The 72,089-nt window shown below is 46.8% G+C and overlaps 1 protein-coding gene across 2 annotated transcripts; it reads left to right on the forward strand.

Moving 5' to 3' along the window:
- Nucleotides 1–777: 777 nt before the first annotated feature.
- On the forward strand, nucleotides 778–59,688 carry VPS35 (VPS35 retromer complex component). 2 transcript variants are annotated; one of them, XM_066584004.1, is made up of 17 exons: nucleotides 778–829; nucleotides 13,246–13,344; nucleotides 19,505–19,601; nucleotides 21,271–21,394; nucleotides 21,626–21,808; nucleotides 23,915–24,128; nucleotides 24,226–24,309; nucleotides 25,324–25,433; nucleotides 32,289–32,385; nucleotides 33,611–33,759; nucleotides 36,980–37,187; nucleotides 37,265–37,420; nucleotides 47,533–47,655; nucleotides 49,792–49,971; nucleotides 51,985–52,224; nucleotides 54,824–54,967; nucleotides 57,354–59,688. In XM_066584004.1, the coding sequence occupies exons 1-17, from the start codon at nucleotides 827–829 to the stop codon at nucleotides 57,531–57,533; spliced, it is 2,391 nt and encodes a 796-aa protein (XP_066440101.1). In that variant the 5' UTR covers nucleotides 778–826; the 3' UTR covers nucleotides 57,534–59,688. The 2 variants fall into 2 exon arrangements, with proteins under 2 accessions (XP_066440101.1, XP_066440100.1); XM_066584003.1 differs by having other exon boundaries at nucleotides 812–919.
- Nucleotides 59,689–72,089: the final 12,401 nt, after the last annotated feature.

Here is a 72,089-nt window from a genome sequence, read left to right on the forward strand (position 1 = left end):
CCGTGGCAAAGCGCAGCATCTGCAATCACAGCGCTTTGCCGCGTTCATGTGTGAGAGCGACCGTAGGTTCTTTTCACATGGGCGGTTTTGCCATCTGTGCGCTGTCCGTATTTGTCACTGGCTAGATACGGACGGCACACGGATCCATCGGGCTATTCACCGACTGACCGCGTTAAAAAAAATCGCAACATGTCCCATTGTGGGAGTGTGAAAACACGCAGTGAACACGGATCTTACATGCGTGTGCGATGCGCTTTTTACCCGTTGCTAGGAGACAATGAAAAATAAGTGACATCATTTGGGCCTTTTTACGTTTTAGCAATTAAATACTGAGGAAAACCGCGCCGGAGTTTATATGGCGCAATTCTTCAGTGTGTAGATTTTAAAAACTGTGGAAAAAAAACCAAATTGACTTCTCAATGCGGTTGGTTGGCATGGCGGTCACATTAGTCGCCACCTGGCTTATGTAGATGACCTTTAGCTGCCAGTGGGCACACCAATATTTTTTGCAACCCTAACTGCTGTTTATTAGTGTAATTTGCCTATTTATGAGGTAAAATCTTCCTCTTAGGGCTGAACACACCCACTGCATGTGCCCACAGCACTGGGCATGCCCGGGTACACCTCTGACAAGACGATGCCAGGCTGACGCGCCAGTCAGCGCTGCTGCGATGTGATTGGTTACTTTCGTTGTCCATCATCTATGCCCCATCCAATCAGCCCAGCGCACCACTTGCTTCGTAAGTGGACCAATGACAAGCGCGGAGTCTTAGAGAAGGGCGGGCCGTGCGTGCAGGTCACATGACTGGAAGGAGAAGCTGAGATCATGGTGAGCTGTGGGGTCTCTGCTCCCCGAGGTGGCCGGGGTTTGCGTGGGGTCACTGCGGGAGCTGCTGGGCGTTGTGCCCCTTACTGGAAGGTGTGTGGGTGCAGCTATAGGGCATGAAACCAGGCGGCTGGGCGGTGCTGGGCCTCTGCCTTGGTGATAGGGGCCCCCCACACAGCTGGGAGTGTAATATGTGATATAGACGTATACAGCTCAGCAGATATCCTGTGCATATCCCAATGTGACACACCCATATATCATGTATACAGCAGATATGCATTATATTACATACTGTGTGCATGCTGCTGGGGGCGCTATATTGTGCATGCAATTGTGAGCACAGCACTGCATGTATTTCACACCCCTCCCGGTGTTAATGGAAGAGTCGCTCCCTGTTACGATTCTATGGACTGTAGATGTGGAACGCACCAAAGTTTCGAGTTTTGGGGGTGGCCAACATAAACGCATTGATTTGCGCAACCTGGTGCTCGTCTATAATCATTGATGGCGGAACAGGACTTCGCCGTGATACCCCGTACGTGACAAGGGGTTTTACTTAAAGGATCTCTCCATTATTATTATTTTTTTTCTCTTCCACGGTTTTACGCGTCATAAACAGTTATTTTGCAATGACTTGTTTTAGTAATAGTTCACTGATTTTGCGTTTATATTGTAGTTTATTTATTTATTTTTTTCATTCATATGCTTTCTACTTGTTTAGCTCCTCCCAGCTGTCGGTCATGTGACCTCACAGCCTTGCCCTAGCTGTCACCTGAGTTCCCACAATGCACTGCTATCTGGTAACGTGACTGATAGACGGATCACAAATGGTGTAGGGATCAGTTCACACGGGGCGGAAATTACTACTGAATTTCTGCAACCAAAACAAAGTCCATGTGATGCGTATTTTAAGTCGAGGTACAGCGCCCTCCGAAGGCTTCGTGCTGTCAGCGCAGCCCTTCACCAGCAACCTCTAGTGAGTGCAGCGTTGCTGGTCAGGTGATGCGGGGGGCGGTGCTATATCTGACGAAACGGTGCGGATCTAACCAGCGGTTCTGGCGCTGACCAGCGATGGCGACATCCAGCCTGCCGCATGGACAGCGGGCCGAACGATCAGCTGATTGGCGGAGATTCTGAGCGGAGACCTCCGCCGATGACCTATCCTATATCAGTAGTTAAAGGGACACGGATGACATGTCTGAACCCCATAAAGAATGTTATTGGCTCAAAGCTGATGGAGCGGACAGTCCAGAGAGGCATCTTTCATAGTCACCGGTCGCCCCGCTCCAGCGCTGTGCCGGCAGCGTGACTCTTTCAGCGCATGTGTCTTACATTCGCCTCTATGGGAGATGCATGCGCAGAATTAGTTAAGTGACCGGCACGCCAGCGCCTACGAGGGCGAGTATGAAGCAAGGCTCCCAGGAATACCCTTCCATCTCCTTTCAGCCCCATAATGTATTTTACGGGGCTTCAAAGCTGTTTGCCACACAGTAGTTGATCAGTTGGAATCTGCCGATCAACTGATTGGGCGCCTAGTGTTAGCGCTGCAATACATGGGTTAGATCAGAGACTGCAGTGCCGACCCCTGTGTAGTGGACGACGCTTGTAATTGCAGGTACAGCTGTCAATGAGAGCTGCACCTTCAATTATGAGAATCTGCCACTGTGGTTTGGAGCCAACTGCTTCTGCCCTGACTCTGGTGTATTGCAGCACCGACAGCGGCAGTCAGATAAGCTGATCTGCTAGGGTGCAGAGCGGTAGATCACACCTGATCGACTATTGATGACCTATCCTGAGGCTAGGTCATCAGTAGTATTTGTGTGGAAAATCCCTTTAAATATACAGACCTGAAGCTGCAGTACTTAGGCGCTGATGAAGTTGTCACATTACTATTAACTCATGGGGAAAAACTTTATACAGTGACACGGAGGATAAAGGGAGAGGAAAAGCGGGAATTCGCCATTCTACCATGTACATATATAACTTACACAATCAGTTGATTTACTTACTGATCCTGAGTTACATCCTGTATTACACTCCAGAGCTGTACTCACTATTCTGCTGGTGGAGTCACTGTGTACATACATTACTTATCCTGTACTGATCCTGAGTTACATCCTGTATTATACTGCAGAGCTGCACTCACTATTCTGCTGGTGAAGTCACTGTGTACATACATTACTTATCCTGTACTGATCCTAAGTAACATCCTGTATTATACTCTAGAGCTGCACTCACTATTCTGCTGGTGGAGTCACTGTGTACATGCATTACTTATCCTGTACTGATCCTGAGTTACATCATTCATGTATTATACTCCAGTGCTGCACTCACTATTCTGCTGGTGGAGTCACTGTGTACATACATTACTTATCCTGTACTGATCCTGAGTTGCATCCTGTATTATACTCCAGAGCTGCACTCCCTATTCTGCTGGTGGAGTCACTGTGTACATACATTACTTATCCTGTACTGATCCTGAGTTACATCCTGTATTATACCCCAGAGCTGCACTCACTATTCTGCTGGTGATGTCACTGTGTACATACATTACTTATCCTGTACTGATCCTGAGTTACATCCTGTATTATACTCCAGAGCTGCACTCCCTATTCTGCTGGTGGAGTCACTGTGTACATACATTACTTATCCCAAACTGATCCTGAGTTACATCCTGTATTATACCCCAGAGCTGCACTCACTATTCTGCTGGTGGGGTCGCTGTGTACATACATTACTTATCATTACTGCTTCTGAATTACATCCTGTATTATCCTCCAGAGCTGCACTCACTGTTCTGCTGGTGGAGTCACTGTGTACATACATTACTTATCCTGTACAGATCCTGAGTTATATCCTGTATTCTTCTCCAGAGCTGCACTCACTATTCTGCTGGTGGAGTCACTGTGTACATACATTACCGTACTGTACTGATCCTGAGTTACATCCTGTATTATACTGCAGAGCTGCACTCACTATTCTGCTGGTGGAGTCACTGTGTACATACATTACTTATCCTGTACTGACCCTGAGTTACATGCTGTATCATTCTCCAGAGCTGCACTCACTATTCTGCTTGTGGAGTCACTGTGTACATACATTACTTATCCTGTACTGATCCTGAGTTATATCCTGTATTATACCCCAGAGCTGCACTCACTACACTGTGTACATGTATTACTTATCCTGTTCTGATCCTGAGTTACATCCTGTATTATACTCCAGAGCTGCACTCACTATCCTGCTGGTGGAGTCACTGTGTACATACATTACTTATCCTGTACAGATCCTGAGTTACATGCTGTATCATTCTCCTGAGATGCACTCACTATTCTGCTGGTGGAGTCACTGTGTACATACATTACTTATCCTGTTCTGATCCTGAGTTACATCCTGTATTATACCCCAGAGCTGCACTCACTATTCTGCTGGTGGGGTCACTGTGTACATACATTACTTATCCTGTTCTGATCCTGAGTTACATCCTGTATTATACCCCAGAGCTGCACTCACTATTCTGCTGGTGGAGTAACTATGTACATACATTACTTATCCTGTACTGACCCTTAGTTACATCCTGTATTATACTCCAGAGCTGCACTCACTATTCTGCTGGTGGAGTCACTGTGTACATACATTACTTATCCTGTACTGATCCTGAGTTACATCATTCATGTATTATACTCCAGAGCTGTACTCACTATTCTGCTGGTGGGGTCACTGTGTACATACATTACTTATCCTGTACTGATCCTGAGTTGCATCCTGTATTATACTCCAGAGCTGCACTCACTATTCTGCTGGTGGAGTCACTGTGTACATACATTACTTATCCTGTACTGATCCTGAGTTACATCCTGTATTATACTCCAGAGCTGCACTCCCTATTCTGCTGGTGGAGTCACTGTGTACATACATTACTTATCCCAAACTGATCCTGAGTTACATCCTGTATTATACCCCAGAGCTGCACTCACTATTCTGCTGGTGGGGTCGCTGTGTACATACATTACTTATCATTACTGCTTCTGAGTTACATCCTGTATTATCCTCCAGAGCTGCACTCACTGTTCTGCTGGTGGAGTCACTGTGTACATACATTACTTATCCTGTACAGATCCTGAGTTATATCCTGTATTCTTCTCCAGAGCTGCACTCACTATTCTGCTGGTGGAGTCACTGTGTACATACATTACCGTACTGTACTGATCCTGAGTTACATCCTGTATTATACTGCAGAGCTGCACTCACTATTCTGCTGGTGGAGTCACTGTGTACATACATTACTTATCCTGTACTGACCCTGAGTTACATGCTGTATCATTCTCCAGAGCTGCACTCACTATTCTGCTTGTGGAGTCACTGTGTACATACATTACTTATCCTGTACTGATCCTGAGTTATATCCTGTATTATACCCCAGAGCTGCACTCACTACACTGTGTACATGTATTACTTATCCTGTTCTGATCCTGAGTTACATCCTGTATTATACTCCAGAGCTGCACTCACTATTCTGCTGGTGGAGTCACTGTGTACATACATTACTTATCCTGTTCTGATCCTGAGTTACATCCTGTATTATACCCCAGAGCTGCACTCACTATTCTGCTGGTGGGGTCACTGTGTACATACATTACTTATCCTGTTCTGACCCTTAGTTACATCCTGTATTATACTCCAGAGCTGCACTCACTATTCTGCTGGTGGAGTCACTGTGTACATACATTACTTATCCTGTTCTGACCCTTAGTTACATCCTGTATTATACTCCAGAGCTGCACTCACTATTCTGCTGGTGGAGTCACTGTGTACATACATTACTTATCCTGTACTGACCCTTAGTTACATCCTGTATTATACTCCTGAGCTGCACTCACTATTCTGCTGGTTGAGTCACTGTGTACATACATTACTTATCCTGTACTGATCCTGAGTTGCATCCTGTATTATACTCCTGAGCTGCACTCACTATTCTGCTGGTGGAGTCACTGTGTACATACATTATTTATCCTGTATTGCTCCTGAGTTACATCCTGTATTATACTCCAGAGCTGCACTCACTATTCTGCTGGTGGATTCACTGTGTACATACATTACTTATCCTGTACTGATCCTGAGTTACATCCTGCATTATACCCCAGAGCTGCACTCACTATTCTGCTGGTGGAGTCACTGTGTATCGTGATGTGGAAAAGGAATCGCGACGTATTCTATCTCTGCTGCTCTCGCATCTCCCGCAGCCCCTAGTGGGGCCGGCGGCGGCAGCGCTCCACGAGCTCTTGTTCTCGCAATGCATCCGCCTGGATATCGCATGTTAGCAAGTGCAATATTTAGCCGTGGGAAGTTAGCCCTAAACATTAATGTCTGACGGAGGTCAGTCACCTCTCTAGGACCCGCACACACCCGTTGTCAGCAACGTCCCTCCCCCAGAAGTCGTCGGATGGGATGAAACTTTCTGTGTGATTGTAACGTTGATATAAGGGATTACATATCAGAGCAAAAGGGTCATTTATTATGGAGAACTGACCCCTTGTAGGGAGGCTCTAGTACCCTGTTGTACCGCCTCTAGCTTGGATACAATATGTGATACGGGCAGGCATGGAGGCTCTAGTACCCTGTTGTACCGCCTCTAGCTTGGATACAAGATGTGATACAGGGGGGCATGGAGGCTCTAGTACCCTGTTGTACCGCCTCTAGCTTGGATACAAGATGTGATACAGGGGGGCATGGAGGCTCTAGTACCCTGTTGTACCGCCTCTAGCTTGGATACAAGATGTGGTACAGGGGGGCATGGAGGCTCTAGTACCCTGTTGTACCGCCTCTAGCTTGGATACAAGATGTGATACAGGCAGGCATGGAGGCTCCAGTACCCTGTTGTACTGCTTCTAGCTTGGATACAAGATGTGATACGGGCGGGCATGGAGGCTCTAGTACCCTGTTGTACTGCTTCTAGCTTGGATACAAGATGTGATACGGGCGGGCATGGAGGCTCTAGTACCCTGTTGTACTACCACTAGCTTGGATACAAGATGTGATACAGGTCGGCATGGAGGCTCTAGTACCCTGTTGTACTGCCTCTAGCTTGGATACAAGATGTGATACAGGCAGGCATGGAGGCTCTAGTACCCTGTTGTACCGCCTCTAGCTTGGATACAATATGTGATACGGGCAGGCATGGAGGCTCTAGTACCCTGTTGTACCGCCTCTAGCTTGGATACAAGATGTGATACAGGGGGGCATGGAGGCTCTAGTACCCTGTTGTACCGCCTCTAGCTTGGATACAAGATGTGATACAGGGGGGCATGGAGGCTCTAGTACCCTGTTGTACCGCCTCTAGCTTGGATACAAGATGTGGTACAGGGGGGCATGGAGGCTCTAGTACCCTGTTGTACCGCCTCTAGCTTGGATACAAGATGTGATACGGGCATGGAGGCTCTAGTACCCTGTTGTACTGCTTCTAGCTTGGATACAAGATGTGATACGGGCGGGCATGGAGGCTCTAGTACCCTGTTGTACTACCACTAGCTTGGATACAAGATGTGATACAGGTCGGCATGGAGGCTCTAGTACCCTGTTGTACTGCCTCTAGCTTGGATACAAGATGTGATACAGGCAGGCATGGAGGCTCTAGTACCCTGTTGTACTGCTTCTAGCTTGGATACAAGATGTGATACAGGTGGGCATGGAGGCTCTAGTACACAGTTGTACCGCCTCTAGCTTGGATACAAGATGTGATACGGGCATGGAGGCACTAGTACCCTGTTGTACTGCTTCTAGCTTGGATACAAGATGTGATACGGGCATGGAGGCACTAGTACCCTGTTGTACTGCTTCTAGCTTGGATACAAGATGTGATACGGGCATGGAGGCTCTAGTACCCTGTTGTACTGCCTCTAGCTTGGATACAAAATGTGATACAGTCAGGCTTGGAGGCTCTGGTACCCTGTTGTACTGCTTCTAGCTTGGATACAAGATGTGATACGGGCATGGAGGCTTTAGTATCCTGTTGTACTGCCTCTAGCTTGGATACAAGATGTGATACGGGCATGGAGGCTCTAGTACCCAGTTGTACTGCCTCTAGTTCGGATACAAGATGTGATATGGGTGACATGGAGGCTCTGGTACCCTGTTGTACCGCCTGTAGCTTAGATACAAGATGTAATACAGGGGGCATGGAGGCTCTAGTACCCTGTTGTACCGCCTCTAGCTTGGATACAAGATGTGATACAGGCGGGCATGGAGGCTCTAGTACCCTGTTGTACCGCCTCTAGCTTGGATACAAGATGTGATACGGGCGGGCATGGAGGCTCTAGTACCCTGTTGTACCGCCTCTAGCTTGGATACAAGATGTGATATTGGGGGCCCAGAGGCATATAGGTTCTGTATGGTTGAAGTTGGCGTCCCAGATGGTCATACATGTTCTATTAGTGATAAATGTGGTGACCGGGCAGCAATGGAAGTGTGACAATGTTGTGGGGGCTTCTGTGACCCCCTTGTGTGTGCGGCCGAGCATTATCCTGCTGGAAGCCGCCATGAGAGGAACACATGTGGCTGCAGGATGTCCTGAACATATCGCTGAGCTGTCACTGTCCCTCGTACCACTACTGGGGGGACTGACTGTTGTATGTGATGGCCCCCAGACCATCACACCAGCAGGGGGCAGTGTGCCGCTCCACAGCAGAATTGAGGCGCTCTTGTTTTTACAGCACGCACACTGTGGCAAAAATTTACATTCGTTCGGTTGGTGTGATTACGGCGATACTAGATTTATATAGTTGTATTTTTATTTTTTTTGCTGCCGTCTTCTGATGTTTTTTGTTTTATTTTTTCTTTTTTTAATTTATAATTCTGCTCCTATGTGGGACGTCCTGTAGCTTCTATTGGTACTGTTTTGAAGTACATATAACTTTTTGAATGTGTTGTTTTTTTTTGTTTTCCCCTTGGAGACAGGGTGACCAAAAGAGCGCCATGCTGGAGTTGATGATTATTTTATTTTTTTGATTTTTGTCTTGTGCCGATGATCACTGTCTGGTATAAATTCCTAACTTTCATAAATCGGAGTTTTGGGATAGATGGCCGCAGAAATAATAAATTCTTGTTTTTGTTTTGATAACGGCAGAGGTTTTTTGTCCTTTTTTTTTTTTTTAACTTTCATTGTCTTATTTTTTTTCAAGTTTCACTTTTCCTTTTTTAATTCCCTTATTTTAGCCCACATAGGGGCCTTGTATAATGCCTCAGTATTGTATTGTACCGCTTTCTAACAGGCAGCCTTTAAGCCATGGAAACTGTGGGGGGCCCTGAAAAGTCCCCTGGGGGGTGGGGTGTTTGGTATCCTGGAATACTGGTGGGGCACCTAACTGATGCTGTGAGAACTGACTGGCATTTAAAGGGTATTTGGCCACGATCGGCGTTCACGTTGATCATGACTGTTGCGGTTGGGCGTCGGATGTCGGACATTGTATGGAGTGGGATCCTAACCGTACGTCCTGTGTCATTAGGGGTTAAAGCAGCCTTCCAGATCCTGGACAACACTATATCCCGGGACAAGCGGAAAATATATTATCTGCCGTTGGTCTCTTGCGCCTTTTGTTTCATTGATTCGCTGATTCGGCGTCTTTGTTTTTCTCGTTCAAGATAGCCACCACAATCTTCTGATTGCCTAATCCACACTGTGCATTGGGAGTGTTAGACTACCGATGTACCTGCCCTCTGATTGGCCGGCACTACCGATGCACTGCACCTGCCCTCTGATTGGCCGGCGCTGCTCATGTATCACTGCAGAAAGAACGGAGTGTCTGCTTCCTGCTTAAATCGTCTCAGTGCACTAGGTAACAGCTGATCGCTGGGGGTCCCGGACAACAGACCCTCAGCAGTCTATCGATGGCCATCAATAGTTTACAACTGGACAACCCCTTTAGGCCTCCTTCACACGGGCGACACGGCATCACAGCGATATCGCAGCGTCTTCTCGCGGCAATACCACGATTTTGTAGCGCTGTAACTGAAGGAAAAAAAACAAACAAACAAAAAAGTATACATCACCTCTCCTGCGCTGTCTGGGGCGCCGCAGCAGCTTCTGCTCGTGTCCCAGCACTGAGCATCTTCTGGCTGGGGACTGAAAAGCGCTAGCTGTGATTGGCTGACGCTTAGCCAATTGCATCCAGTGCTTGATGAATGGCTGTGATTGGTTCAATCACTGCCATTCATCCAGTACTTGATGTGATTGGCTAAGCATCAGCCAGTCACACCCAGCGCTTCCAGGAGGCGGGGATTTTTCAATTCCCGGCCAGAAGATGAAGAAGAGAAGCAGTGCCAGGACCCGGAGTGAAGTTGCGGCGAAGGGCGCTTCTAAGGTGATGTATGTCTTTTAAAAAATTTTTTTTTTCCTGCAGCCGGGTCTTAGATTTGGCATTGCCAGGAGGATTTCCTTCTGTCAAAGTTGCATCGCACCGCACGAAAATCGCGTTTTCATACGATGCGACAGGGAGGAAGGCCCCATAGGGAAACATGGGCTACAAAACCTTGCATATCGTGGGACCCGCAAGGTTTTTGTGTTGCATGCTAAAAAATATCACATGTGGGAAGGAACCCACAGGAAAGCATTGGCTTCACATGCATGCGATTTGTAGCAACGCGACTTTGTCGCCCCTGTGAAGATCGCCACTGCAGATTTACTGTGGGTTTTCCATTATGGAAAGCCAGCAGCGAATACGCCCCTTGTGGAGGTGGGTTAAGGTTACTCTTAGACGGGACCACTATCTGGCGATTAACCACCCGGCAGTCGTCCTATGACTTATCGCTTCTGTGCTTTCACACTGGAGCGATGGTTGTTCAGTGATTAAAGGCGGACCGCCGGAGATCTCTTACAGCCTCCACCTCCATTCACTGCGACCGGATGGAGAACCACCAGTCTACACTGAGAAGTCGCTCACTAATGGCTTCATTTCAGTGAGCTTGAACAAAGCAACCATCGATTAACGAGCGATTTCTCGCTTCGTACCCTGCTAGGTCGCAGTTTTGAACGGAATGACTATTAGTCAAGTTTTGCATCGTTAGATGACCCATGTAGGGTCTAATTCATACGAGCATGAAGGAATCCTCTGCCACAGCTGTGTCAGAAATCCGTAATGTTATCCCATTGCCTTCAATGGGGTCGGCACTGCTGCGGCCCCATTGAAAGCAGTGGGTTGCAGGCAATGCCCGCAGCGAGGATTTTTCAGGGAAGGGCTTGAAATGTAAGCCCTTCCCTGAAAATCAGCCCTAGCTGTTAAAAAAAAGGACTCACCTGGAAGAGCCATCTGGCCATTCAGCCATGAATGGCTGAGTGCTGCCTGTGATTGGCTGAGCACTCAGCCAATGACATCAGCAATTTCTGGGGGTGGGGATTTTTCAGTCCCCGGCCTCCTGAACACAGAAGAAGACTGCCCTGCCGGAGAGAAGAGCTTTTTTTTTTTTAACAGCTAGGGATGGTTTTCAGGAAAGGGTTTATATTTCAAGCCCTTCACCGAAAATCATCGCTGCGGGGGTATCTAGCAAATCCACTGTTTTCAATGGGGTTGCTGCAGTTCTGTGGCAGAACTCCACGATTTACTCCCTATGTTTTCAATTGGCTAGCCCTGTTGCAACCCCCGAGTGATATCGCAGATTTTTTTTCTCTACGCTTTGAGAAACGCAATGAATACGCCTGTGGAAAAGAAACTGCAAGAATGTCCAAATACACAGTTTTGGTCGGTGACATCGCTGTGTATTTCAGACTGTAACTGCATTCCTTGATTATATAATGTTTTTCACTGCCTTTTTTTTTTTTTTTTTAATTAGGTATAAAAAGCTAAAAGGAAGCAATTTTTATTTATTTTTTTAAACCTCTATAGTTAGTTGTTTTTTTTTTCCTCCCCAATTTAGTATATTTACACTAAAATAAAATATGGAAATGGGTTTCTCATTTTGTTTTAGACTTTTTGATATATAATCTATATGGTTTCAGATTACAGGGCTCATACGGTGACTGTTTTGGTTGGCGTCGGCTTTAAGTACTTTGCCTTTTTATGTATATATGTTGTGTTTTTTTTTTTTTTTCTGGAATCTTTTCTTTTACTTATTTATGTAACTTTGTTTAACAAAAAAAAAAATCTATGACCCCCCCCCCCCCCCCATGAAGCCATATAAGACCTCTAAGGGCCACTAAACATCCCCCTGTAGTGATAATAGTGACTGACAGAGCTAATCGGGGTCTGCTGGGACCCTGCAGCTCTGATTTAACAGGGGATCGCTGCGGTCACGTGATTGCTGGCTCGCAGAGTGGAATTTATACTTCCACTTTCACTTCTTAGTACATAGCGCTCATTGAGCTCTGTGTACTAAGGAAAGGAGAAGGCAGGAGGGGTTAAAAACCGCTTCTCCCTTCTCTTCCGGGTTTTAAGCGGTGTCTAACAGCTGAGAACTCGACCTGCTTGGTTGCAGCAGCAGAGGCTTTAATCCCGCGCCGTACATCTGCTATCAACCGGGATTAAAGCCCAGGACCAAGCGCCGTATATTTACCGTGCTTGACCCTTAAGGGATTAAAAGGGCTCCGTTAGTTCTTCTATCGCAATCCGGCAGCCATCTAATATTCCTCCAGAGAAGGGGGTTGCTCTGTGCAGCGGGTCTCTGCTCTGGCGTGTTGAGGGGACCCCACTTCAGTGACACCCCCCCCCCACACACACACACACCTCGCTAGCTGTCAGTGTGATGCAGATCTCGTTCGTCACCTGCTGCTTTTGCAGATTATGTTGATCATTTTTCTGTTTTCCGCCTTTGTTCTCCCGTTGTTCGGTCTGCAGCGCTGCACGATAATCTTGCACCAATTTAGCTGTCATTGGTGACGGGCTGTGTATGCGGTGTGATGTCTACAGCGACTAATGACCCGTAATTACCCCAAACCCAGAAATATTTGGTTGTTTTGTAGCGTTCTAACCTAACCGTGTGCGTGATCTAATGTAAGCGTGCCGATCACATCCATGCGTCGGGGGCGGCCGTTGTGGGAGATGATTAATATTCAGCCTCTGAGCCGTAAAACATGAGCAATACAGACCAAAGTGGGAGCGGTGAGGGTCGGGACCCAGCAGATGACTTGGGGGCCTTTTATAGATAAACCTGGAACTCCGCCAAATGTGCGCCAATTACCACGTAGTGGTCCGTGCTTGTTTTATTTTATTTTCCATGGGCTTATTGAGGATGACCGATTGCTAGTAGGATTGTTCGTCCCCAGCGGCCGGCTGTAGAGCTCTCTGTTCTGATCAGTTATCCCAAACTTGTATCACCTATTCATAGGACAGATTATAATTGGACCCCTCTAAAAATGCATTTTTAGTCCGCATTGGTCAGTCCGCTGTTCGCACGCTTGTACTCCTGCTCTCATTGTTTCTTGTTCTCCACAGCCGACCACACAGCAGTCCCCGCAGGATGAGCAGGAAAAACTTCTGGATGAAGCCGTCCAAGCGGTGAAAGTGCAGTCGTTCCAGATGAAGAGATGTCTGGTGAGTGGCGTGTGGCTGAAGGGTACCCCAGTATTTGGGTAAGGCCGGTCTCACACGACCGGATTAGAATTGTGGGTTCCGTTTGCGCAGACTATGCACGGTTAAGCACGGGCATTGAAAGGAATGGAGTTTCAATTTTTCATTCACACACGCCAGCATTCCTTTGAGTGAAGCCAATGATACTCGCTCCTGTTACAGCACAGGAGCGAGCATCACTGGGATGGGCTGCTGGGCATTGTCTGCTCGACAGCTCGTCCCATGTAGAAGGACCATTATACTCCAGAGCTGCACTCATTCTGCTGGTTGTTGGTATAAACAATGAGCAGTTTGGTTTACAGACACACGACTAAATCAGGTAGTGGAACTGATACTTTCTACTGGGTTACTGTATGATCTCGGTTGTAAAGATGACACTTCCCAGTTTGCGAAGCTCAGTGCTGATAATTGGCGCGTGTGAACGTCCCCTCTCTCCTTGTTGATGGGTGCTCCTCTGCTGCGTTCCTCTCCCGTCTCCTGAGCTGTTTGTAGATGTTCTACCCCCTCCGTCACAGCACTGCGCAGGAGACTTTGTTACATTTCTGACAGTTTTCTGCAACATTCTGTCCTTCGGGACAACGTGAGCGTCGGCATAGAAGGGATCTACAGGCGGCTGCGTCACCAGGCTAGTCAGAATTGGGGTCTGTTCACATCTCCTAACGGCTTCCATCTGGGGGTCCTGTTTAGGTCTCTGTTCAAAATCCTGAAAACTGCACCCCTGGACGGGATTTGCTCTCAACCATTACTACCAATGCTGGAGTGGAGCCCCGCAGATCTCTTCTCGGCAGGTTTCTGGCTTTTCCCGGAATATTTTTGCCAGAAAGAATAGCGCAGTCCGCCACGGTACTCTGTTCAGCAAAAAATACCAGAAATGAACAGAAACGCGACGAAACAGACTAATCGGTCTCAGCGGTTATCAGTAATAGTTGAAATAAGTCTCCTTCAGATCCCGTCCAGGGATTTAGTTTTCTTCAGATTTAATAAGGAAACGCCGCTGTGAGCTGGCGGTTGCAGTAAGAGGTGTGTACCGGCCCTTACAGACAGAAGTATACATGTATACTCCTTGTATGAAGAGCAATCCAACCAGCTGAAATAGGTTGTGTGATAAGTGGGGTCCGACTACAGTCGGCCCTACCAATCCCTAGAATGGGGAACCTCCGTCCCCTGACCAGCTTGTATCCTGACCAGTGTCTGAGCCCGCATGGTGCTGCTCTGGGACATGGGGAAGCAGCTGTTGGGATCGCATGTCCTTTATAAATGCGCCCATGCCCAAAGAGTGATGATTGAGGTAACCAAACTAAAGCTATTTCAGGAGTAGACAAAGATTGCTTCCAAGGCTGTAGCGTTACTGAAGACCTAAGAAAGCTTTGTCCTGTATTGCTGCAGTACCTAATACAGCCCAGTGGGAGGAGCAGTTTGTATTTATTCATTTTTTACACAGGGGCATTTTTTTAGTTTTTTCTTTTTTTGTTTGCTGTAGGTTTGTTGCACAAGTTTTAATATTCTTGGTCTTCTAATGCAGACAACCTTCAGGGGTGTTGGGGGTCAGCTCCTGCTATAGTAATGGAGAGATAGGTGACTTGTAATATGAGACATGCATAGGATTAGCGGAGAGCAGGAGATGAGGGAAAAAATGAATCTACATTTTGTTTCTTAAATGCAATACTTTGAGCCTGGCCGTCCCAATCTTCCTAGTTCCTGAATAGAATGCCTAGCCTGCAGTGTAAACCGACAAAGCAGGACCATCCCCATAGATGATAACCGGTCTGCTGTTACTGTTTGTTTCCTAAGAAACCATTTTGCTTCTTTTTAGATCAAAAAATGGCTGACTTCTCATGTTCAATGTTCCTTAAAGGGATTGCACAGTTGTAAACTATTGTTGGGCTATGCCCCCTTCCCAGGGTAGGCATTCAATAGAAGATCATGGGGGGTCTTTCACTTGGGAACTACACTGATCAATTGTTTGCTGGACTGAGGCACTTATGCACTAGGGTGATTTCTGCAGGAAGTGGATGGCTCCATTTCCACTGCAGTGGTGAGGCTTGGTATTGCAGGCCAAGTTCCCATTGATTTGAAAGGGAAAATGAAGTAATCCGCTATATATCATTCGTTACCACTTCAGCGGGGACTTGGCCTGCAATACCTAAAGAGCCCACTACAATGGGAACGGAGCTGTTTGCTTCCTGCAGAAATCGGCTCAGTGCCTGATGACACCAGCTGAATGCTGGGAGTTCCAGGTGACAGACTCTTGCTGATCTACTGTTAATAATCTATCCTGAGGATATGCCATCTGGACAGCTCCTTTAAATGGATTTAGATTGGTTACAGTTCGTCTCTCGCACTCCCAACGATCCACTTCAAACAGTTGATTATCGTTATTTTTGCGCAGCCGGTGTCTCAGTTGGCTGCGGCTTATTCCCCTCCATTAGTCTTGTCCGTGTTGCAGATAGATTATGATTAATGGATATTTTCCAGGTTTATTGTATTACGATAAACCATTCTGCATATGAATGATCGGGCCCTTGCGGGGGCATGGGGCATATTCAATTATTTTGGGGGGATTATTGAAACCTGCAGCTTACTCGGCAAATTCACTAAATTTTGTATCGTGGAGCAAAACAATGGCGCGGCCGTTTGTTTTATTAGAGCGCAATGAATAAAAACCACAAAACCTGCTGAAATTCATTCCTGTCTTATTAATCCTCATCGGCTTAATTTCCCGGGGGAAGTGCCAAAATTGCTCTCGTAATCAATGTAAATCACTGAGCCAGCATCTGGGCTGACAGATGAAATTACCCACCACACGATGCGCCAGTGATCAGCCCGGCCGGCCACACTCCTCAATAGTTAATAAATGTTTATATTATACATCATGGAATTAAAGTGCAAGTACTGCTGCAGCTGATACACTTAGGCTGCCTGTCCACGGGCAATGCGGTATCCCGGGAGCAGGAGCCTGCAGGCGGATCTCCGCTGTCAGCCTTATCTCACAGGTAGGCTGACTGCGGAGAATTGCGGCAAATCGCAGCATGCGGAGAATTGCAATGACTCTCCGCTTGTGAACAGGGGAAAGCGTTAACTGCGTTCCATGCAGCCAGATTATCGCCGTGGAGAGCGCAATTCAAACTCGCCCATGCACAGGCAGCCTAAGTCAGCGGTCACCCAGGGCAGAAATCCCGCAGAATGTCCGTAGTGGAACCGCATGGACATTCTGCGGGATTTTACCAGCCTGAAGTGCCGCGAGTTTTCAAGCAGGTTACTCCACTGCGGCCAGCTCTTCCCAATAGAGAAGAGAGATGGCTGCAGCGGAAACTGCTATAAAATTGACATGCCACGGCTTTGAATTCTGCGCAGCGTGTACATTTCAGCGCGGCTGGGCCTCAGCATGTGGACAAGAATTTTGTAAATCTCATCCACTTTGCTGCTTTATTCTGGGATAAAAAGTAAGCCTGCCCTATGTACAAGAATAGAACTGCTATAATACTGCCCCCTATGTACAAGAATAGAACTGCTATAATACTGCCCTATGTACAAGAATATAACTACTATAATCCTGCCCCCTATGTACAAGAATATAACTACTGTAATACTGCCCCCTATGTACAAGAATAGAACTACTATAATACTGCCCCCTATGTACAAGAAAGAATATAACTGCTATAATACTGCCCCCTATGTACAAGAATAGAACTACTATAATACTGCCCTATGTACAAGAATATAACTACTATAATACTGCCCCCTATGTACAAGAATAGAACTACTATAATACTGCCCTATGTACAAGAATAGAACTGCTATAATACTGCCCCCTATGTACAAGAATAGAACTGCTATAATACTGCCTCCTATGTACAAGAATATAACTGCTATAATACTGCCCCCTATGTACAAGAATAGAACTGCTATAATACTGCCTCCTATGTACAAGAATATAACTACTATAATACTGCCCCCTATGTACAAGAATAGAACTGCTATAATACTGCCCCCCATGTACAAGAATAGAACTGCTATAATACTGCCCCCTATGTACAAGAATAGAACTGCTATAATACTGCCCCCTATGTACAAGGATATAACTACTATAATACTGTCCCCTATGTACAAGAATATAACTACTATAATACTGCCCCCTATGTACAAGAATATAACTACTATAATACTGCCCCCTATGTACAAGAATATAACTACTATAATACTGCCCCCTATGTACAAGAATATAACTACTATAATACTGCCCCCTATGTACAAGAATATAACTACTATAATCCTGCCCCCTATGTACAAGAATATAACTACTATAATCCTGCCCCCTATGTACAAGAATATAACTACTATAATACTGCCCCCTAAGTACAAGAATATAACTACTGTAATACTGCCCCCTATGTACAAGAATAGAACTACTATAATACTGCCCTATGTACAAGAATAGAACTGCTATAATACTGCCCCCTATGTACAAGAATAGAACTGCTATAATACTGCCTCCTATGTACAAGGATATAACTACTATAATACTGCCTCCTATGTACAAGGATAGAACTGCTATAATACTGCCCTATGTACAAGGATATAACTACTATAATACTGCCTCCTATGTACAAGGATAGAACTGCTATAATACTGCCTCCTATGTACAAGGATAGAACTGCTATAATACTGCCTCCTATGTACAAGGATAGAACTGCTATAATACTGCCCCCTATGTACAAGAATAGAACTGCTATAATACTGCCCCCTATGTACAAGAATAGAACTGCTATAATACTGCCCCCTGTGTACAAGAATAGAACTGCTATAATACTGCCCCCTATGTACAAGAATATCACTACTATAATACTGCCCCCTATGTACAAGAATAGAACTGCTATAATACTGCCCCCTATGTACAAGAATAGAACTGCTATAATACTGCCCCCTATGAACAAGAATAGAACTGCTATAATACTGCCCCACCCCCCCCTGTACAGGAGAATAGAACCTCTTTGGCTAAAACACAGCCATCGGGGTCTTCTCTTCTAGGCATTAGGCCTCATGTCCACTTACAAATTCTGATTTAAAATCCGCAGCGTTTTTCCTGCACGCAGATCCGCGCCCCATAGGGATGCATTAGACACCCGCAGGTAGTTAAATACGCGGATCCGCGTGCAGGAAAAAATCCGGACATGCTCCATTTGGTGCCGGAGACCTAAAATCAGAATATACTCACCTGCTGCGGGCCGTGCGTGTCTTCCCTTCTTCCCGGCCGGATCTTCTTGCTTCGGCCCGGCGGATGTGCGCAGCACGCAGCCGGCATGCCGAGCACATCCGCCGGGCCGAAGAAAGAAGATCCGTCCGCGAAGAAGGGAAGACACGCACAGCCCGCAGCAGGTGAGTATATTCTATTTTCAGCGCTCATGTCCGCGGGGCAGGAGGGACCCGCTATGGATTCTTCATGGAGAATCCGTAGCGGGCCTGATTTTCCCTGTGGACATGAGTCCTTGGGGTGGCTTTCCCCTAGCCGTTTTTTATCGCTGTGGTTTTTTTCACGCGACTGTCAATGGGACTTTCTAATGTTAAAAACGCAACGCAATTGCTTTTTTGGTGCGTTGCATTGCGTTTTTAACAAAGTCCCATAGACAATCGCGTTAAAAAAAACGCAGCGATAAAAAAAGGCTAGTGGAAAGGCACCCTTAGGCTGGGTTCACACGGGGCATATTCCCGCCGGAAATCTCGCGGTTTGGCCGCAGCAAAAACCGCGGGATTTCCGCCGGGAGAAGCGCCGCGGAAAAACCCGCGGCGGCTTTGAAGCGGCCCGGTCGCTCGCTTTTCCATTGCGGACGGCGCTCCCATAGAGGAGAGCGTGGCCGCGACGGAAGTAAACAATAAATAGACATGCTGCATCTTACCACCAGCCGGACTTACCGCAGCGGATTGACCGTCCCGTGTGGACCAGATTTCTGAGAAATCTCGTTCACATGGCTGGCTAATCCCGAGATTTGCGGTAGAGGGCGGATTTGCCGCGGCGAATCCACCCTGTGTGAACCCAGGCTTACTGAGATAGCAGTCAGTTACGAAGTGTCCTTCTGTGAGATCTTCTTGCTGTCGCTCTTGTATTGATTCCCTCGTTGTACCGCAGGACAAGAACAAGCTGATGGATGCTCTGAAGCACGCCTCCAACATGCTGGGAGAGCTCCGCACCTCCATGCTGTCTCCGAAGAGTTACTATGAGCTCTGTATCCTTTCCATCCCAGATCGGCTGCTATTTCTGCTGTTCCTCGTTTCTGTAGTTTTGGAGAAGTTCAGCAGCCAACGGTTGGAGTCGTTTCTAGGAGTTTATAAAAATGAGGTAGTTCCCCCCCCCCCCCCCCGTTGCCTCTTCCCTTTGCCATGCTTGGCTTTTGCTGAGACCAGGCTCCGCCTCAGTGACACTTTAACATTTCTGCTGTCGGCATGTGGTTTAGATTTCCATCTTTTGTGTGTAATTGCAGATTTTTTGGTTGCATAGTGATTGCTGAGGGGGGCGTCCGACTCATGACATGAGCTTGTTTGTCATCACTGCTTCAGTGCGGAGATGCTACATTGTTGCGAGTTCCTACTTCTGTCTGTAGCTGAGGCCAGTTCCATATCTGCATTGGTCCCTCCGGTTGGAGGTTCCACCAAGGATCCCTCTCAAGATACCGGAAGAGAAAGGACTACATGCAGCACTTTTGTCCCATCCAAAAGCGGGCCAGAGCTCCGGCTCCATCATGGTCAATGGGTTCCCTCCGGCGCTGTTCAGTTCCGTCCAGAGAGCGGAATAGGAAAGCGGAACCCCAAGTGCAGGTGTGAGAGCACCCTAATATAATTCTTGCTTCATCTCTGACACAGAGGGCTAGTAGTGGTCTCGTTGGCTTTTGTTTTTGGTGAAATGTCTACTTATTGGCTATAAGTTTTAATGTAGGTATATTAAATGGGTTTTCTGACCCTAATTTATAGATGACCTGGCCTCAGGATTAGGTCATCCGTATTGGATTAGTGAGGTCTGCTGCTTGGAACCTCTGACCATTACATCGTCTGCACTGATGAGAAAAAAAGATTTACTTCACACTGTGTAAATTAGGAATGTTAATATTAGCTGGCGACTGCTTTCTTGGCAGAGTGTTACTTGGCAGCGTGGGGGGGGGGGGGGGTCTTGCAGCATGGCTCTCTGTGATAGAATTGGCCAGCCGTGTTCCGTCTGAAGAGACTTGAGTAACGCATGGGTGGTGACATTGCTTAACTGTTTCCTAGCCCTGCCTCTACTTCTAGCTGTCACCAGGGGTCACGTTGGTCATATGGCATATGTCATACCCCCCCCCCCCCCCCAACCAACCTAGAGATGCACCACCAACATCTTGGTTGAGACCTCGCCTTTAAATGTTTTTATTAGTAGAAGTTTGTAAGCTAGGATTGTTAAATGAAGGGGAGAAGGAGCTTTTGAATTGGTCTCAGAGGGTCTTCAGTCTAAATGCTGATGCCCCTTCCGTAGACATTAAAAGGGTTGTCCACTTTGTGATCAACTAAATGTCAAGAGGTGCTTGTAAGTAAATAAATAAATACAAAATCCCAACTGATCCCCATTGATCAGTGGAGAAACCTGGCAGTAAGCATTCAATTTCCCTACAGTGCCTCCAGAGGGAATATGAGGTATTACAGAGTTCCTAGTCAAATGTATGTGCTGTCTGTGTACTTCAGGATAGGATGGATCCTCCAGAGAGACTTGATTACCTCTTTCCGCTTTATGTTGATGAAGATCCTGAACAGGGATCTCTGCCCCCCTCTAAAAGTTCAGATCTTCCTAATAGTCCATAAAATAGATTTTCTAGACCCCTTTTAATAGAGCTGCAGTACACGGATATGTAACCTTAAAGTGACCCACCACAGACATGGCCATCTCTGATGAGCTCCATTACCTGGAGGTGTATCTGACGGACGAGTTTGCCAAAGGCAGGAAAGTGGCCGACCTGTATGAGCTGGTCCAGTATGCCGGGAACATCATCCCCAGACTGTGAGTATGACTCCTATCATGGTTTCCCCTTGGTGATTGATCTAACTGTAGACCATTGCCAGCTCCATCTTCTAAAGGTCAGTGGGTGTCCCATCTTGCAGACCTTTGCTGATGACCTCATCAGAGTTGACAATTACCTGTCAGACTGTGACGCTGCACTGTGCAGCCACCAGGGGACAGTATGCACCTGTTTCTGTGTGTCTATAACCTGACTTGAGCCTTCTCTCGCAGTTATCTGCTCATCACTGTTGGTGTCGTCTACGTGAAATCTTTTTCCCAGTCGAGGAAAGACATCCTAAAGGATATGGTGGAGATGTGTCGCGGGGTCCAGCATCCGCTAAGAGGACTCTTTCTACGCAATTACCTCCTGCAGTGCACCCGGAATATTCTGCCAGATGAAGGAGAACAGACCGAGTAAGAGAATCTTGTATGCGGTGTAAGATCGCTACGTAGCCTTGCTATCTATTAGAAGTCAGTGGGGGTCAAGTTACAACCTGCAAGTTACCATGTTTGGCAAAAAATCCAGTGATGTTAAATGTTTCACTTGTTTTGCTGTAGGCATGTTGCAGGGACTAGGAGTTGCAACATGACTTGCATTGATTTCTCTTAGATTAGGAGATCAAGTGCCGCTCGGCAATCATTAATTAAAGTGGCCCTAAAGCTATTATATGGTGGTACGCTGTGGGCAGGCAGATACATACATTATCCACGCCAGTCAGTAGACTTGGTTACTGGGCTAGTTAAGAGTGAAGGGCACATGCCAGAGTCTAGGGCAGTGGTGGCGAACCTATTGCATGTGTGCCAAAGGCGGCACGCAGAGCCCTCCCTGCTGGCACGCATCGCCGTCAGCCACTTACTACGTTGGTGAATACCAGCAGGGGCCGCGGCTTCCCTGCCAGTATTCACTCAGCTGCGCTGCTAGTGGCGCTAATCCCGGTGCCCACTGTGACGTTAGTGTGCAGCCAGGATCCTCCTCCCCTGACGTCTCCTACTTGGTTCCGTGAGAGCAGGGGGAGGAGGCGTCCGGCAGCACACGAACGTCGGTATGCACTGGGATCATCGCGAGCAGCGGAGCTCCCGCAAGGAGGGAGTAAGTATGTGGGTCTTGGGGTGGCACTATTACTCCCGAGTGCGACTGTGGGGTGCCACTATTGTACTGGGGACCGCTGTGGGGTGCCACTGTTGTACTGGGGTATGTTTACATGTGGCAGAAATGGGCAGGGCCGCTTCAAAATAGACAGGGTGCAGATTTTGACTCCTTTTTGGATGCGGAAATGCTGCAGAATTTTCCACAGAAATTTCTGCTGAGGACATTCTCTGCAGTATTTCCGCATCCAAAAAGCAGTCAAAATCTGCACGCTGTCTATTTTGAAGCGGCCCGGTCCCTTTTTGAACGACAGGGGTAAAATCGTACGTCGTGATAAACCCCGCCCCCTGACATGTTTGCACTTTGAGATAAAGAAGTGGGTTTTGAGTTGAAGTTTGGGCACTCGGCCTATAGAAGGTTCGCCATCACTGGTCTTAGGGTATGGAGGAGCTCCTGTAGCCTGAAAGGAGTTTTCCAGGCAAAAGACTATCAATAGTTATAAATAGTTGATCCGATCAACTAGTGATGGCTTATCCTGAGGATAGGTCATGTCATCAATAGCCCGAAAATGCCCCTTTAAAGAGGTACTCCTGTGATAGATTATTGGCAAGGCTAGGGTATATCCACAACACTGTAGCACCCACCTGTTGGAGAATTTGGGGGGGGGGGGGGGGATAGGTTCCTGCTCCTCTCGAGACCCATGCTTTCCATCAGTCTGTTGGGATTTACAGACATGGCTGATCGTAGGGATGTACTGTTAATACCCATCATTGGAATATCCCTAAAAGTCATGGTGATAGACAAGCCCATGTAATGGAGCAGATGCCTATTGGCTTCTAACATTATTGCTATGCAGTGTCCGATATTAGAGTTCTTCCCGTCTCTGGTAGTAAAGTGATGGTACATCCCCAGGGTAGGCCATTATGGTTGATGTTGACTTCCTGGTTCCCCACTGATCTTGGAAATAAAGGGGTAGCAGCGTTGGTTTCCTACACCGGCAGGTGGTCAGGGCACGCTGTGCAAGGAAAGAACTGCAGCCGATCTCGTTCACTTTAGTTGGGCTGCCCTGCAGCTACCGGCACGGCTGGATGGTTGGGATGAAGGGGATGTTACACTGCATCAGCCTCTTCATATACAGGATCATTGGGGGTCTGGGAGATCACATGCCCACCGATCATACCCCAGCGCTATGCCATCGCTTCACGATGGGAATAGCCCTTTAAAAGTGACTACAATGGCTGCCTTATCACAATCAATATACTGAGCAGCTCCCCTGCCACAATCAACTAATTAGCCTAGTTCTGTGGTCTGGCTGTGAAGTAAGTCCACCTTTTATATTGAAGACCATGCGACTTGGAAGTTTGGTTCTGGACGATTGTTTTGTCTGATGTTCTAGCGGATTATAGTGACACTGACGTGCTTTTGTCCTGCAGCGAGGAAGTAACCGGAGACATCAGCGACTCCATGGATTTCGTCCTGCTGAATTTTGCTGAAATGAACAAGCTGTGGGTGCGAATGCAGCACCAGGGCCACAGCCGGGACAAGGAGAAGCGGGAGCGTGAGAGGCAGGAACTTCGGATTCTGGTCGGAACTAACTTAGTCCGGCTCAGTCAGCTGGAGGGAGTCAACGTTGAGCGGTATAAGCAGGTAAGTAGACGTGCTTCACAAGTCTCCAAAATGACGCTTGCTCCAGAACTAGATCAATGGCAATAGCCATAATTAATGGGGGTCTTTCTCCTTTCAGATTGTATTACCTGGGATACTGGAACAGGTTGTCAACTGCAGAGACGCACTGGCTCAGGAATACCTCATGGAGTGTATCATACAGGTGAGGGCAGAGGTGATGACCCCTGACATATAGGTGACCACCGTACTTGTTTGTAAGGTGCTTTGCACAGTCGGCCACTTCCTGTAATGTTTACTCTGTTCAGACAGCCCCACTTTATAAGGCCTCCTTAGGCTGGGTCCACACAGGGCTGATTTCCAGTGGAATGTTGGCGACGGACATTCCGCTGCAGATCAGCCACGGAAAGCCTGTGTGGAAGTCTCCCCCTCATTAGCGGAGACGGTGATAAAATTGAATTCTTCACCACTAGTCAATTTCCGCATCGGTTATGTGTGAATTATTTCTGCAGTTTGTGAACGAGATTTTGAAAATCCCGTCCACGTTGCTCCTACTGTAAATGCTGCTGAATTTCCGAGCTGGGGGGCGGGTTATGGATGGAAATTCTGCAGCAATCCTGCCCCATGTGAACCCCACCTTACACCCGACTCTCTAGATTTGAAACAAAATTCTGTCTGGGGACCAGGTGGCTTGGGGGGGGGGGGGGCGGTTATTACCTGCTGTCGATCTCAGCTGTCCCTTCGATACGCTGATTCCAGGTTCTGTTTTTGGCCACTGTAGTTCTCTAACTAGTGCACACTGTGCACTTTTTTTCTGATTGGCCAGTGCTGATCATGTGGCACCCCGCTGTTGTATTGTGAGGAAGCCCCCTTCTGTCTAACAACTTAGATCCTGTAGTCGCTTTTGACCTTTGGAGGTTAAATGGCAAGGATCCGAGTGATCTCCGATCCTTGCCGTTGTAGTATATTGTAATCTGTAAAATACAGCTGAGACCCGCTGCAGGTGACACAAGTGTAGCTCCAGTACCTGTACCATCTCCATGCCATACATTTACAGAGCTTGGCGCTGGATGTATGTCGCTAGTGCTGTAACTGTACTATGGATGATGCTACGGGTTTGAGGTGAGCGTTCATCTTGGAGCCATTGGATCTTACAAGTAGTTATGAAGCAGAACCCTGCGGGGCCGATCTATAACCGCACTGTATATTGGTGTTCCAGGTCTTCCCTGATGAATTTCATCTCCAAACACTGAACCCTTTCCTTCGTGCTTGTGCAGAGCTCCACCAAAATGTGAATGTGAAAAACATCATCATCGCTTTAATCGACCGGTAAGTGTGCAGCCACCTGCCTGGCATCAGTGGTTTGGTGGCATCACTCTATGGAAGGTAGCCAATAGTATATGAGGGATATACATCATGTTTCCATCTATTAGGCTGGGTTCACACAGGGCAGTTTTGCCGCTGATTGCCGTTGTATATCCGCACTGCGGCGAAACCGTGCGTTTGCGGTGCAATGCAGCACAAATGAGTTTTGCCAAAAAGCTGTTCTCACAGGGCGGATTTTCTCCGCACAGCCGCAGTGCGGAAATGCAACTGCGGCGCGGTTTTCAAAGATGCAGCATGTCCATTCTTCTGTCTTTTCCGCAGCGCTTTTTTGTCCATAGACCTCTATGGACGCAGCAAAATACGCACCAAAATACGCGGCAAAAAGAAAAACCCGCTTGCAGATTTTTCCGCAGGAAAATCCACAAGCCAAAATTAACCTTTGAAGCGGTTTTGTCGCAGAAGCATTCCTTCTGCGGCAAAACCGCAACGGAAAAATCGCGGCAAAACCGCAGCAAATCCGTCCTGTGTGAACCCAGCCTTAGTGTTTAGAGATGAGCGAGTATACTCGCTAAGGGCAATTGCTCGATCGAGCATTGCCCTTAGCGAGTACCTGCCCGCTCAGGAGCAAAGATTCAGCGGGGGAGAGCGGGGAGGAACGGAGGGGAGATTCCCCCCCTGCTGACTGCCCCGACTCACCTGTCACCCACGCCGGCAGCCGAACCTTTTCTCCCAAGTGGGGAGATACTCGCCAAGTACAATGCTGGATCGAGCAATTGTCCTCAGCAAGTATACTCGCTCATCTCTATTAGTGTTCCATTAATGCAGCGATCTCTAATCTGTGACTCATCAGATATTGCAAAACCACACAACCCAGCATGCTAGTGATAGCCTGCGGCTGGCAGGGCATGCTGGGAATTAATCTTTGTAATGGCTGCAGAGCTAGAGGTTAGAGGTTGTCGCTGTAAGCGAAGGGTTCTGCATATGTTTTGGTGCTTGGAGATGAATATTATAAGACGGTGCTCACTAGAAATGGTCAGTACTTAAAGAAAAAAGTACTATGCAGAATGATTAGTGCAGAGATGACAATAAACCAATAGTCACTTTTTTTTTTTTAAATTGACTTTTGAGTATTTTATAAGCATCTTGGGAAAAAAAGGGCCAGCTTTTAGTCTTAATTGTCTCTTGTGACCATACCCAGTAATGGAGTCAGAACACCAGTGCATCTAGTAATTTGGATAGGACATCAATATTAGATTAGTAGAGGTTTGCTGCCAAGTGGCCCTGGCAATAAGCTGTTTACTGTGCCAGTGCCACTGCATTGGCCCTAGTTGGTATTGAATTGAATGTGAACTCTACCTGCAATACCAACCCAGGCCACTGCAGCAGGAACAGAGTTGGGTTTCCAGCAACACTGCAGCTCTGTGTAGTAGCACCAACTGAAAAAAACAGCTGATCGCTAGGGGTCTTGGGTGGCAGAGCCCCGCTGATCTGTTATTGCCTTTTCTGTAGCATAGTCATCAGTATTGTAAAGTTGGACAACCCCTTTAATCAGGGAAACCTCTGTCAGCATGAGTGCTGTATACACAAAGCTGTAGGTCATTTTACTAGTTGCATCAGTCCAGCAAGCTATATTCCTCATGTATCAGAGCTGTCTAAGGCCTCTTGCCCGCGGGCAGATATTTGCTGCGGAATCTGCGGCGTGTGTGTGTACCACAGACCCACAGCAAATGGCGCACATAGCATACTATGGGAAACCGATTCTTCCTCCACACTTGCGGAAAACAATTGTGGTTGGCAGATGGGCCGCGGATTCTGTGTCGTCACCTAGCGACTATATCTGCACTGCACATGTGCGACGGCGAGCCGCCGGGTCCATCCGCAGTACAAAAAAGAAGCCAACAGAGCAATATGTGCGGATTCCGGCTCTGCAGTGTGAAGGAGGCCTTAGAGAAAACGACTTTGTTGCTCTTGGTAAGGAAGGCCACGTGGCATTCTGTGTCATTCTTCCAGTGCACTTTAAAAAAAAAAAAAAAAAAACTTTCATTGTGCAAATTAATTCAAACAACTTTTCAGTTTATTTAAAACTTTACACTGGACAGCTATTGTCCGCTAACTTCTCGATAGTGAATGTAACTGCCAGTTGTTCCGTGTAAACCTGGGCATCAACCTGGTGATGAGTGAGAATTTGTTCACTAGTCTCTTCATTTCAGCCCACCTAAAAATAGTCGCTGGTTGATTCATCTTCTGGTGTGAGCAGGTAATCGTTGTCTTTCAACTCCCACCGAACACTCTCACTGGCTCTCGCCTTTTTAGAACGTTTAGCCCTGCCAGTTAACCCTTAATGGTTCCTGAAAACGGATAAATGCCTGCAAGTGGTCGTCGACTGAACAGTCCTTGCTGGTCTTTAAAAGATCACTCGCTGCTGCAGTCTTACACAAGTTATGTGCGTTCAGTGGATTCGACCACCAATGAGCGTGCGTTGGGAAGGGGCTGAACTGTCAAATGCACAACCGCCGAAGAACCTCACACCGCCTAACTAGTCGGTGACCGATATTTGGCCAATCCAGATGCTCCCAACAAGTCATTCAGCAATCGTTAAATTGAACATTCAGTCTTTCGTACACTTCAGTGACTCTTCAGATGATGGTTGTTCCATCTAAACCCACTCTTTACGAATTGCGCAGTTCCCGTGAAATAATCATGCAGTGTTTCACATTCTTATGTGTCCGAGACGTCGCTGATTTTTATTTTTTTCTGTACTGGCTGAAACTGAGCGACGAACGAGTGGTGTGCGGTTCTTCGCCATTCAGTCGTTGGGTCATTTAAACTGAACTAACATCACTCGGTTTCGCTCGTTTGAACGATAATCGCTCGGTCTAAACGCAGCGTTAACCCGTCCTCGTTACTTTAATTAGATTTCAGACTATTCTCCCTGAGCTAAACGGGTCGGCAGCACAAATCTCTCTTGCTAGTTTGTTACAATGTATCGGTGCAGGTAATTATGTAGCTGCCTGGATTTCAGGATCTTTGGCTGAAAAAGTTTGCTTGGATTGGATGCAATTGTAGCAATCTATCAGATGTGAAAAGTATTAGGGCTGATCCTCGCTAACCGCAAGCAGAGATCTGAACTTTGGGAGTGATTCAAAGTATATTTCAAATGCAGAGAACGTTTCATTCAGGGTGATTTTAAGCTTTATTTGCATAAAACCCAAGAATAACTAACCCTTAGGCTGTCTATGGTGATATCGGCACCTGTAACCCTTTATTGGGCTGTCTATGGCGATATTGGCACCTGTAACCCTTTATTGGGCTGTCTATGGCGATATCGGCACCTGTAACCCTTTATTGGGCTGTCTATGGCGATATCAGCACCTGCAACCCTTTATTGGGCTGTCTATGGCGATATCGGCACCTGCAACCCTTTATTGGGCTGTCTATGGCGATATCGGCACCTGCAACCCTTTATTGGGCTGTCTATGGCGATATCGGCACCTGTAACCCTTTATTGGGCTGTCTATGGCGATATCGGCACCTGTAACCCTTTATTGGGCTGTCTATGGCGATATCGGCACCTGTAACCCTTTATTAGGCTGTCTATGGCGATATCGGCACCTGTAACCCTTTATTAGGCTGTCTATGGTGATATCGGCACCTGTGACCCTTTATTAGGCTTTCTATGGCGATATTGGAGCCTGTAACTCTTTATTAGGGTGCATTCACACGAACGTATATCGGCTCGGTTTTCACGCCGAGCCGATATACGTTGTCCTCGTGTGCAGAGGGGGGAGGATGGAAGAGCCAGGGCCAGGAACTGTGCTCCCGCCCCCTCTCTGCCTCCTCTCCGCCCCTCTGCACTATTTGCAATGGGGAGAGGCGGGGCTAATTCCTGGACCTTAGCCCCGCCCCCGTCCTGCCTCCTCTCATTGCAAATAGTGCAGAGGGGTGGAGAGGAGGCAGAGAGGGGGCGGGAGCCTCAGTTCCTGCTTCTGGCTCTTCCATCCTCCCCCCTCTGCACACGAGGGCAACGTATATCGGCTCGGCGTGAAAACCGAGCTGATATACGTTCGTGTGAATGCACCCTTAGGCTGTCTATAGAGATATTGGCACCTGTGACCCTTTATTAGGCTCTCTATGGCGATATCGGCACCTGTGACCCTTTATTAGGCTGTCTATGGTGATATCGGCACCTGTGACCCTTTATTAGGCTGTCTATGGTGATATCGGCACCTGTGACCCTTTATTAGGCTGTCTATGGTGATATCGGCACCTGTGACCCTTTATTGGGCTTTCTATGGCGATATCGGCACCTGTAACCCTTTATTGGGCTGTCTATGGCGATATCGGCACCTGTAACCCTTTATTGGGCTGTCTATGGCGATATCGGCACCTGTAACCCTTTATTGGGCTGTCTATGGCGATATCGGCACCTGTAACCCTTTATTGGGCTGTCTATGGCGATATCGGCACCTGTAACCCTTTATTGGGCTGTCTATGGCGATATCGGCACCTGTAACCCTTTATTGGGCTGTCTATGGCGATATCGGCACCTGTAACCCTTTATTGGGCTGTCTATGGCGATATCGGCACCTGTAACCCTTTATTGGGCTGTCTATGGCGATATCGGCACCTGTAACCCTTTATTGGGCTGTCTATGGCGATATCGGCACCTGTAACCCTTTATTGGGCTGTCTATGGCGATATCGGCACCTGTAACCCTTTATTAGGCTGTCTATGGCGATATCGGCACCTGTAACCCTTTATTGGGCTGTCTATGGCGATATCGGCACCTGTAACCCTTTATTGGGCTGTCTATGGCGATATCGGCACCTGTAACCCTTTATTGGGCTGTCTATGGCGATATCGGCACCTGTAACCCTTTATTGGGCTGTCTATGGCGATATCGGCACCTGTAACCCTTTATTGGGCTGTCTATGGCGATATCGGCACCTGTAACCCTTTATTGGGCTGTCTATGGCGATATCGGCACCTGTAACCCTTTATTGGGCTGTCTATGGCGATATCGGCACCTGTAACCCTTTATTGGGCTGTCTATGGCGATATCGGCACCTGTAACCCTTTATTAGGCTGTCTATGGCGATATCGGCACCTGTAACCCTTTATTGGGCTGTCTATGGCGATATCGGCACCTGTAACCCTTTATTGGGCTGTCTATGGCGATATCGGCACCTGTAACCCTTTATTGGGCTGTCTATGGCGATATCGGCACCTGTAACCCTTTATTGGGCTGTCTATGGCGATATCGGCACCTGTAACCCTTTATTGGGCTGTCTATGGCGATATCGGCACCTGTAACCCTTTATTGGGCTGTCTATGGCGATATCGGCACCTGTAACCCTTTATTGGGCTGTCTATGGCGATATCGGCACCTGTAACCCTTTATTGGGCTGTCTATGGCGATATCGGCACCTGTAACCCTTTATTGGGCTGTCTATGGCGATATCGGCACCTGTAACCCTTTATTGGGCTGTCTATGGCGATATCGGCACCTGTAACCCTTTATTGGGCTGTCTATGGCGATATCGGCACCTGTAACTCTTTATTAGGCTGTCTATGGCGATATCGGCACCTGTAACCCTTTATTGGGCTTTCTATGGTGATATCGGCACCTGTAACCCTTTTTGGGCTTTCTATGGTGATATCGGCACCTGTAACCCTTTATTGGGCTGTCTATGGCGATATCGGCACCTGTAACCCTTTATTGGGCTGTCTATGGCGATATCGGCACCTGTAACCCTTTATTAGGCTGTCTATGGCGATATCGGCACCTGTAACCCTTTATTGGGCTTTCTATGGTGATATCGGCACCTGTAACCCTTTTTGGGCTTTCTATGGTGATATCGGCACCTGTAACCCTTTATTGGGCTTTCTATGGCGATATCGGCACCTGTAACCCTTTATTGGGCTGTCTATGGCGATATCGGCACCTGTAACCCTTTATTGGGCTGTCTATGGCGATATCGGCACCTGTAACCCTTTATTGGGCTGTCTATGGCGATATCGGCACCTGTAACCCTTTATTGGGCTGTCTATGGCGATATCGGCACCTGTAACCCTTTATTAGGCTGTCTATGGCGATATCGGCACCTGTAACTCTTTATTAGGCTGTCTATGGCGATATCGGCACCTGTAACCCTTTATTGGGCTTTCTATGGTGATATCGGCACCTGTAACCCTTTTTGGGCTTTCTATGGTGATATCGGCACCTGTAACCCTTTATTGGGCTGTCTATGGCGATATCGGCAGCTGTAACCCTTTATTAGGCTGTCTATGGCGATATCGGCACCTGTAACCCTTTATTGGGCTTTCTATGGTGATATCGGCACCTGTAACCCTTTTTGGGCTTTCTATGGTGATATCGGCACCTGTAACCCTTTATTGGGCTTTCTATGGCGATATCGGCACCTGTAACCCTTTATTGGGCTTTCTATGGCGATATCGTTGCCTGTAACCCTATATTAGGCTGTCTATGGCGATATCGGCACCTGTAACCCTTTATTGGGCTGTCTATGGCGATATCGGCACCTGTAACCCTTTATTGGGCTGTCTATGGTGATATCGGCACCTGTAACCCTTTATTGGGCTGTCTATGGTGATATCGGCGCCTGTAACCCTATATTAGGCTGTCTATGGCGATATCGGCACCTGTAACCCTTTATTGGGCTTTCTATGGGGATATCGGCACCTGTAACCCTTTATTGGGCTTTCTATGGGGATATCGGCACCTGTAACCCTTTATTAGCCTGTCTATGGTGATATCGGCACCTGTAACCCTTTATTGGGCTTTCTATGGGGATATCGGCACCTGTAGACCTCATTACGCTGTATATCTTTTCACAGGTTAGCCCTGTTTGCACATCGAGAAGACGGCCCTGGCATCCCCGCAGACATAAAGCTGTTTGATATTTTCTCACAACAGGTGGCCACAGTTATACAGGTGAGCACACCACAAAGGCGATGTTGTATACTATGAAGGTGGCGTCCTTATGGAAAGGATAGCGCCCTCTTATGGCAGATGTAAGGCTTGCATGTCTTAAGGAATTGAAAATTACCGTGCAGTTCTCTGCTAGAAGCAAGTGCTAGATTATCAGACTTTCTCAGCCATTGCATTATGGAGGGGACAGCTCAGGACCAGGAGTATGGCTACTGCCACTAGGAGGCGGACATGAAGTTTAAAAAAAAAAACAGTTTTAGCTTGGCGTCTGTAGGGAGCAGATCTCTCCTTTCTCCAGGGTGGGCCGTAGAATTTTCAATCACCCCAAGTCCTGCCTCTCACCGTATCGGTGTCTGGGCTTTCTGGGTCTCTCATTTGATATGACTTGCTCTATTTCGGCTTCTGCGGCCAAAGGTGCGTTTCCTGCAAACTCTGTCTCTGGTGACCTTTTATCGCTGCATGAGAGTTCTGGGATTGATAGTCTCCTCCTTTTAGACTGTTGTGTTTAGCACTGGCCAATTGTAGAGGAGGTCGACTGCATTGGTAGTCTTAACGCTACCAATGCTCTGTGAGGCGATTAGGTAGTCTAAAGTTTGTGACAGCTATCTTGGAAGGCTGAAAATGAGACCTGGAACTGGAGGATTGGAGGGATGGCAGAGAAGACCTGCAGATAATATACCCCCTTCTGCCTCCTGATCCCAGGGCAGATTTTTCCCTGAGACCAGAAGGCTGCTTTCAATAGTAAATCCTCTGAGAGCGCGGAAGGGCGGGCATTCAGATACTGTTGACTGAATAAGAGATGGTGCAATGCAGCATGGGAAGTGAGGGCAAAGAAGTCAGGACAGTGAACTACTGGCAGAATACTAGGCTTTCTACACGTCCCTCCCTGATGTTGAATTGCAAACAGCAGAAAACAAACAAATGGGGAAGACCACCTAAAAATCAGTACTTTGAGATGAAACTGGGTACAAACATCAGCAAAGAGGGGGGTGAGGAGAACCTGGGGTATTTTAAATAGGAAAAAAATTTTTGTTGAAAACTTAGGTACGCTTTAATACAAGTGTGTGTGTGTGTGTATGTATGTGTATATGTATATGTGTGTGTGTGTGTATATATATATATATATATATATATCATCCTCATTATATTGAGTCCTCAATCCATAATGTGTCCCGAGGCATTAATCTCCATTCTTGCTCTTCTCACCCCTTCCCACCCATGGTCGCAGTCCCGGCAAGACATGCCATCAGAAGACGTTGTGTCCTTGCAAGTGTCTCTGATTAACTTGGCGATGAAGTGCTATCCTGATCGGGTGGATTACGTTGACAAAGTGTTGGAGACAACGGTGGAAATCTTTAACAAGCTCAACCTTGAACAGTGAGTAGTTAAGAATAATAGAGCGACTGTGAAGCCTTGTTCTAAGACTTCATTCTGTGTTCGCCGCCGCTGACGTTTTTCTCCTATTCATTTCCTCTCAAGTGTCTCATTATAAACTGTGCTGAGCCTTAACCCATTAAGGACCAAGCACTGTAAATTTACGGCGCTTGGGCCCGGGATTAAAGCCCAGCCGTATGTAAAATTACGATGGGGATTAAAGCCGCCCGCTTCTGCAGTCAATCAGAAGCAGGACAGGTTGTCAGCTGTTAGTCACAGCTGATAACCCAGAGGAGGAGGGTTTTTTAACCCTTTCTGCCTCCTCCTTGCTTTAGTTCACAGTGCTCTGCCATTGGGTTGTTTTTTTCCTATAACTGAGACTGCTATGGGTACGGCTCCTATGGATGCCTCAGCAACTGTGGAAAAATATATCAAGTTAAGAAGGAAAAAAAAAATGTGAATGTTCCTCAGAGGTCTTATATGATGTCATGGGGAACATAGATGGAAAAAAAATTACGGAATAAAACAATATATACATAACAAAGAAAATAACCCAAAACCGTCGCTATATGCGCCCTGTCATCCAAAGCCATACATATTATAGATCAAAACGTCAAAAAAAAATGAGGAACCCCTTCCTATACTTTATTTTGGCGTATACTAATTAAAAAAAAAATTATAGATGTTCCAAAAAAAAGGATTTTTACCCCCAATGAAACTAAAAAAGTCAGTGAAAAGGATATAAAAAAATAGCTCTATATGTCACAGGGGAAAAAACTCTTCGCTACTTACAGGTGTTGTCCAGAGTGCAGCCCTTCTATAATGAAAAGTTCTGTAACTTTCCATGATACAATTTCTCATTATTTGAACATCTCCGCTTGCTGTCAGGGAATAGGGCCATTCATAGTAACCCACGGGAGCTGGAAAACGTGTATTGACCTAATATGTCTTGGAGCAGAGTATTTGCTTAGTTGTTTCCCATCTAGGCTATCTCACAACAGAAGCAAGTGTCTGTCCGGTCCTAATTAGCTCACAGTGTAGAAGTGCTGGTAAAATATCATCCTGGACTGGAGGGGTTCAAAGTAGAAAACCTTTTGTCCTTTTTGTTCTTTGTGCTAATTAGAGGGGAATCCAATGCTGAGAACTCCTCATTAAAGGGGTTGTATCAGAATTGCAAGTCATACCTTACCCACAGGATAGGGAATCACTTGCTAATCAGTGGGGGTCTTATTGTATAACTGTGATCCCATGTCCCCCTTCTCACTGCAGGATTACTGTATCCCCCGCAGTGAGGAGGAAACTGAATGGAGCGCTGGTGGCACAAACGCACTAGCGCTCCGTTCACTTTGTGGGGCTGCGGAGATACCCAAGTGGCACCTGGTCGGCTATCTCTGTCGGCCCCATGAAATGACTCTGCATATTCAGCCAGTGCTTCGTTCAGTGATGTCACTGCGGGAGAAAAAGGACCCTCGAAGGGACAGGCAGAGCTGGACCTGGGAGTCTTATTCTGGAGATCAACCGGGGTCTCAGCGGTGAGATCCCCATCCATCAGCAGGTTATCCCCTATCCTATGGATGGCGAATCACTTGCAATTGTGGTACAACCCCATTACCAGTTTTTGCCATGGGCTGGACTGACAACACACGGACCAGTAGTAGTTCATGTGTCAGTTCACATATCTGTTCTGTTTTTTTCAAATGGACACATGCTTTGTGTGAATTAAAAATGACAGCATGTGGTGGTCTCGTCCGATTTTGCGAATGCGACACTCGACAATTTTAATTCCGTGCAAGTCATACAGAAGTGTAAAAAAAAAAAACTTCACACAGATGTGAGGAAAGTCTGTTTTCTGCGTATGTCACCTGGACACTTGTGTTAATTAGCACTTAAGGTGCGGATTTCTCAAAACATCCAAAACTTGCGCAAGAAAATCACCCCTGTAAACGCACCCTAACGAGCCCTTCAGATGAGGGGGCAGGTCTGGGTCAGGGTGGGTTTTAATTCCCTGGATTTAGACCAGTATGTCCCCATTTGCTGACAGCAAGCAGAGGTCTTAAAGAGTTGCAAAGCGCATGGTGCAGTTATTAAGCAGCATTCACAGACCAGAAAGCCAGTTTTTTTTTTTCCTAAGCAAAAGCATAAAATTTGAAATAAAACCCTTCCAGAATGTGACGACCTATTTGAGCTGCTCCTCTCCTCTCCGCTGCTCCTCTCCTCTCCGCTGCTCCTCTCCTCTCCGCTGCTCCTCTCCTCTCCGCTGCTCCTCTCCTCTCCGCTGCTCCTCTCCATCATCTGTGTCTTCTGTAGATGGGCACCCGTTGACCCCTCTTCATGCTACAAACAAGTGAACAAATGGCTTTTCTATTTACTTCCTTATGGTATCGCAGATGTAGCTGAGGGTCACGATGGTCCGGAGGGGTCGGGGGGTGGGGGGGGGTACGGACCTTGTTTTTTTTGTTTGTTTTTTTTCCCCAGCTTTTATTTGTGAGCAATTTTTCTCAGGTACAGAATTCATTTTGTCATTTTGCTTTATAATGGAAGACGACAAAAGGAGCCGTTGCTTAGGAGACCGTTTTATAACAAGATGCTCTCCTGTTTCCATGCGGTGCCGCTCTGGAAACCAGAATAGTGAGTGCAGCTCTGGAGTAAAATACAGGATGGAAAGGTTGTTTTACATGGACCATTATATCGGTCAAACGAGCGAAAGTGAAAGATAATCCGCAGCAAATGGGCGAATAGTAAATCGTTCATCTTACGCAGGCATAAAAACCATTGTTGGCTCGCTCAGTGGCTCTCTGTCACTTATACAGCGAATGTGAACTAAACGCGAGCCAGCGAGAAATTGACTGGCTAGATGGCGCGCGGGCTCGCCCTCAGACTGGCGCGCGGGCTCGCCCTCAGACTGGCGCGCGGGCTCGCCCTCAGACTGGCCGGCTGACTCGATGGCTTGCGTTTAGACCGGCTGGATTTATTCACTTTTGCTCATTTGAACAATTTTTTTTTTTTTTGGAAGATAATCGTTCTGTCTGAAAGCCCCCTAAGAGGGTCCTGAGCTCCTTTTTGTGACCGGAGGGTCAGTCACACACGGCCGCTCCATTCATTGACGTAGATGGCATAGTGCAGCACTATCTATAATGCAGCGATAAATAACTGTTTCAGCTCTGCTACCTCTTAAACGAACTGTTAAAAACCGCTAACGCACGCTTGAAAATTCACCTTTCAGCATCGCCACAAGCAGCGCCGTCTCTAAGGAACTGACCCGACTCCTGAAGATACCGGTGGACACTTACAACAACATCCTGACGGTCTTAAAGCTCAAACATTTTTATCCGCTCTTTGAATACTTTGACTACGAGTCCAGGAAGAGTATGAGCTGCTACGTGCTGAGCAGCGCCCTGGAGTACAACACCGAGGTCGGCTCTCAGGAGCAGGTGAGGTCAGCAGCGCCCCCTACTGTCTGTACTCTAGGCTCTATCGCACCTTTCTTTACCATGGTTTTTATTTACAGGTGGATGCCATAATGAATTTAGTATCAACACTCATCCAGGACCAGCCAGACCAACCCGCAGAGGACCCTGATCCCGAGGACTTTGCTGATGAGCAGGGACTCGTAGGCAGGTTCATCCACCTTCTGAGGTCAGACGACCCCGACCAGCAATACCTGGTAAGGAGCATCGGTCACTGTGATGCTAAGTGATTGATAGAAGAGCCTGTATGTTCTGTTATCTACTTGAACGCTAGCTGCACTGTCATGGTTTATCCACTGGGGGCACTATTTATGAAGTATTGTGGGTCCAGCTGATCCTAGAGGTTTTATGGTTGGAAGCTGCCACCCTGATCTGTCTGCTGTGGTTGAGGGTTGAGGTTAATAGCATATGGTGCTGTGTAGGGAGGTGATGGGTTTCCTTTTAGGATATGGTCACATGGGGAGGAACGGGCGCAGAAAATTCCATGGCAAATTTTGCAGCATTTACACATAAAACCCCGCATCAAAATCCTCCCGGTTGGTGCAGATTGAGCAGAAACCGTCTGCGTATCCATAGCTGAATTTAGTAGCTGCATCGCTCCCCATGACCTCCAAATGCACGGTGCTGTCAGCACACCCCAACATTCCCTAGCCAAGTTTCTGCCACGTGTGAACGTACCCCTGAAGGAGTCTTGAAGTCTTTATTTTTTGTGTGTGTGTGTAATATATAAAAATGACACGTTTTCCTACTTTGTGCTTCAATTTCTCCCCATTTAAGCTCCGTTTACTTGCTGTCAGTGAATGAGAACACTCTTGTTTCCATTCAGAGGCAGTAAACCTCCTCTAATCCTCCGCTCCATTGAGACAATTGTATCCAGTGCAGACAATGCTCTGTGAGCTAAACAGCTCGGACTCCAGACTGACGATTAACCATTCAGTCTTTGCTGACTCTGGGTCACCCAAAGCATCAACCCTCGCTGTTTTCATCTATGGAGTACGACTTCTCGGAGTCATGCCGGTGTTTGCCATGACTATGTCTAACCAGCGACTTCCTCTTCTTCGTGAACCACTGACAAATCCCGGTATAATATCCTTCTCTGGTCCATCTGCTCGCATGATGTGTCCAAAATAAGATGGATACATTGTAGCAAACCACTAGAGGAATCTGTGCTGCAGCTGCTGCTGTATTTCCAAAGCCTCTTTGTGAAGGGTGTATGATTTGCTGGCATACTGTTTTTTTTTTTTTAGGCGGTTGGCGGATAACTTTATACTGTCTTTCCCTGAAAATAAGACCTACCCCAAGAATGAGCCCTACTCTGATTTTTCAGGATTTTTGGGGAGGCTTGAAATATAAACCCTAGCTGCATTGCATAAAAAAAATAAATCACCTAGCAGGCTCTGTCCAGGTCCCTTCCGCTGCTGTCCACAGCTCCGGCGCAATTCCAGCAGTCCTCGGCCACCTATACAAGATCACTTCCTGGTTATGGGATTCCTAAATCCCACCTTCATGAAGCAATGGCTCCGATTGGCTGAGCAGCGCTCAAAGAACCAATCAATGCAGCGCTCGATGAACCAAAGCGATGGCTGCGATTGGTTCAATGAGCACTGCATTGATTGGTTCTTCGACCGCTCGAAGAACCAGTCGGGGCCAGTGCTTCTTGAAGGTGGGATTCATGAATTCCGTAACCAGGAAGTGATCCTGCATGGGCAGCCGAAGACTGCAGGAACTATGCCGGAGCTGTGGAGGGCGGGGGGGCTGGACAGAGACTGCTAGGTAAGTATAATAAGACCAAGTGCCTCTTTTGAGGCAAAAATTTAAAATAAGACAGGGTCCTATTTTTGGGGAAACATAGTATCCTCTGTTAAATGGGAAAATTGGGTCAGTGTGATTTGCGTCTGTCGGGTCTTTGTTTGGCTGGCTATGGAGTCTCGTACTACGTCTACTTGGATGTTTTGGGCCCAGATCTCATTGTACAACCTAGTGAGCGTTGGGACTATTTCTAGTTGTAATAGTTTGTAATGTTTGTTTCTGTGCCCATCGGGGCCTGGGGTCTTGTTGTTCTGTGATGCCGTGATCACCTCTGGTTCTTCTAGGGAGGCTCTCTGTTCATCGGTGAGTGGGCAGGGTAAGGGAGTTTTGCCAATCCGGAATTATGGCCATGTTTGTTGGGAATCCTCGAAATGGTTGTATTTTCTATTTCCTCTTGTCTAAAGGTTTTGGTGTTTTGGGGGTCAGTTAGGGATAATAAGTTACTTCTAGATTGTGTGCCTACTAGTTGGACTAAAGGAGGGCCCGGCCTATTCGCACGTTGGTAGAATTTAAGCCCTAGGAGTATAAGTGTGTCTGGAAGGACCATATTCTTTCCTTCCTCTGCATATCCCTGCCTTGGAAGGATATGGGGATCGGGGCATGAGCTGATATCTCGATACGTAGTATGGAGCTGTCTATACATTTCTCGAAGAGTGGTGCCGATAAAAGAAAGCTGTCTATCCTGGAAAAGCTCTGGTGAGCCGAGGAGCAGGAGGGCTTCTAATTGGACTGTCCGCTGCCCGAAGAAAATGGGCGAAAATCTGTTGTAAAGTATCTCAGCATCATTTCCTTTTCAGACCCCCGATGACCTCCTGCGGCAGCAGCGGCGGGGGCTGCTGTAGTAGAACATGCCGAGTGGTGGTCTATTATGTCTGTTATACCTTCCTGCTTTGTTCTGCTCCGTTCCTCCGGCAGATGGCTGAAGAATCTTCAGCAACGCCTCTATTACATTTCATAAGAGTAATTGCTTTTCGTTTTGCGCATTTTCCATTCCTTTTCAAGGCATCGACAATCCCCAATTCTCCATCCTATCAATCCACTTCTAATATCCTTTATCATTTTATGGCGTTGCAGCAGATGTCGGAGCGTGACTCAGCGTGGCCGTGTGCGCCGGTATAACAGAGGCTTATGGTCCTGAGCGCCTTCCCATGCTGATGCCATTGTAACTGGTCATTGCTGAGTAATCCGGTCAGCGATGCCTTATTTAGCGATTAGTTTCTTGCTTCCCCTCCAACATAGACTATGATGACGACAACACTTTTTTTTTTTCTATAGCTTTTCCCACAAGTCCATGTATTGCAGCTCCATTTGAAGCATTCCACTACCTGGGCAGGACCTATAGCACTGTTTATTCTAATGAACCAAATTCTGAACAGCAGTGAATACTGACACTTGCACAAACATGGCAATAGAAAAACAAGAGCACTGACTAAACACCCAGCTTTTCATGGACCCAGAATAGTGCCTACCTACATATATATCTCTGTATAGTCTCCAAGGGCAAATTGGTGCCACAAAGGCTTGAGTCGCATGCTACAGAGTCTACAACTCTCAGCGTGTAGTCATGTCCGCGGGCTGCCAAGGTGTAGCCTCACAGCTGCAGGAGATCTGTAGGCTGCAGGAACTACAAGCCCCAGCGTGCATCGATGCCCTCAGGCTGCCGTGGTCTGTTGAGAGTTGTAGTCTCACAACTGCTAGTTCCTGGAGACATTGGATGTCTACTATCCCCAGCATGTATTGATGTCCTCGGGCTGCTTGAGAGATACTGGCACACTGCTGGAGAGCCACGGACTGCAGAAACTACAAGCCCTGGCATACATTGATGTCCTCGGGTTTCCAGGACTTGTTGAGAGTTGTAGTTTTTTATCCACTGGAGCGTTGCAGGAACTACTAGCCCCAGCATGTAGGGTTGTCCTTGGGCTGGTTGGCAGCTGTAGGCTCTCTACCACTGGGGAGCTGTAGGAACTACTAGCCCCAGCATGTAGGGTTGTCCTTGGGCTGGTTGGCAGCTGTAGGCTCTCTACCACTGGAGAGCTGTAGGAACTACTAGCCCCAGCATGTAGGGTTGTCCTTGGGCTGGTTGGCAGCTGTAGGCTCTCTACCACTGGGGAGCTGCAGGAACTACTAGCCCCAGCATGTAGGGTTGTCCTTGGGCTGGTTGGCAGCTGTAGGCTCTCTACCACTGGGGAGCTGCAGGAACTACTAGCCCCAGCATGTAGGGTTGTCCTCAGGTTGGTTGGCAGCTGTAGGCTCTCTTCCACTGTAGAGCCGCAGACCGTCGCCCTATTGAGCCGTTACTCACTTTCCTGCGCTACGGATTGGCTGGTTAAGTGTAAATTGAGAGAAGCATCTTGGAGGAGCGGACACAGAATGCTTGGACCCCCTACTGAGCCTAGACGGGGTCACAGTGGTGGTTTTACGGCCCTATTTCTTTTCTTTTTTTTCCTTCAGCTACCACAATGTATTTTTGTTGCGTTTTTTTTTAGTTGGGGCATCCATAGGAATCCCAGTTACAGGGTAAAACCACCCCCTGTAGTCACAATAGTCACTGGCAAAGCTGATCAGGGTCTGCTAGGACCCTGCAGCTCTGATGTAACAGGGGATCCCGGGGATCACATGATCGCTGGGTCGCATAGCGGAAGAAATACTTTCACTTCTTTGTACATAGCGCTCATTGAGTGCTGTGTACTTGGGAAAGGAGGTGCCAGAAGTGGTTAAAAACCGCTTCTCCTTTCTCCTCCGGGTTCTCAGCTGTGACTAACAGCTGAGGACCCGACCTGATCCTGCTTGATTGCAGGGGCTTTAATCCTGCGCTATGCTTCTGCTATCAGCGGGATTCAAGCCCAGGACCAAGTGCCATATAATTACCGCGCTTGGTCCTTAAGGGGTTAAGGCTCGTTACTCTTCCAGCAGTGGTTTAGCTGCTGACAGCTCATCGTCGTGAAAAGAACCAATTTCCTCGAAGTGGTTTTTGTGTGCGCCGAATAAATGACATGATGTAATTCGCTGCACATTGCATCTAGTCCAGCTGGCCGGGAGGAGAGAGGCGGCGGCGGAGAGAAGCGGAGGGATTAACGAGTAGAAATGAGTCTTGATGAGAGCCACTTACTGTAATCACTCGTGTCCAACCTTGTATAGAACATTGAATTGGCCCCAAGAACTACACTGGAAGTGCTGATCCTGAGTGGAGACCCGACAATGCTGCCCGCTGGCCACACCTGCCGTAGTGTATGGCCGCAGCTCCCCACCCTCAGCAAGCTGGAATACCCCCTGGCATGTGGCCAATTACAGACCCTTGTTGCACCACTTCTCATCACAATTTGATTGTTGGGCAACAGTTGCACTTAGTTGCGACTGTCGAGTTGTTGCAGGTGTAGCCCTGCAAAACTTTTTAGGTTAGGGCTATAGAATCTGTGTGCAAAAGAGGTCACACCTGAAAGTTGTATGAAGTTGCAAGTTACAACACGGGCACTATGCCACAGTCGCATGTACAACCTAAATCGCAGCACTCTATGCTGTAATCTGTATGCGCAGGCTCTACTATAGCGCTGCGTGCTATAGTAACCTTGTAAAGGTTGCATAGATTTGTATGTGCAGGTTACAGTATGGCGCATTATTGTCAAGGTTACATGATGGCGCACTGTGCCAGAGTAACATGAAGGTTACGTGAAATCACGTGTGCAAGTTACATGATGGTGCAGCATGCCAGAGGAGTTTGCTAGGGTTGCATGTCTAAGTTGCACAATGGCACACCATGTTGTAGTAGCAGCATTGTTAAGGTTGCATGACCGCATCCCATGCAACCTTTAAATGCTACGCTGTTCACATTATATTTTGGCATGAAATTGCTTGTGCAAGTTACATGAGGGTGCAATGTACCAGAGTAGTGTGTAAAGGTTGCATGTGCAGGTTACTTTTGCATAGACATTTGAAGGTTGCATGAAGTCGCATGTGCCAGTTACACCATGTAGACTGTAGTAAGATTGTTAAGGCCTCATGTCCACGGGGAAAATCGGGCCCGCTACGGATTCTCCATGGAGAATCCGTAGCGGGTCCCTCCTGCCCTGCGGACATGAGACATAAAAATAAGAATTAACTCACCTCTCACCCGCTCCGGATCTTCCCTTCGCCGCGGCTTCATCTTCTCTCCGTCGTGGCCGGATCTTCTTTCTTCGGCCCGGCGGATGCGCAGGATGACGTCGGTGACGTGCCCGGCGGATGCGCCGTCCCGAAGAAAAAAGATCCGGCCGCGACGGAGAGAAGATGAAACCGCGGCGAAGGGAAGACCTGGAGCAGGTGAGTAAATTCCGATTTTGGTCTCACGCGGATCCGGACGGCTTCCATAGGCTTCAATAGAAGCCTGCGGGAGCCGTCCCCGCGGGAGACCCGCCCGAAAATGGAACATGGTCCAGATTTTTTACATGCTCCATTTTTAAAAAAAATCACTTTTATTGACCATCCGCGGGTAGATAAATACCCGCGGGTGGTCAATGCATCCCTATGGGGTGCGGATCCGCGGGCAGGAGAAGAGTTTAAATCCGCTGCGGATTTTAATTCTTCTTTTCCCAGTGGACATGAGGCCTAAGGTCGCATGAAGTCGCGTGTGCCGTTTTACACTATGCCACATTATGCTGCAGTAGCATTGTCAATGTTATGTGAAGTTGAATGGGTAAGTTCCATGGTGGCACACTATGCAGAATAGCATGTGGAGGTTGTGTGAAATCGCATGTGCAAGTTACATGGTGGTGCAGCATCCCAAAAGAGCATGTAAAGGTTGCATGTGCAAATTGCACAACGGCATACTAGGCTGTAGTAGGACTCTGAAGGTTGCATGAGTTTACAAGTTGAATGACAGAACGCAATATAGTTTTCTCATACTAGATTGACATAATGCGCTGTCATGCAACTTCCACGTGCCACTTCACATGAGGGCGGAGTATGTGAAGGTTACATGTGCAAGTTGCACAACAGTGCACCATGCCGTATGATCAATGTGAAGGTTGCATGACAGCAAACCATACAGTCTTCACTACGCTGTGTGCGGTTGTGTAACTTGCACGTGCGACGTCGTGCAACCTTCATGTGCTACTATGCCATAAAGTTGCTTGTGCAAGTTACAGGAGGGCGCCTTGTGCTAGAGTAGCGTATAAAGGAAGTTGCTTGTACAAATTAAACTGCAGCACACCATGGCATAGCAACGAGGTTACATGAAGGCGCATGTGCCAGTTACACGATGGCGCACTAGGCTGCGATGACATGCACTCCCGTCTCCTGCGTGTTGATCTGTAGTTTTCAAAAAAAATGCTATTGACTCTTATTTATGATAATGCAACCTAAGGACTTGTAACGGCAGCCGTAATGCCTCGCCGCTCCTCCGCTCGTGTAGCCCCAGCCTGTGTGTGTTATCAAAGACTGCGTCCCTTGTAAATGAACTAATTCGGAGATCAATACGCCAGTCTGTGCCCCAGCCGGGGTGCCAGGGGGCCTCTTCTGTAAATGCCAGGTCCGTCATTATCTCAGGACTTGTTTAACTGACTTCGATTCAATTAACTATAACCAACCTGCAACAAGCCGGAGCTTCTCCAAAGCAACATGGCTTCTAATCGCCGCTCGGACCGCGCCATAATGAATTCCTGCGTTTTACTTTTCGCTTTAAATTACTGTGCGTTCTGCTTTCTATGATCAATGGAGACCACAGGGGTCGGCTGCCAGCAGATGTCTAAAACGTGTAAATCTGCCTCACCGGGAATGGCGCGCTGTCTGGGCTGTCGGAAGACTCAACTGAAGCGTTCTCCTTGAGTACTTCTGAATATATAGTATACTTCAGCGGGTTTACTGCAGAGTCTGCATTGGACCTGGCTTATGTTGTCGTACCCTAAGGCTACATTCCCACGAACATATATCGGCTCGGTTTTCACGCTGAGCCGATATACGTCGTCCTCATGTGCAGAGGGGGGGATGGAAGAGCCAGGAGCAAGAACTGAGCTTCTGCCTCCTCTCTGCCCCTCTGCACTATTTGCAATGAAAGGAGATGGGGCGGGGCTAAGTCCCGAGAATTAGCCCCGCCCCGTCCCGCCTCTCTCCATTGCAATTAGTGGAGAGGGGGCGGGAGCTCAGTTCCTGCTCCTGGCTCTTACATCCCCCCCCCCCCTGCACATGAGGACGACGTATATTGGCTCGGCGTGAAAACCGAGCCGATATACGTTCGTGGGCATGCAGCCTAAGGGTGCAGTCGCACAGGGCAGAAATGCTGCAGATGTTTTGCACAGAAGTTACGCAGCATTTTTAGCAACAGCCATTTAAAATGTCATTAACGTGGTGGGCAAGAATTCTGTGCGGAATCGACTTATGGCCCTTTTACATGGGACAACCTGTCGGGCACAGATACCCAACAGGTCGTCCTAGCGATGATTGCTTGTTTCTGTATTTTTACACCGGAACGTTCATTACTAATGAAGGGTGGCGTTGTGGGCCGAGGATCGTTCCGGACCACCCGCCTCCGTTCACTGTAAACGGGTAGTCATTCATAAGTGAACCTGTTTACACAGGCCGATCAGTCTAGACTATAACAGAACATGTCGCCTTGTACGGGAGAGCAAAACTCTTCCTCATCCCAATTTGGGGATTCTCTTACATTTCGCCCAACTGCTGGGACTTCCTGCTGGTAGAGAGGGCAGAGAGAGCTGCTCTGTTGCTGCAGTGATTTTCTGTTTATTTTTCCATCTCCTGCTCCGTGACCGCTGTCCTTACAGACGTGGCACAGGGGACAGTTGCGCAGTCTGGCTTTTTTAGCATGAGGGCAACACCTCTAATGAAGAAAATGATCGTCTCCTGCAGAGTGTCGGCCATATAACGAGCTCTCATTCCCTGGTGGTCATTAGCGCTGTGGGTCAGGCCAGGTAATTGCTGTTTAGAGCTGATCTCGTTGTCTTACGCCTTCTATGTAAGGTTTGTGTTTTATCGTCCTTGATTAGCTGGTGGCTTGGGAACGAACTGACCGCGGCTTTTGATGTTGACCTTTTCTGTAAGGACGTGGGTTTATGGCGGGTCATTATAGGGCTATAATTACCTGCACCTACAATGTAATGCGGCTCCTTCAGTAAATGGAAGTGTAGAGAGAACCGAGGAGGAAATGCAGACATTGATTCTCTCTGACCTCCCTGATGGGAGTCCATTGAATGAATGGCCCCTTTATTAGAGCCCCCTCACACAATTGGTGCTTCCCTGTATGGACATTCTCCCCGTGACCCCCCGAGCATAAAATCACGTGACGTTTCCGTGGATCAGTTTTAGTGTGAATCCACATTAAATGGAAAAATCCAGTGATCTGAGCGACTTCGGGTGAGGTCTGGTCATCAGGGCTAGACTAGCCGGGGGCTCACTGCCAACCTTGTGTAGTTTGTCCTGAAACGGTGTGATGAGGATACCAAGAATGGTATAATCATGGGAAAACCACCAACAAAAAGTGATCTTGTGCACAGAAACACATTGCCAAAAAGGGGTCAGAGGAGGATGTCAGGAATCATTCTGACCAGAGGCGCTGCACAGTCGACAGCTGCCAAAAGCAATACAGGGGCTCCAACTAACGTGTCCAAACGCACAACTCACCGTTCTTTACCACGGATTGTATAGCAGCAGCCATTGTGTCACACAAGAGAAACACAAGATTCCAGCATGCAAAAGAGCGCAAAAATTGTTTCACTGAGCAGCAGAAAAATATCTCCTGGTCAGACGGATCCAGATTCCTGTTGCCCCGTTCTGATGGGAAGGCAGAATTTGGCACAAACGGCATGAATCGCTGACCCTTTCCGGTCAGATGGTTAGAACATGTCAGCACCGCCATCTAATCTGCAGTAACTGGATGAGGCTTGCTGTCCGCAGGGGCCGATATTCCTGCAGAATGATTTCATCACAGAGTGGAGTCTACACCACGACGAACCGCTGCGGTTCCCAAGGGCAAAATAAGCCGAACATAATAGTAGATGGGGGGTGGGGTCTCTAATAAAGTGGTCATGCTGTATGTATGTATGTGATGTATATAATATTTCAGCATTTTAATCACAAGTCCGTCTGTCTGGATGTAGGCTGCCGCCATTCATAGTGGCAGATATACTTGTGACTTATGCTGACGTTACTTACATTTGTTGCTGTTTGGGGATCATTTCAAGTAGATGCCCGCATTGTGTCTGATGCCTACTTGGGTTACATAAAGTGGTGGTTCTAGACTAGCATAAAGTTCAGCTGTTTTTCCCCCTGAAATAGCGCCACTCCATGGTCTGTCTGGTTTTGCAAGTCGATCCCATTGATGTGAATGGGACTGACTGGTAGAAATAACTGCAATACCAGACAATGCCCATGGACAGGAGCGGCGCAGGGCAGTTTACAGCATCTCTCCACTCCAAACTACCAGAGAGCATAGCTGTGCCCATTAGATGCCGCTGTCGGTCGCCAGGACGGCTCGCTGTATTAATGTCTCACTGTCTTTTTGCTTCTCTTTAAGATCCTGAACACGGCTCGAAAGCACTTCGGGGCCGGAGGAAACCAGCGGATCCGCTTCACGTTACCGCCACTGGTGTTTGCTGCGTATCAGCTCGCCTTCCGATACAAAGAAAACTCCAAAGTAGTAAGTGAGAGAGACTTTTCTCCCTCTCCCCCCGCCCCCATCATTTGTATCCGGTCAGCGGAGGAGCCAGCACTCCAGGATCATACATGTCATCTGCACTGATACATTGCAGCAAACTATCAAGTCATGAGAGGGATTTATGCTGCGGAGGTCGTCCTCGGTCATGTATTGGGTTGGTTCAGGTGTTCTTGCTCTAGATACAGAAAATGCTATTTTCATTCACTGACAGCAAGCAGCAGCCGTAAATCCTGAGGTATTAATACATAAAGTAAATTGATGAACTCCATCTAGTTTTGGAGAATTTTTGCAAAATATTTTTAGGTAGTGAACGCTGAGACCTGCAGGGAGGGAATGGTGAACCCTACGGATTTGCAGGGGGAAATCTCTACATCTGAGATTTGCTGGAGTCTAGCTTTGGCTCTGGTTATATTTTGGCCCAAAACATCTAGCATTCCATCCTCCTTTAACCCTCTCCAATCTACTGTCTGACGTCTTAAGACATTATGATTTAAGGCTGTACAGCTCCGATGTTGGAAGACGTCCGTCGGGGTTCTCTTACTGTATATTGCCAGCCCCTCTGCTGTCGGAGCCTATCCAATGTGTCGCCTCATGCAGTACTGGCTTTAGCCAGCAGATAGCGCCATTGTATAACGGCAGAAAAAGAGTAAGCCCCCTAGGAAAACCAGGATACAAATTGGATTGGAAAGGGTTAAACTTTGTTGAAAATCTGTACGCTTGCCAGCTTTCCCAGGGTCCTGAATGGTAATTCTGCCTAATCGTGCATCCATCCCTTGGTTTATATCCCTGAGATATGTTGTTTTGGGAGGGTAACATCACTCCTTAGGGAGAGCACCTAGCAAGTGAGTGAGGAGGCTTATAAGGCCATGCATGCTCCTCTGGGAAATATATGCAAATAAGGAAGATGGAACAATAACTCTGCAGCGCCACCTATTGGTTAGGGGTATGTTTACAATGGTGGATTTTTACCAAGGAATTTGACTCGAAATCCCTGCCAATTCCACGGCAAAGCCGCATCCTATTATATGCAGTGGGATTCCCATGCCATAGACTGTACCGCACAGATTATCACTTCTTCACACGGGAATTCGGCACGTGGCTTTACCAAATGAGAAGTGGCTGAATCCACCTGAGGATTTGTGCTCAAATATTTGCGTATCCACCGCCCCAGGTCTACAGTCTATCTGGATTCTTGCCGCGGTTTTTAGAAACGGCGTCCTTGCTCAAAAATCTGTGTTGAAATCCACTGTCTCAATTTAGCCTTACAGCTCAGAAGTCCAGAAAGCTGAGTGGGAACTATTATGGCGGCCACAATGGATGTCACCCAACTTTCCCAAATAAAGACAGGACTGAGGGTGGGTTTATATGGGGCGACTATTGTCCAAATAGTCGCTCAGTCTAGTCGATGCTGTCGCTCGAACACTGTTGCTAAAGGGTAAACCTCTCTGTAAGGGTGAAGTCACACGAACGTATATCGGCTCGGTTTTCACGCCGAGCCGATATACGTTGTCCTGGTGTGCAGGGGGGGGGGGGGGATGGAAGAGCCAAGTGCAGGAACTGAGCTCCCGCCCCCCTCTCTGCCTCATCTCCGCCCCTCTGAACTATTTGCAATGGGGAGAGGTGGGACAGGGGCGGGGCTAATTCTCGGAACTTAGCCCCACCCCCGTCCCACCTCTCCCCATTACAAATAGTGCAGAGGGGCGGAGAGGGGGTCGGGAGCTCAGTTCCTGCTCCTGGCTCTTCCATCCTCCCCCTGCACACGAGGACAACGTATATCGGCTCGGCGTAAAAACCAAGCCGATATAGGTTCGTGTGACTTCACCCTTAAGTTGTTGGCTATTCATTGAAAGGCGATTGACTATTACCTGTTTACACCAGACGATCACTAATAAGCCAGCGACTATTTTTAGGTGAGCTGAAACTAAGCTACTAGTGAATGAATTCTCACTCGTCACTTGGTTTATGCCGTCTTTACACAAAGTTGCCGCTTCCATCCGTCTTCCCAGCGACCGGTCAGATGATTGTTGTCCCGTGTAAAGCCGCCCTAAATAATTACTGAATAGAGCTTGACGAGCTCGGTGCTTCGTAACAATCAATTTCTTTTCTTGCTCTGTGCAGGACGATAAGTGGGATAAGAAGTGTCAGAAGATCTTCTCCTTCGCTCACCAGACGATCAGCGCGTTAATTAAAGCCGAACTGGCCGAGCTGCCCCTCAGACTCTTCCTCCAAGGCGCTCTGGCAGCTGGAGAAATTGGATTTGAAAACCACGAGACGGTGGCTTATGAATTTATGTCTCAGGTAACGACCCGTCTGTCATTTCACTGATGACATTGCCATCTCTCTCAGCATGTCCGTGGACGAGTCAGATGGTAATGGCTTAACCCTTTCCAGTCCACTGTCTGACGTCTTAAGGCATTCTGATTGAAGGCTATAAAGCTTCCGATGTTGGAAGACGTCCGGCAGGGTAGTCTTGCTGTATATTACTGGCCGCTCTGTTGTCGGGGGGGGGGCTCTCCAGCATGTCCCATACCGCAGTACTGGCTCTAGCCAGCAGATGGCGCCATTGTATAATGGCAGAAAGAGAGAGCCACCTAGGAAACCCTGAATCCAAAATTGGATTGCAAAGGGTTAAAGATGGGGAAACAATGGGATAGAATGCCCCCGACCCGTGTTCTCAGCTGGCGTTTAGGCTGGTGGTAGCCAGTCATAAAGTGATGGCGTATCTACTGATTCTGCAGCACTGCGTTTCCTGATAGGTTTTCCCAGCACCACAGCTGCTTGACCACCGGTTGTACAGGGAAGCTCTGAGCAGCTCTATGCAAGTGAATGGGGTCTGCTGCAATACCCCAAACAGCCCCCCGCTGGGTGGGGGAGATCTTTAGACTGGGACACGGTGCTATGCAGCATTGTATCCTCTGATATTGGGATTGATATGAGTCCCGAAGGTTTGACTCCCATTAATCATACAGCAACGGCCTATACCAGTGCTACAGCTTTATAAGCCAATGCTCCTTTAACCCCTTAACAACTGCTGTAAAAAAAAAAAAAAAAGCATATGGGAAATAGATAAGAAGCTTTATTCCAATGCATGTGTCTTTTTATGGCACTGCATCAGAAGCCTGGCATAGGTCTCCTGTACCCAGGCTATCTGATAACAGCCTGGTTTCATCTGTGATGTGGAGGACCAGCAACACCACTGATCCTAGCCATTTAAAGGGACACTGTTCACATGGGACAACACCATAAGCTACGTTATGGTGCTATTCCAGGTGGTGGTGGTGAGTTTAGGGGATAGGGGTTTTTATACTCGCTAGCTTCCCAGTTTGCACATTGTCCTCCCTTGAAGTCTGCTCATGGTCTAAAAACCTAACTTTCCTATAGACTTTTACAGGAGAGTGCACACAGTAGTCTGAAAAGTGTCAGATTTTTCAGACCGCTTGTGGATTTCACGGGAGAACATTGCAGGAATCGGGTGGATATAAAAACCACATCCCCTTCGCCTCCCGAAATGGCACCATAACTTAGTTTATGGTGCTGTTCTGTGCAGACAGTCATTTAACCCTTGACATGCCTTTGTCAGCACAGGTATGTAAAGGGCTGAAAGAGGGAGGGGGCTGTCTGTTACCCATTAGATTCCCGCTGTCCTGATGATTTGCTATGGCACCTGGAGATTTAAGGATGGCCTCTGGCTATATAATACACTGCAATACTGAAGTGTGGTAGTGTACTATAACAAATCTACTAGTGAGCCAAAACTACAAAGTGAAAAAAGTGTGTAAAGTAAGAAAAAAAACATTGCAAATATGGCTATTTCCCATATGGTGCAAAAAAACTAAAATAGCTGGTCATGAAGGTACAAATGGGCTTCAGTAGTAAGGTGGGGGGGGGTTAAGACGTCCTGTGCACCACAAAGTAATCTAAAGGGCCACTTATTGTCCCCTTGGTTATTCCATGTGGAAGTTTTGGACATAACTTTGCAACCAAGGATCAATATTTAATGTAGATTTAATGGCAGTCATTGAATAGAAACCTTTTTTTTTTTTTTTTTACAAGCTACTGCTCACATTACCCACAATGCATCTGTTTAGACAATTCTGTAGTTTGTATCAGCTTTTCAATCTAACGTTTTCTAATCGTTTTTTGAAGAAAAAAAAAGCAGAGCTGCAGTGTAAAGAATGAGGCAGGGACAGAACAGCAGCCTGTGAGAAGTAGGCAGGGAGATTTGGGGCATGCCTGTTAAACAATTCTGCTTAGTTTTGAGTCCCTGATCGTCTTGCACGTTATTGATGTGTATGGGTGTCTGGTCAACAGGCATTTTCACTATATGAAGACGAGATCAGCGACTCCAAGGCGCAGTTGGCGGCCATCACTCTCATCATTGGGACCTTCGAGAAGATGAAGTGTTTCAGTGAAGAAAACCACGAGCCTCTGAGGACACAGAGCGCGCTCGCAGCCTCCAAGCTCCTGAAGAAGCCAGACCAGTGCCGGGCCGTGAGCACCTCCGCTCACCTCTTCTGGTCCGGACGCAACACGGATAAGAATGGGGAAGAGGTGAGACCCTGCCGTGTTTAATGCAACCCCTAGCAGACTGACAGATTTATGTAGAATTCACGCCCAAAATGTAGACCAGGTCCTACCTGGCGGATATCGGTGTAGTCGTGCCGAGATGTGAATCTTCATGAATTGGGCACATTGTGGGCCAGGGGAAATCTATACTAAGACCGGTGTTGGAAATGCCAGGCTTTCTCTCTTTCTGCTTTATTTCTCCATAGTTTTCAAGATCTCTGCTTGCATCCAGTGAATAGAACCATTTTGTACTAAATCAATGGGCTGAAGTTTGTAACAGCTGAGAGTTTAATATATGTGTAGTCCATCTGTGAGCACAAATATCCCCCCAGTTTGAATGGTTTGATACAATGTATCCTGTAGCCACATTCCAGGCTGTTTAGCTCACAGAGGATTGTCTACACTGGATGCAAATGTAACAAACCTTCAGCTGTGAAGTGCCTGGACTGCAGGCTGTGCCGGAGGCTAGTTTTGGGGATTGTTGAGGTTTCTAGCATTCAGATAGGAGAATAATGTTCAATCATGTCACAGTTCCTTTTAAAGTGATCTCCCGGTTCTGTCCCATGGCTGGAGAATGGAGGGGGGCAGATTACCTTCTAAGTACACTAGGCACTGACCAAACACAGAAAAGGTAAAGGGCATTGGTAGACACAACATTAGGTAGTCAAAAGATGACAGGTGGGGCATCCTGGCCACTGGAAAATGGCATCTGGCACTGGCGGAACCAAATGAGGGCTAACCTAATCCTCTACAGGTCAAGTACCCCTCCAGTCCCAGGATAGAATTTTTGCAGTGACACTTTAGGCAAGAGAATCCCATATATTTGCCCGGTGTTGGTGCCCACCTCCAGAGCTTTCCTTAGTGTCTACTCTGGCACGTATGTTCGACGGAGGCCTGTGTTGTAAGTTTTAGGGCTTAATACAGAGTGATTGGAACTCCTTCATTTCAGTGGGTTTATTCACTCGTGTGGGGGTGGGGGGGGGAAGCACAGCCTGTCCTATTTTGGTTCTTTATAACTGACCAAAATAACCCATTGAAGTCTTATGTGAATGCACGAATGCGCTGTGAATACGCCTGACACGTGTTTATGCTGGAAATCAATAGAGCATATTGCATTATGTTTTGTGCATGTGAAAAATGCAATGTTTATGCGCAAGAAAACATAATGCACAAGACTGTGCCGTGCTTCAGTCCAGGCGTACGCAGCATATTCACGGACCGAACACCGCATACACTCGTGAATGAGCCCCTACAATGGCATCTTGTGGCCCATCACATGCTATACAGTGTTTAGTGGTGGCCCTCTGTACAGGAACGCGGGGTCGGTTGTGCTTCTGCACGGTTGAAAAAGTAGCATGCCAGTCGGAGGCCCAAAAGACACGCTTCTCGCTCCGTCAGGTGAATGGGGGCGTCTAGAAACTAGTAGTTTTCCGCAGCGAGTCCATGAGACTAAGTGCAGAGACGCATTGTGCCTTAGGAACAGTGAAAGGGAGAAACCGGCATTCATTCATTCTTATCCCTGCTTGAGCCATTGTTACTAAATTACTTGTACAAACCCTAGAAGGACTGCTGTGTACCCCGGACCCTCCTCCCAGCCCCCGCCGCACTTCGCTTCTCGCTTCCTTCTTTGTATAAGCGTTTTGTCCTTAGAATTCGCTGCTTTTCTTGCTCTTTCATGTCTTCAGGCCTCTTCAATCTGTTTTCTGAGTATCTTTATCACTTAGGAAACCACTTCAGCAATTAAAGTTCCTGGTAATACCCGCTCGTTAGCCCATTTTCTTACTCTTACCTCCGACGCGGGTGGCTCTGCTATACTGGCAGTTAAAGGCGCAGGCCCTCCAAAAACGTCTTAAATGGGCATTGATCTTCAGACGGACCCTTTTGATTTCAAGGTAGTACTCTTCAGCTGTTGTAGCACTTCAACTCCTAGTATGCCTTGACATATGTAGCCTGTTATGGTATGCTTGGAGTTGGAGTTTTGCAACAGTGCCTCAAGTTGGGGACCATTATTTTAGGTGATCTAACTGGTGGGCGCACGTAAAACCATTAAAAGGGTTTTCTGGTCTACCACCTGGGACCGCACTGATCAATTCACTTGAAGTGGTTGTGGGCCGGCCAGAAGGCTCATAATGCTGTCCGTAGTGCATTGGCCCGGCTTGCTAGTGCAGAGCTCTCATTGACTTGAATGGGAGAAGGTAGCACTACTGAGGGTATTTAAGTCTGTTAGCCCACAGCTGCTTCAAATCGGGTGATTGATGCAGGTATCAGATGGCGGATCAATCTTGCAGAGAATGCATGCAAACGCTCAGGCTGCCGATGGCATTTAGGGACCAAATCTTCACAGAGCCCATGTTGATAACTTGGAGCCGTCCGCTGGAGTTGCATGCAGCACCTGTAAACTTTGCAGCTTGCAGCAAACCTCCCCCGGGTTTTTGGGTTGAGTGTCCCTTTAACAAGGCTGCAGAAATCTTGATTTTCTTACATTCCTTGTTTCTTAGAAGAGCCTCGTAGACAAGAAAACTCAAAAGGCGTTAGGGATTTCTCTCTCAATTACCGCGTGTCCCTGTTTTTTGTCTCCTTTCAGATTCACAGCGGTAAACGGGTGATGGAGTGTTTGAAGAAGGCTCTGAAGATCGCCAATCAGTGCATGGATCCTTCTCTTCAAGTGCAACTCTTCATAGAAATTCTCAACAGATACATCTACTTCTATGAGAAGGAAAATGACGCGGTACGTAAACGCCTCTCATCAAGGCTTCTCTCAACCCCCTCCCACCCCAATCGTCCTCCTGCAGCGGGTTTTGAAGATTCGTGTCATTCAGGATCAAATGCCGGTGATGAGGAGGGATGTAGAATACAGATGCCAAGTGTCCTCAGAGCTGGGGAGAAGGCCTTTCATTATTCTTCTGTGTGATAAGGCGCAGCTCTTCCCTCTTGGGGTTTATTTAAGGATTAGTATGGAGGCGATGTATCAGTCATCCATTGACGATGGTCCTTCCGACCGTGTGAAGTGGGACGAGAAATGACAGGGTGGAATGATTAGGGATTAAATATTTACTTCTACAGCAGAAAACAAGGGGATGTAGGGGCTGGCACAGGAATAGTTGCAGAGGCTGGCACAGAGGGATGCAGAGGCTGAAGAGGAGAGGCTGGCGGAGAGAGATGGAGACGCTGGCGTAGAGGGATGCAGAGGCTGAAGAGCAGAGGCTGGCGTAGAGGGATGCAGAGGCTGGCGTAGAGGGATGCAGAGGCTGGCGTAGAGGGATGCAGAGGCTGGCGTAGAGGGATGCAGAGGCTGGCGTAGAGGGATGCAGAGGCTGGCGTAGAGGGATGCAGAGGCTGGCGTAGAGGGATGCAGAGGCTGGCGTAGAGGGATGCAGAGGCTGGCGTAGAGGGATGCAGAGGCTGGCGTAGAGGGATGCAGAGGCTGGCGTAGAGGGATGCAGAGGCTGGCGTAGAGGGATGCAGAGGCTGGCGTAGAGGGATGCAGAGGCTGGCGTAGAGGGATGCAGAGGCTGGCGTAGAGGGATGCAGAGGCTGGCGTAGAGGGATGCAGAGGCTGGCGTAGAGGGATGCAGAGGCTGGCGTAGAGGGATGCAGAGGCTGGCGTAGAGGGATGCAGAGGCTGGCGTAGAGGGATGCAGAGGCTGGCGTAGAGGGATGCAGAGGCTGGCGTAGAGGGATGCAGAGGCTGGCGTAGAGGGATGCAGAGGCTGGCGTAGAGGGATGCAGAGGCTGGCGTAGAGGGATGCAGAGGCTGGCGTAGAGGGATGCAGAGGCTGGCGTAGAGGGATGCAGAGGCTGGCGTAGAGGGATGCAGAGGCTGGCACAGGAATAGGGCTGAGGCGTAGAGGCTGACGTAGAGATTAGCGTAGAGGGATGCAGAGGCTGGCACAGAGGGATAGGGCTGAGGCGTAGAGGCTGGCGTAGAGGGATAGGGCTGAGGCACAGAGGGATAGGGCTGAGGCGTAGAGGCTGGCACAGAGGGATAGGGCTGAGGCGTAGAGGCTGGCACAGAGGGATAGGGCTGAGGCGTAGAGGCTGGCACAGAGGGATAGGGCTGAGGCGTAGAGGCTGGCACAGAGGGATAGGGCTGAGGCGTAGAGGCTGGCGTAGAGGAGTAAGCTCTGAGGAGTAGAGGCTGGCAATGAAATGGGTGCAGAGACTGGCACAGAAGAATGTAGAGGCTGGGACAGGAATGGAGTAGAAGCTAGGGTAGAGGGATAGGGGTTGAAGAGTACAGGCTGGCACAGAAAGATAGGGGTTGGGGCTGGCGAGCAGAGCCTTTAGCAAAGGGGCAGAAACTGGCTCACTGTCAGCAGCTATTGGCATAATGAGAAGGACCGGCTTTAACAATGAGATGGTGCCTGGGAATAGGGGGCTAACCAAGTAGAATGGAGGTAGGGATGGCTCAGTGTGATGAGTGGTTGGTATATTGGGAAGGGTAACAGTGGAGTTTGGCACTGGCTCAGTGTGTACAGCAGTTGGCATATTATTGAAGACAGACTGGCATATTGAGATGGCGACCTGGAGGCAGGGGTATACTGTTAGCCCATAGGGAAAGGCAGGAATTGGCTTGGTGTGAGAAGCAGTTTGTAAATTTGGGGAAGGAAAACAGCTGGCACTGTGAGATGCGGTCTGGTGTAGCAGGGTAGAGGTAATGAGTGGATGGTTCAGTGTTTTCAGTGGTTGGCATGTTGGAGACAACATGACCTGAGGCTGGCACAAATTGGCGGGTGGTTGGCATGCTGCACAATGAGATGAAGACTTTTCTAAGCAGAGACTAGAGGCCACGGGATATGGCTCTGTGTGACCAATGGTTGCGATATTGGGAGAGGGAAAGATGTTGGCATAGGGGGATGAACACTAGTGAGCTGAGGCTGGCACATGGAGAGTGGCATAGGTGTGCCTTAGTGCGGGAGGAGGGGCTGCCTTGGGACTTCAAGTGGGACAAGTTGACAATTGCTTCTGTTTTAATTGGAAGTATATGCAGTAGGAGAAAACTATACTTTCTACACGCAGAGAGCCCATTTATAGGGGCTCCGGAGACGTATAGAATGTGACCTTGGAATCCGCCCTGACCTCCAGCCCCTAAACCCGCCACGTTGTCTTTTCAGGTCACCATTCAGGTCCTGAACCAACTGATCCAGAAGATCCGCGAAGACCTTCCCAACCTGGAGGCCAGCGAGGAGACGGAGCAGATAAACAAACACTTTCACAACACTCTGGAACATTTACGTCTACGGAAGGAGTCGCCAGAAGCCGAAGGCCCCGTATACGAGGGTCTTGTCCTGTGAAGTTAACCCCATCTGTTCCATACATCGCTCTCCGCCATGACTTCATCTTCTGTTATTCCGCTCTGATTCGTTTTTTTTTATACATTCTATTCTGTTCTTTCTCCCCTTCAGTGATAGATTTTTGTGCCTTTTGGGAATTTCAAGTATTAAAATCCTCAATTTCAAAATCCTTCTGTGAAGTTGTTGTCCGCAGCGCGCCAAAAAATCAGACCGTTCCCATCCTATTGACCCCCCCCCCCCATTCTTTTTTTTTTGGTCATGACTTTTCACACCAGTATGCCATTTCCAATAAATATAAGGCCGCTGCCGTCAAATTGTTTTTCACTATTAATGGGTTTGTCCAATTTGTATACTATTAATGGTCTACCCTCAAGATAGGTCATTAATAATAGTTGGACGGGTGTCTGCCACCTACCTGGTACGCCCTCTGGTCAGTTGTTCTCTGGGCCAGTGGGTTCATACACTAAGTTGATTTCTGCAGGAATCGGGCAGCTCCATTCCCACTGCATTGGCCAGACTTCGTATTGCAAAGTTCCCATTCACTTCAATGCTTGCAATACAGAGTATAGCCACTACCGTAGGAACAGAGCTGTCTGCTTCCAGCAGGAATCATCAGTTCAGTGTACAAACACACCGTCCCAGAGAACAGTGTATTGGTGAGCGTCCCATGCAGCAAATCCTCGCTTTTCTACAAATGATGGCCTATCTTGTGAATAGACAATTAATAGTTTACGACTGGACAACCCCTTTAAGCTAATATGTGGGAAAGACATGGGGAGACCAACGTGGCCATTAGCATTCTTATAAGGGCAGTCGTCTAGCTTTTCCAGATCCTGAATGTCAAATTTACCCAATTATATACCCCTGTAACTGTTCCATAATGAGGGACGTTTGCCCTTAAAGGGCTTGTTGGGTGTCCTCTCCCTACAGGCTGGTAGAGGCGTAAAATAATAAATGGAGCTATAATCCCCTGGTCATTGCTCCCACTGTTGGGGTCCCTAACCTCCTCCGTATACTTCCAGGTAGCATGGTCACATTCCATCTAGACTCTTGACTACTGCAGCCAATCGTTGCTTCTGCGGTACCAACACTGAGGCCTAGATGAAACCTGACCTACCTGTAGGTATGTGGAGGTCCGAGGGGTGGGAGCCCAGAGCAGGCAAGCATAGCTCAGTTTATTTTACTCCTGTGTCAGCCTGTTGGGGGAAAAAAACAAAAAAAAACTTTTTTTTAAAGGGTTTGTCTAGCAACACCCCAGTTGTTGCTCAGTCCTGAAGTATATGGTTGTGAATGGAGTGGTGGCCACCTGCTACTATTCACTTCAGGACTGAGCAGTGGCTCCGCTATCTACTTGACAGGTAAAACCTGTTGCAGGACAACGTCTTTAAGAACTCTGATGGACATTATAGCTTCTGTAGGGGTTTCCTACATTTTCAATCAGCTTTCCTAGAACCTTTTAAAACTAGAACTGAAATGGAACTTTTTACAGTTTTGCAACTCTGTCAAGTTCATTTTTTTTTCTTTTGGTCCATGTTACGCTTTAACCTTGCCAACTTTGCCAAGATCGGACTTCGTTCTTAAAGGGATTTTCTGGTATTCGGTAAATATGGCGATGCACATGCTGAGCTTGAAAGTGAGGCCAGAAGCGGTCACCACCACTTCCAATACATGCACATGTGTGCCGTTGCACCTTTTGCCCCCAATCGCTGGATCTCTAGGACGGCAGCCATATTTTCTTTAATCCCAGAGGCCTCCTTTAATTTGTATTACTGTAAAGCTTCAGCCACCCAACCGTCCTCCCTGTGGAGTTCACAAAGTGACTGCAATAGCTTCACTTATACACCCCCCCTCCTGCCCTTCCTGCAGTCCCCCTAGCTTGTATTGGAGCATGCCGGGGGGCTTTTTAGAATTCCAGAACTGATGAACTTTTGTTTTGGTGAGCGGGGTCCTGTGTTGTCCAGTGAGGGCCAGTACTGTGCGCAGAGATCCTTCATCACCGCCATTTGTGTTCGACATAGTAGAAGATGAACTCTATGTGATGATCTATATAGTGTATGTATAACCATTCTTGTAAATTTAGATATAAATGCGGTATGCACATTTATTCAGTCTCATGATCTGCACCCGTGGTATAATAAAAGGACTATTAACAGTTCACATCGGTGTCTTGTCTGTAGGGCGACCTCATTGGGTTCAAGGAAGAGGGGGTGCAACTGGGACTTAAAAGGTGTTCCCTAAGAATTGCTAGTATATGCCATCATTTTTTTTTTTAAATTTTTTTTTTACAATGGGGGGCTGATTTCGGGGATCCCTTCCGATTCTGAGATTGATAGGTCACAACTGCAGTTTAGCACAGCTGATGCTTCATTGCTTTTTTTTTTTATTTTTTTTTTATTTGCCTGCAGAGCAGCGCTCCGGCCAGTTAGCTGTGCAGGGAGCTGCGACACCGCATCTTTAAGTCAGTAGGTCCAGCTTCAGTTCCCTGTACAGCCAATTGGCTGGACGTTGCAGCCTCCTCATTTTCCCAGGGGTTGGCCACCACCAACCATATATACAGTACTGTTAAGTTTTGTGTTTTTTTGGTAGGTGTGAGAAAAGGCTATAAAGAATGTTTTCCAAAAAATAGAAGTTTTAATAGTTTGCGTTTTTGTTAATTGAGAAAAATTAAGTGAATGAGCAAATAAGAATCTAAATCGAATCAATATTTGGAGTGACTGCCCTTTACATTCAGTACCGCATTCATTCTTCCAGCTACACTTGCACACAGTCAGGAACTTCGTAGGATTTAGTCTCGTATGATTGGTTCATCAAACACCTAACGAGTGGGTGCAAATAGCATAGAACATCAAGTTATACGGTTTCTGCAGAAATGGCGTAGCATGGACTTCTCTAATGCTTCCATCCTCCCATTCAGGGTGGCCAGGGGCAGTGTGGAACCTAAATCAAGATAGGCGTGCAGATCCCACCTCAGGGACTCGCAACTATCAGACTTTATGGCATATTCTGTGGATATACCATAAGTCTGAGATTGGAATACCCCTTGTCCCACTTTTATCTGGTTTGCTGCTGGAAGCAGACAGCTCTGCACATTGGGCAGTGGTTTGAGTTGGTACTGCAGGCCGAATCCCATTCACTTCAATAGGACTGTAGTACCAACCCGGGCCACTGCAAGATGTATGGAGCTATGTGCTCCCTGTTAGAAGTGCAATAACCCCTTTAAGTCTTTGTTGGTATAACTCCTAAAGGGATTGTCACCCGTTTTTTCTAGGCTCCTGAATAGCAGATTTGTTTTCTATGGCAACAATGCAAGTTTACGTTGACGCATTACACTGCATAGCTAGGCATATAGGAAAGGGGCCTGTAATGGCAGACATATTGGTTCACATGCAAAAGTATATGCCTTGGACCTGAATAGAATTTATTTTTATTTTTTTTTAATGACCAAATTGGATTTCAGAGTTATTTATGCCCATTATTTATTTGTACAATTCTATTGAAAAACGAACTGAAATCATTTAGGTTAGAAATTAAAAACAAAAAAAACCCTAAAATTAATGTTGCATAAATATGCACACCCTAAAACGAGTACTTTATTGATGTACTCTGACTTTATGACGGCCTTCAGTCTTTTTGGGTAGGTGTCTTTTAGCATGGCACATCTTGACTTGGCGGTCTTTGCCCACTTGTCTTTGCAAAAGCGCTCCAAATCTGTCAGATTGTGAGGGCATCTCGTGTGTAGCGCCCTCTTCAGGTAACCCTTAGATCCTCAATGGGATTCAGGTCTAGGCTCGGGCTGGGTTATTCCAAAACTTTGATCATCTTCTGGTTAAGGTTCTTGGTGATTTGAGGGTCGTGCTAAAAGGTGAAATTCCTCCTCAGCTTTTTAGCCGAGGCCTGAAGCTTTTGTGCCAAAATCGGCTGATATTTGGAACTGCTCATAATTGCCTCCACCTTGACTAAAGCCCCAGTTCCATCAGCAGAACAGCCCACATATAATGTTGCCGACATCATCTTCACTGCGGTCTGGTGGCCTTCTGGTGATGTACCTTGTTGGCTTTGTGCCAAGCATACCTTTTGGAATTCTGGCCCCATCAGACCACAACAGGTTCTCCCACAGACTTCTTGCAAACTTGATGTAGGTTTTGGGAAAGCCGGGCTTGGATGTTTTTCTTTGTTGGAGAAGACTTCCATTTTGGCCCCCCCCCCCCCCCAGCCCCAACAAAAGAACACTGGAGATGGTTGTCACACAACTACACAACCAGTGCTTGCCAGAAACTCCTGCAGCTCCTTTAATGTTGCTGTCGGCCTCTTGGGCCAACTTTCTTCTCGTCTTTTCACCAATTTTTGAGGGACGTGCAGTTCTTGGTGATGTCCCTGTTGTGACAAATGTAATCCACTTCTTGATGATCGTCTTCACTGTGTTCCATGGTGTATGTAAAGTCTTGGAAATTTTTAGTTCCTTTCTCCTGACTGACACCTTCCAACAATCAGATCCCTTTGATGTTCTGTAAGATCTTTATGGACCAACCAAGAAAATGTCAGGAAAATCCTTCTAGAAGAGCCGAACTTTATATGGGGGAAATCCGAATCCCTATAAATAAAGGCAGAGAAGTGCTGACTACTATTTATCATGAGCTTAAATGTGATTGGCTAATTCTGACCACATCCCTAAATATAAAGGGGTGTGAACACTTATGCAACCACATTATTTTAGTTTTGTTATTTATTTTTCCACCCTGAATGATTTGTTTGTTTTCCAATGGAATTGTACGGATAGCGGGTCACATTGAAGATGGAGATATATCTGAAGTGATTCATTTTTGTAGGCTTTTTTTTAACATGGCATTTTAAGAAGGATGTGTAGACTTTTTATATCCACTGTATTCATTATGAAGTCTGAACAACAGAAAATTTCAGTTTTCACCAGTTTCTCTCTAGAGAAGGTTAAAGGATAAAAGCCCTTTAAGTGTAGATTCAAAGAGTGAAAACTGTTCTTCAATATCTCGTTCCTTTGCAGAGATATGATCACTTGAAGTTGTAGGCCCAAAGCCTGAGGCTGCACTACTGGGAGCTTTCAATGGCCACATATACTCTTCCAATTTGTCAATTGCAATATGAAGACTTGCTGTGGAGTCCAATCACAAACTACATCTGTCTTCGCATATACATAACTGCTACTATTCAGCAGTACGCTTTCTATTTCTGCTCAGAATCTCAGTAGTGCAGCCTCAGGCTTTGGGCCTGTAACTTCAAATGATGATATTTCAGTATAGAAGTAAGATATCGCAAAATGCTTTTCACATTTGTAATATATGCTAAAGGGGCTGTTTATTGAAGTTCCGAATGCAGGCGACTGATGAACATGAAATTCTTCACATGGCTGATGCCTCGCTGAGACCTGATTTCCATGCACTTGGCGCTCTTAGACACTTGAAGAATAAAGTTAAGGAGTTGCACCCTCGCTGTTGCTCTTTATACCTAGAATGAAAGAAAATAGGTTCTTTTATGTCTAATCTGCACTTTGCACACAAGCGTCAGCGACTACCTTAGAAAGTATCTGACATTTTCAGTAGATCCTTCAGGTCATTTTCCTTCAATGATGAAGAGAGTGTCTACGTCTTTGCTCGCTGCCACCTCCTCGATCAATTTGTTTCGTCTGTATTACTTCAAAAGAGGAATAATAAAGTATTAGATTTCACGCCGGTCTACGCCGGGGCCGACTTCGGGTCAGCCACAGGAAATTGAATCTGTGCAGCATCTCCTATCTCGTCTTATTACTTGGAGGCGTAATTTACACTGAACGATAATAACTTTTTTTTATGGATCCTCTGCAGATAGTACTTCAGCTCATCCATAACGTACTGCCGCCAGGCACAAAGCAGAGCAGGCCGGCTGCTACAGTCAAAGAAGTTGCTTCCTCTATGTTAACTAATAATGTCATAGGGCCCTTTTACACAAGACTGGGTTTATGGGTCCCATAGTAACCTACCTGGGATGTAGGGCACCCAGTCCAGTGGTAGACCACAGGGTCGACTTATTTCCAGCACCCTGGATCCGGCAAGATGGAGCCCAAGTTGCCCCTTGCATGGCCTAGCACATCACACACACTTCGCTGCCACCTTTGACTATGTCTGACAGATAGGTCAGCCACCTGTGTTTCCACCAGCTGACATACGACTTACATACTTTGGGGTTATGGATCGCTTAAAGCGAAAAGAAAAAGAGTTAGCAGTGCTTGGATATAAAAATATATAAAGAAGAGGGTAAAGAGCTACAAATGCACACAAAACAGTATGAAAACAAAAAGGGATAAAATTATGGAAAATACCAGTCAATGAAGTGGTTTCCAATAGTCCTGGGATGAGGACTGCATGGAACGGAGGACAGGCCGGCATTAGAGGCCACTTCTGGGTTCGACTATTTGGGAAGGAGATCACCCTTCGTTTTAAGTCACACCTCCGCCGTCCTCTCTATTTACATCATCGATGGGCTGGCTAAGTATGTGTGCAGATCTTCCAGATGGACCTCAATTTAACATTTCGGCCATATTTCCTCAGGCGGCCCTCCAATAAAGAGGCTATCTATGGCCGCTACGTTTCATATCATGAATTTACCTACTCATGGATACCAAACATGATATGCAACAGATGATTAGCTTTATTGATTTGCAATTCTGGGGGTCCCTCCGTGACGGCAGTAAGTGCATCAGGTCTGTGGTACACTCAAAAATACAGCTGCTGTTGGGCTGGGACCTTCAGATTACCCATAATCCCTCTTATTAACCCTTTAAAATCCACTGGCTGACGGCTGAAGACATTCTGATTAAAGCCTGTACAGCTCTGATGTCGGAAGACATCCGGCAGGGTATTCTTACTGTATATTACTGGCCGTTCTGTTGTCGGGGGCCTCTCCAGCATGTCCCATACTGCAGTACTGGCTCTAGCCAGCAGATGGCATTATTGTATAATGGCAGAAAGAGAGAGCCCCCTAGGAAACCCTGAATCCAAAATTGGATAGCAAAGGATTAATTCCTCCTCTGATTAATACCAGTGTTAGGACCATGTGCCGCAATGTCTGGTTTGTGTATATTGGGGGATATAAACAATTGACGTCCTCTTGTAACTTGGTAATGTCTTTATCATCACAACAAAAGGCCCTTTTACATAGGAGAATTATCTTTTGGAGTTGTTCAAATACACACAGCACATGAGCGAGCTTCACAGGGAAAGAGTGTCGGGCATTGTTTGCCCGACAGCTCGTCCCGTGTAAATGGGCCTAAAGGACTTGTTGCTGTTCCCAGAAGAAGCAAGTAACATCAAAGACCCCTCGGATACAGTTGTGAATAACTGTGGACTGAATATTGATAAGCTCTGCTTGGCAGAAAATACACTAATGTCCCATTTTAGACAGGACTGCTTGGGCACTGACGTCACTGCTAAGGTCATTAGCGCTCATGCAGAGCATTTAGACAAGCAGATCACCACTGAATCACGGGTTCTTGCTTAGTGCTTCACATTCTATGTGCGTTTACACGCAACGAGAATCCCGCGATCCAACCATGTTTTTTATGAGCGATAACGAATAGTAAGACGAACAAGAAGCAAATGAATTCTCGTTTGGCGTTCAGTTGGGTGTGCCTTTACACTGGGCAACAATTGTTCAGATTCCCAGTGGCTGCAAGAAACTGAACGCTTTATCAGCCCGTGTAGAAGGGCCTTTAGGCTGGGTGTATACTATTTTATGGATAGCACACAGCTCTGCCCTGTTATAGCCTATGAGGTTATGCATGTGGTTGATTTTTCACACAGACCTATGGCCTGCATGCAAAAGCTCCTGGAATATCCTATTCTGGTTCATGGACGAGAAATAGGGTATGCGATATCACAGAATGTGCATCATCAAAATACTAACGACGACCTGTCCGTCTGTGCGTGAGTAGTGAGTGGCTTTGTGAGTGACTTACATGCTCCGTCCCTGATCACATGATGATGATATCATCAATGGTCCTTCATCCCCAGTCAGGAGTTTACATACTCTGCCCCTGATCACATGATGGTGACATCATTACAGGTCCTGTATGCACACAGCTGCTGTCCGGCTAAGCGTTTGTTAGTATTCCATAGCAACTGAGGCCACAGGGGGTTTGTAGACCGCCTGTAATCTGCACAAGGATGCAGGACCTTTAATGATGTCACCATCATGTGATCAGTGCTGGAGTATGTAACTCATTCACTTGGGATGAGCGTCACTGTCATGTGTTGAAGGGCGGAGCATGATGGTGATATCATCACAGGTCCTTCATCTCCAGTGCTGTGCTGCCTCTGATCCCTGTTGTATGGGATGAACAATGTATGTATCAGTGCTGTGTGTGTGTGACGTGCATGTAGAACAGCTGGGGGGCATTGCACCACCAAAAAAACACAGGAAATATAATTTCCTAATAATTACTAGTCAAAATACTCATGACCACTTGTCCGTCCGTGAGTGAGTGAGTTACTTCATCCTGAGTCAGTGAGTTACATGCCCTGCCCCTGATCACATGACAGTGACATCATCACAGGCCCTATTCCATAGCAACTGAGGCCACGGACAGTTGTAGGGGATGCATAACTCACCCACTTGGGATGATCTCTGGATGAAGGACCGAAATTTTGAAAAGTTTTCCAGTACATTGTAGGGTACCAGCGAAAAATACAACTTGTTCCGCGAAATACAAGCCCTCATGTAGCTTTGTCACTGGACAAATAAAGAAGTTAAGATTTTTTTTGAAAGTGGGGAGGAAAAAAAGAAAATGGGGGAGGGGTTAAAACTGAAGCCATAATAATATCGTGTTCAGCAGATTACCTACTTGTTGATAGTTTCCATAAAGAGCAGATATACAAACACATCTCACATTCCTTACATGTGGGTGGAGCGCCACTTCTGGCATTCCTGAGTTCCTCAGTGTCTACGGGGTCTGTCCAACAATCATGCTCCAACTGTGGAAAAACTACAACTCCAAGCATGCCCTTATTACTGCCGACTGTGGGGGCATGCTTGGAGATGTAGTTTTTCATCCGCAAGTTGGAGATCGTTGAACCAGACCTTATTAACCCTTCCCATACTCTGATAAGGCGGACACTCGTCATGAGAGGCACCTCTACAAAAGACACCTACAGCTTCCTACGATGTGCCCATCATACAACCGCGTGAACAACAGCAAGATGATTAATACCGCCTCCATCAATTGTGCAGCAAGGGCCCAGCAGTGCGTTCTTTACTCTGCTTCAATAACATCCTTGTGCGAAACTCCATCCACCCCCTCCTGAACCTCAGGAAGACAGAGGAAAGTGGGAACGCAGGCATTGAAAGGCATGAACTTTCAATTTTCCCTTCACACTCACGAATACAAATTGCGCAAAATCACACCGTGCTCTATTTTGCCATGGATTGAGCACGGACAGCCTCTATTGAAGTCAATGGAGGCCGTCTGACCCGCTGCCCATGCAGCGTCTGAGGAGCAGGCCCACAGCCAAGGAGACAGCAGGCTAGAGAAAGACCTTGTCACGGGGCTCTACCATCTCCTCCCCTGGGGGTAGCTCCGGACCCGACTACGTTACTGCTGGGGAAGATCACAGGGATAGTAACTGAGGAGTTACCTGTAGTCCGTCTGTCACTCGTGACGCCATCGTTCCTTCTTCAGGGCTAGTATACTCTGCTAGTCTAACACCAGAAGAGTATATTTTGGAACAAAACTGGAAACGGTCGATCTTGTCCATTTCCTTAAACGCTTCAAAAAAGTCAAAAGCATCAGCTTCCAAGTATAACATCGCAGCGGAGCTCACAAGGTATTTGCACAATCCACAGTCCAAGTTATCTGCAGGTTTCTTTACTCCCAGCACTTACTCACACTTTCTTTTCTCCTTGCTATAAAACGTTTTTTCCTTCTCCCGGCGCTCATCAGAAGCACCGAGGATTCCTAGGTTGTTAGGCCCAGGCTGAGCATCAAGCCATCGCTCGGCCTCCTCCATGCTCCACACACAGACCTATCTCTGTAGTGTCTGTGTGGCTGACTGACAGACACTCACTCGACTCTCCAGACTGACTTACTTCTACTTTCCTGCATTGCATTCTGCAAACACATATATCATGCAACAGCACGCTCTCACACTTGACACACACAAAACGATACATTTTCCAGACAGGCCAGAACATGCCAGACATTAACTTTCAGTCCTGCAAACATCCAAAACACATTAAACAAACACACTCCGCAAACAAGACATTGACAAGACATTGACACGGGACAGACATAGAACATTCTGGAGGGGCCCCACTAACTCTGGGCCACAACACCCATACGCAAACAACGTTAATAGCCGACACGGAGGATTGCCGGCCAGGCTCACAACCAGAATTTGCCGTGGGCCTCATGCATGCAGAATCCGGTTTTCCCGCTTGAGCCTGGCCTAATACAGGATGTAACTCAGGATCAGTACACGATAAGTAATGTATGTACACAGTGACTCCACCAGCAGAATAGTGAGTGCAGCTCTGGGGTATAATACAGGATGTAACTCAGGGTCAGTACAGGATAAGTAATGTATGTACACAGTGACTCCACCAGCAGAATAGTGAGTGCAGCTCTGGAGTATAATACTGGGTGTAACTCAGGAGCAGTACAGGATAAGTAATGTATGTACACAGTGACTCCACCAGCAGAATAGTGAGTGCAGCTCTGGGGTATAATACAGGATGTAACTCAGGATCAGTACAGGATAAGTAATGTATGTAGACAGTGACATCACCAGCAGAATAGTGAGTGCAGCTCTGGAGTATAACACAAGATGTAACTCAGGATCAGTACAGGATAAGTAATGTATGTACACAGTGACTCCATCAGCAGAATAGTGAGTGCAGCTCTGGAGTATAATACAGGATGTAACTCAGGATCAGTACAGGATATGTAATGTATGTACACAGTGACCCCACCAGCAGAATAGTGAGTGCAGCTCTGGAGTATAACACAGGATGTAACTCAGGATCAGTACAGGATAAGTAATGTATGTACACAGTGACTCCACCAGCAGAATAGTGAGTGCAGCTCTGGAGTATAATACAGGATGTAACTCAGGATCAGTACAGGATATGTAATGTATGTACACAGTGACCCCACCAGCAGAATAGTGAGTGCAGCTCTGGAGTATAATACAGGATGTAACTCAGGATCAGTACAGTACGGTAATGTAAGTATGTACACAGTGACTCCACCAGCAGAATAGTGAGTACAGCTCTGGAGTATAATACAGGATAAGTAATGTAAGTACACAGTGACTCCACCAGCAGAATAGTGAGTGCAGCTCTGGAGTATAATATAGGAGGTAATTCAGGATCAGTACAGTACGGTAATGTATGTACACAGTGACTCCAGCAGCAGAATAGTGAGTGCAGCTCTGGGGTATAATATAGGAGGTAATTCAGGATCAGTACAGTACGGTAATGTATGTACACAGTGACTCCAGCAGCAGAATAGTGAGTGCAGCTCTGGGGTATAATATAGGAGGTAATTCAGGATCAGTACAGTACGGTAATGTATGTACACAGTGACTCCAGCAGCAGAATAGTGAGTGCAGCTCTGGAGTATAATACAGGATGTAACTCAGGATCAGTACAGGATACGTAATGTATGTACACAGTGACTCCACCAGCAGAATAGTGAGTACAGCTCCGGATTATAATACAGGATGTAACTCAGGATCAGTACAGGATAAGTAATGTATGTACACAGTGACTCCACCAGCAGAATAGTGAGTACAGCTCTGGAGTATAATACAGGATATAACTCAAGAGCAGTACAGGATAAGTGATGTATGTACACAGTGACTCCACCAGCAGAATAGTGAGTGCAGCTCTGGAGTATAATACAGGATGTAACTCAGGATGAGTACAGGATAATTAATGTATGTACACAGTGACTCCTTCAGAATAATGAGTGCAGCTCTGGAGTATAATACAATATGTAACTCAGGATCAGTACAGGATAAGTAATGTATGCACACAGTGACTCCACCAGTAGAATAATGAGTGCAGCTCTGGAGTATAATACAAGATGTAACTCAGAATCAGTACAGGATAAGTAATGTATGTACACAGTGACTCTACCAGCTGAATAGTGAGTGCAGCTCTGGAGTATAATACAGGATGTAACTCAGGATCAGTACAGGATAAGTAATGTATGTACACAGTGACTCCACCAGCAGAATAGTGAGTGCAGCTCTGGAGTATAATATAGAATAACTTTTCTGTAATTATTTCTACATGTACCATGATACTCTGAGCTAGACATACCCTTTAAGGGACTCTTTGGTTTCTCATCGTCCTCTTCGATCAGCAGCAGCGTTACTAAAGAAACAGAGGCTGCTGAGTTGTTGTTCGTGACTTTTGGCCACATGACTCTTTTTGTTAATCTGATTATACATTTTTCTGTGAATTCTGTAGGCCTCAAAAGCACATTTTGATAACCGTGCTGAAAATCTGTGATCCGGGTTTCCATGGAGACGGCGCAGCCTCGAGTGCACATTTGGGGCATCTGAGCTGGAACTTTTTCTCTCTTTTCTTATGAAGTAAATGCTCACATTGAAAAAAAATAATTACATTTGAACAAGCGGCGGCTCGGGGCGCGAAACGAAACCTCGTCCCTATATCATCTCAAAGCAACAAAACAGCTGCTGTAAATAACAGATCCTTTGATATTCTGCTTCCTAATACAATGTTATGTCTTGTGTGGCTGCACTTTATGTTGCTCTATATACTATCCCCTAAGGGCCATAGTCTATATGAGCAATTCACACTACCTGCAGCCACCACTAGGGACTGCTCACTGCATACAGAGTTATGCACTTTCCAGAGAGTTCAACAATTGCTGTATAAATGTATATACAGTGAGCTCCCCCTGGTGGTTGCAGCAGATAACTATAATTCTATGATTGATAAAGTCAGGAAAACAGAGCTCCCCTACAAGCATATATTATGAAATGAATCGGCACAGTAATGTTGGGTCACATCCTGAGTTTTACTATTGGGGTCCAAGGATCTCTACATAGAGATGTCATTCATCCTTCCTATGTCATTTTAAAAGGCAAAGGTGCCTTGTTAAGCTTGGGTACACCTCCAGACAGACTTGATGATTAGGGGTCTGGGAAAGTTATCTGACACCTGTGTGGGAAGAGCAATGGAGGTCATATATGCTGTCACATTACTTAACCAGAAATAAATAAAAATAGCAAAAAGTTGAATACAATTTTGTACTATTCTGAGACGCTCAAACAATACCAGACAAAGATATGAAACCACAAATACCAGAACATGTATACATTATACTGATCTCTAATACTGCATGTTCTCTTCATTAAGGACGGGCAATTTGGAAATTAGTTCTGAGCATGAAGTTATATAAATGTACTCTAGTGCTTTGTGGACAGTAGCCATTCTTGTACATAGGAGGCAGTATTATAGTAGTTATATTCTTGTACATAGGGGGCAGTATTATAGTAGTTATATTCTTGTACATAGGGGGCAGTATTATAGTAGTTATATTCTTGTACATAGGGGGCAGTATTATAATAGTTATATTCTTGTACATAGAGAGCTGTATTATAGTAGTTATATTCTTGTACATAGGGGGCAGTATTATAGTAGTTATATTCTTGTACATAGGGGGCAGTATTATAGTAGTTATATTCTTGTACATAGGTGGCAGTATTATAGTATTTATATTCTTGTACATAGGGGGCAGTATTATAGTAGTTATATTCTTGTACATAGGAGGCAGTATTATAATAGTTATATTCTTGTACACAGGGGGCAGTATTATAGTAGTTATATTCTTGTACATAGGCGCAGTATTATAGTAGTTATATTCTTGTACATAGGGAGCAGTATTATAGTAGTTATATTCTTGTACATAGGAGGCAGTATTATAGTAGTTATATTCTTGTACATAGGAGCAGTATTATAGTAGTAATATTCTTGTACATAGGAGGCAGTATTATAGTAGTTATATTCTTGTACATAGGGGGCAGTATTATAGTAGTTATATTCTTGTACATAGGAGGCAGTATTATAGTAGTTATATTCTTGTACCTAGGGGCAGTATTATAGTGGTTATATTCTTGTACACAGGGGGCAGTATTATAGTAGTTATATTCTTGTACATAGGCGCAGTATTATAGTAGTTATATTCTTGTACATAGGGGGCAGTATTATAGTAGTTATATTCTTGTACATAGGGGGAAGTATTATACTACTTATATTCTCATACATAGGGGGCAGTATTATAGTAGTTTTATACTTGTACATAGGGGCAGTATTACAGTAGTTATATTCTTGTACATAGAGGGCAGTATTATAGTAGTTATATTTTTGTACATAGGGGGCAGTATTATGGTAGTTATATTCTTGGACATAGGAGACAGTATTATAGTAGTTATATTCTTGTACATAGAGAGCTGTATTATAGTAGTTATATTCTTGTACATAGGGGGCAGTATTATAGTAGTTATATTCTTGTACATAGGG

This window comes from Eleutherodactylus coqui, chromosome 11 (assembly GCF_035609145.1).
Source record: "Eleutherodactylus coqui strain aEleCoq1 chromosome 11, aEleCoq1.hap1, whole genome shotgun sequence".
In the NCBI taxonomy this organism is placed as follows: domain Eukaryota; kingdom Metazoa; phylum Chordata; class Amphibia; order Anura; family Eleutherodactylidae; genus Eleutherodactylus; species Eleutherodactylus coqui.

What these genes read in the sequence shown, in the direction of transcription:
- VPS35 (XM_066584003.1), top strand. Translation starts at nt 827, where the DNA reads ATGGTGAGCTGTGGGGTCTCTGCTCCCCGAGGTGGCCGGGGTTTGCGT. An exon ending in GATGAAGGAGAACAGACCGA is followed by an intron (nt 21,809 to 23,914) that starts GTAAGAGAATCT and finishes TTTGTCCTGCAG; the next exon opens with CGAGGAAGTAACCGGAGACA. An exon ending in ACCCCGACCAGCAATACCTG is followed by an intron (nt 37,421 to 47,532) that starts GTAAGGAGCATC and finishes CTTCTCTTTAAG; the next exon opens with ATCCTGAACACGGCTCGAAA.